Source organism: Bufo gargarizans, chromosome 1 (genome assembly GCF_014858855.1).
Source record: "Bufo gargarizans isolate SCDJY-AF-19 chromosome 1, ASM1485885v1, whole genome shotgun sequence".
Taxonomy (NCBI): domain Eukaryota; kingdom Metazoa; phylum Chordata; class Amphibia; order Anura; family Bufonidae; genus Bufo; species Bufo gargarizans.
The window spans coordinates 217,414,972-217,487,060 of NC_058080.1; positions in this window are offsets into that span (position 1 = coordinate 217,414,972).

Below are 72,089 nucleotides of genomic sequence, written 5' to 3' on the forward strand. Positions count from 1 at the left end.
CCTAACCGCTGCCTGTTAGATAATTTGCCTATTCGATATATTCGCTTATTCTCTCTATTCGTTTATTCGCTACATACACCACCTAAGTTAGTGTGTTGCGGTTGTGCGCGTGCACATTCGCGCGCATTATAGGCGTGGTTTATCGCGAGTACGTCAGCTGCATTTTAAGAGTGAATCTTCCTGAGTCCTGACAAGAGAAAATGGTGGGCACAAAATTCCACGACGAAGAGGATGAACTCCTGCTAACCGTAAGTATAACACTTCATGTCATAACATTTTGAATGCATGTTCGCACCATATCTGTATAGTATAGTAATTATTAAGCAATAGTATGTTTAAATATTCGCGCATGCGCAGTTATGCGCATATATCTGTGCACTAAATATAACTTTATTTTTAATCATGTCTGATTAGATAATCATCTTTGTTGTAATAAGTATTGTTTTAAAATCACAGCACTTTGTAAGAAGTATGTATGTATGTATGTATCGACAGCAAAGAAATATCATGCACATTGCATATACATTTTCCTGCCACACACTGCATACCACACACTGCATACCACACACAAACACATAGGGCCAGATTTATCATTACTCCGACAGCTCACTCCACTTTCACAAATGTCTAAAGTCAGTTTTAGCCAATTCTAATTTATGATCATCCCTTTTTACGGTAGCAGTTTATCCGTCAGTAAGCAGCTTTACAAAAGTCGCACTTCCTTACGAAAAAGTTGCATGTTCTATTAAAAACTCTCATAAGATAAGCATGGTCCTCACTGGAGTGAACTAGCGCATTTTTTTTGCAACTTTTTAAATAGTCCCAATAGTAAATGTGTCTAGAGATTCATATACATAAGAAAACACGCCCACTTTCATAAAACTGGCGAGCATAGTGCAGAGCAGGAGAAAGCCGCAAATTTGTGCGCAGTTTTAGCGTTTACGCATTTTCTTGCGCCTTTTAAACTCCATTATTCTGACTTGAGCTAATGATAAATCTGGCCCCATGTCTTATTGGTCTGGAGAAAAATTAAAAATTTCTTCCTGCCATTATTTGCTGGTTCATTTAGCGTTACCCAGGGTGCACCACGGGGAGGCGAACCAGCTGTACACCCTATGTCGTACCGTCACTTCACTAGACAGGTACATATCAGCTCAGCTGGCCAATGTCCGATTGATCAGACCCCACCCATATACAATCGCAATACAATCCGATCTTAAAATGTGAACATTAAATATAATATTTCCACCTTCTAACAAATACTTTTTGCTGTGTTTTGGATGATGTTTATTAATATATATTTATCCACACAGCGCGGTAGTGATGTATGATGTAACCGGCTGATTTTTTACTTTGCACACACACACACACATAATAATAAATATATGTGTGTGTGTGTATATCTAGATAAACAGCAATCATCAATCTGTATTAGGGCTGTTTCACACGAGCGGATGCTGTGTGTGACATCCGCTGCGTGAATGAGAGCCAAGACCCGATGCGGACTGCAGAGGCACGGAGCAGTAACATGATTGATAATGCTCCGTGCCTCTCTGTGATCTCTTTACTACGAAATCACAATAACAACTTTATCTCACTGTGATTTTGTAGTAAAGAGATCACAGAGAGGCACGGAGCATTATCAGTCATGTTACTGCTCCGTGCTTCTTCTGTCCGCATCGGGTCTTGGCTGTCATTCACGGAGCGGATGTCACGCACTGCATCCGCTCGTGTGAAACAGCCCTTAGGCCCCTTTCACACGGACGGATTAGGTCCAGATACGTCCAGGGTGTGTTCAGTGAAACTCGCACTATTTTGCAAGAAAGTTGACTCAGTTTAATTTGCGATTGCATTCCGTTTTTTTACACGCGGGTGCAATGCGTTTTGATTCATTTTTCACGCGCGTGATAAAAAACTTAAGGTTTAGACACAACATCTCTTAGAAACCATCAGTGAAAAACGCATCGCACCCCCACTTTCTTGCGGATGCAATGCGTTTTTCACGCAGCCCCATTCACTTCTATGGGGCCAGGGCTGCTTGAAAAACGCAGAATATAGAACATGCTGCGATTTTCATGCAACGCAGAACTGATACGTGAAAAACAACGCTCATGTACACAGACCCATTGAAATGAATGGGTCAGGATTCAGTGTTGGTGCTATTTGTTCACGTCACGCATTGCACCCGCGCGGAAAACTTGCTCGTGTGAAAGGAGCCTTTCAATAAAAGTCCCCGTCGATCATTACATTAGATACATCCCCCACTTAGGTTAGTTTCACAATAGCAGCATGGACGTCGCCAGGCTGTTCCGTCATGTGAACAGCTTGTCGGATCCATCCTGCCGCTAGTTTACGTGTGGCCCCATACTACAGCTCCATCACCATTGACTTTCAAGGGATCATGGCGTTATTCCTGGGCATGAACATCTGCAAACCATGCCGACATGTTGTAGTTTTATTCTGTGCACCTCTCGGCATGGTTTATCGTTGTAACCTTGGTATGACGCCCCGTTCCCACTACAGTCAATGGGTTTGGAGCGGTATTCCTGAGCCACACGTAAACTAGCGGCAGGACGGAGCTCTCTGCTGCTATTGTGAAAATAGCCTTACTTAGCATTTCTTATTAGTTCTGAGTTTTTTCTCTAAGGGCCCATTCACAAGTGCTCAATTTCATAATTTATTTTTCTGAACTAACTTGAGGACCCATTCATCTCTAAGGGGATCGTGCGGCCCGTCTCCAGAAAAGCGGACCTGCACTTCTGGGTCCACATTTCAGTTCTTAAAAAAAAAAGAACGAATATATTTTTGCACTAAATATAACTTCATCTTTTATGATGTCTGATTAGATATTCATCATTGTTGTAATAAGTATTGTTTTGCCATCACAGCACTTTTTATTTAGCAAGTATGTATGTATGGACAGCAAAAAAATACCAAGCACATTGCATATACATTTTCCTGCCACACACTGTATACGACACACTGTATACCACATACAAACACATAGTCTATTTATTAGAGTTTATGTCTTATTGGTCTGGAGAAAAACTAAAAATTTCTTCCAGCCATTATTTGCTGGTTCATTTAGCGTTACCCAGGGTGCACCATGGGGAGGCGAACCAGCTGTACACCCCATATCGTACCGTCACTTCACTAGACAGGTACATATCAGCTCAGCTGGCCAATGTCCGATTGATCAGACCCCACCCACAATCGCAATACAATCCGATCTTATAACGTGAACATTAAATATAATATTTACACCTTCTAACAAATACTTTTTGCTGTATTTTGGATGATATTTATTAATAATCCTTGTATTATTGTCCTCAATTGAGGCCAAGAATAGTCATATTATATTATTGCCATTGACGTGCGTTCTTCAAAATGCGTCACGCACATTGCCGGTGTCCTTTTTTTTTTTTTTGGTGTGGGTGGATATGAAAAACACATTACGGACGTTTAAATTGAGCCTAAATCCAAACGTTGTGTGATTACAGGGCTTCCAGTGCCAACGGTCCGCTGCCGTATAACCACGGCGGATTTAGATGTGGTGGTCTCCACAGAGGAGGATGAGCAGGCGGGCCCCTCCCACAGTCTTAGAGGTGCCACCAACCCACCTGATGTGGGGAATGTTTTAAAGGTGGCATCTGACGAGCCCGGACCCTCTGAAGGGCCAAAAACATCTGGCCCAGCTCCTGCTGAGGAGGATATCGCCACCCCAGCTCCTGAGGAAGAGGATCAGGCGTTGGTTACCACCCCGCACCAGGAGGGTAAATATGTGCACACATCATTGTAATTATGTATACATCACATATTTAGAAATATTAACCCTCAGTACCCCATGCCCATTTCTACTTTAACGCTAATTAAAAAAAAATCTTAAATATTAAAAGGTATCTATTTTTGTGCTAATAACTTTAAAACGAGTTTACTTTTCACGGGCATAGTTCTATCTTATCGTTACACATTGTACTTCATGACAGTGGTAAAATTTAGTCCAAATTTTAATGGCATCTTTGTTCAAAAAGTAACTAATCTAAAAAAATATTAGAAATAAAATTATATAATCAAAATAAAAATTTCACTTGATGCTGCAATATAGATTAATAGAGATTAAATAAATGTATAAGTTTACAATCGCCATATGCATATATCATGTTTAGATAATTTATTAACTGAAATATAATTCAATAACAGTTTGTTTATGCAGTCACTTTTTGTGGCCTACATAGTGTCAGCGACAAATAAATAACCCCATTTCAGAAACCACACACCCTCTATTTAATCCAAATTTATTCTATAAAGTCTGTTAACAATTTAATTGTCCAACGGTAATCTATTAAAATGTTTAAAAAAATCAAAATAATTTGAACAAATTATAAATTACAAACTATTTTATTTGAAAACATTGTAGTGTTTAAATCATAAAAAAATCTTAAACGTATTACACAGAATATGTATATTTACAAACAGTTGTGCACAAAACCCTTAACTTTGGTGGCACAGCAGGCTTCAGACTGCAAGGAGCACAATATGGCTTTAGGCTAAAGGATTTAAATTAATGGTAATTGGGAGCTATGTCGCATGTTAAGAGAAGACACCCTTATGTGACCCTAGAGTTGAAAACAAAACAAAGTGATTCAATTAGGCAAACTACACCCCTCAATGAATATGCTAAGCAATTAGATCAATCCGCAATTTTACATAATGAGCCATCGATTGTCTTCTAGAAAAAACTGTTCAAATTGACAACAAAAAAAAAAAAAGGAATTTACACACAGTTTTTTATTAAATAAGTGGTTACAGGACTAAATGCACCCCACATTTAGTTCCACTTTTAGCATATAATTCACCAGAACACCACCACATATGTCAATTTATTTAATTGGCTGTAGAGTTGTAACAGCCAATATCAGCGATTGCATGGGAACAAAACACTGTTGTCCCCTGCTTCACCTCTAAGGCGACAGGTGCTGTCGTACAGTCTTTTTTAGCATTTGTCACCTCCACATGACACCTACTTACCCCCCCCCCCTTCAGCTATGTAGCAGCAATGCTTATGTCTTTGAAATACGTCCAATAGGAGAGATCTAGACAGCAGGTGTTTGACAAAAACTTGAAAAGGCCTTATTTTATATAATTGGCTAGCTGCTCTGGACTAGTAGATCAGCTATTAGACCACGGTTAATGAACCATTTTGTCCCCAGGGCAAATATTTTATATTTGGCACAAAAATAGTACGGAGCAATTTTGAAAGTCATGAAACACTGCACCCTACAATTATATAGCAGGTGATGAAGATCATAAAAGTAACAATAATAATGGGACAACAAAAACCACAGTAATATCAAACAACAGACATGCACAAGAACTCTTTAATCTACATAAACTAATATTATATAACACAACAAATTTAATTTAAAAATGTCACTAAATAATCTAATATATAACTACATTTATTATGGTATACTTTAAAAATCACACTCAAATTCTCTGCACTTAACTACATTCTACACAAAATTCAACAAATGACTCTTATTGTTAATTGATATTTTTTTTTGTGTTTGCATAACAGTAATCAAGAAAATAGCAACCAAAATTGCTACAATGAAACAGCGGCATAGGAAAACAGTCATGGAATTCCAAGCCCACATCAGAAAATCGCAGAAGATGCTTCAGGAATTCCATGACCAATACGGAGAGGACCTGAAGGAACTCACAGGCTTGCAGGAACAACTGCAAAACTTGCCTTAAACCTATTTTATTTATTTTGTTATTAAAAAAGTTTTCTTCAGTTATATTGATTCCATACTTATTTTTCTATAAGGTTATGTTTTTTGTCTAATTTTAACTGCAAACTTATCAGTAAAGGAGCCTTTAGTCCACGTTTAAAGTCAGCAGGGTTTGGACAGACAACAGCAGTAGGTACTTCTTAACAGTGTAGTATAAGGCCAACACATAAATACGTTTTTTCATGACAGCAGCAGCAGGTAGTGTTGTATTATGAGGCATATACATAACAAATCAACTTGATCAAGACAGCAGCAGGTAGAGCTATAGTATTCTGAGGGCTACAAGTCACCTTTAAATGTATAGCAGCAGGAGCAGCAGGTATTTATAGTGTTTTATTATGAGGTATATACATAACAAATCAACTTGATCAGGACAGCAGCAGCAGTTAGAGCTAACGTTATATTCAGAGGCATACAAGTCAGCTTCATCTGGACAGCAGCAGTTGGTAAAGTTAACATTGTAGGTTGATTAGTAAATTGAAAAATCAACTTTATCAGGACAGCTGACGGTGTTGTATAAGGACTTCACATAGCTACAAAGGACAAACAACTAGCTTGACATAACTCTGTATGATCATGACAGACAGCATCTGCAGCTGGTAGATATTAACGGTCGAGTATAATCTCATCCTAACTCAGCAGGACAGGCAGCAGGGGGTAATGTGTATTCTCAAAAGGCTGAATGCTAACTCGCCATGATCAGAACAGACAGCAGCAGAATCCGCAGTAGCTAGATATTAACAGTGGATTATACGGCCTACACATAACTCTCAATGATCAGGACAATAGAAGCAGTCATTGCTAACGGTGGAGTATAATGACTACACAGAATTCTGAAGTATCATGCCAAGATCAGCATGCAGTAGGTAAGTTAAAGTAGTATTCTAATTACTACACAAAGTTTGGCATAACTAAGCAGTAATAGAGAGTGTCAAGTTATTATATTGCAGCAGACAAAATTTATTAACAGATGGGGATGTGGAAGACCGATTATAAAAGTATTAAAAAAAAGATTGAACCCCCAACTACAGCATGTGTATTCATCACTTACATATACAATGTTGTCCTAATAAAATAAACTATTTAGATCAAAAAATTATAACAATTCATTATTATTATATTTTATTGAAAAGGCCAATATAACATTGTACAATAAATCATTCATCTAAAAAAAAAAGACTGTAATTTATAATAGAAAATTATTGTTTAATGCACATTAATTAACCTTTGTGTGAACACACTATTACCTTTCAAATGTATTATTGAACAAAGCTTTAGATTACAAAATACAAATCAACATTCAAAATGTATAATAAATATATATAGAGTATCAAACAAATTTTAACAAAAAATAAATTGATACTTTAAAAAAAGTATCTTATATTAAAAAAAGTATCAAACTATCAATACTGTGATCCAAATTTCAACCTCAATAAGACAATATTGCATTGTAAAATTGTCTTAAGTTATATTAGTTCCATTATTTTTAAAAATTTGAAACATCAAATGTGTCTGAAAAAAAAAAAAGGAAACAATTGATGAGTCAGCAAAGAAATAACTAGCAAGAATCTGATATAGTGTCCGTTTGTTAAACTGGACATGGAACATAGCTTCCTCAATAAAGACATCAACATGTGATGCAATGAGTAGAATCACTCACAAAATGGTGACATGGCTTCAAGATTATTATTCTGTCAGCAGTTAATTTTGAAAGATTAAAGTCTATTATTATATTACACTAGCATGTGAAAATAATCATTATATAAATGTCAAGAAGTAAGATTACATATAAATGTATATATCTATATATACATGTGGCAATAACGCTCCATTACCAAAACCGGATTACCACACGGATGAGTATAACGCCAGTAACACCCAACCATGTAGAGAGGTCAACACGGAAGCCAGGCATCCTTTCCAGGACAACCGACAACACCATGTTAGAACCTAAGTCCGTATTAAAATAATAAATAAAACAAAAAACGTTTATTAGGTTTATCAATCAGTCTTGTACAATGTTAAGTGCACAAAACCTTTTGAAAATGGAAGCCCACATGCGGTCCCCACCTTGCTAAAGTAAGAACCACAACATGGACGCCAACAACCCAATTAAAGCAAAATTAAAAAATGTTAAATAAAATAAAACAAAATAAATTATTTTGGTGAATGAAGCGTAAAACCGCATGAATGTATTAAATGAAAACATTTTTATTCTATCTATGTTCCAATCAAATTCTTGCCAATATACGATGAATAGTGCACATTCGCAAATATTAAACATGAACACCATTTTATGAAAATAATAATACACAATACTTGTCATATTACAAGGGCTAATAAGTGGTCCATGCTGGTTCTCCTTTGCATGATCTTGAAAAAAAAAATCCACAGTTAGATTTTAATAATTTACTATATTTCAGACACATTACTTGGCAGCATTAGGCCAGACAGTAGCAGTAAAATAGTAACGCAACAGTAGAAGGCATACAAATCAAAGGGCCAAACAATTAAGGATAACTACTGAAACTACCATTAAAATAGGAAAATCTGTTGTCTAAAGGCCACACATAGCTAAACTAAACTCTGCAGGAACAGGGCAGACAAAAGCAGGTAAATGTAAACACCATAGTAAAAGGTCTACACCAAGTTCGCCTAACCCTGCAGGATAGGCAGCATCATAATTTAATGTTAAAATTGGAGAATAAACAGTAATTAGAACTACATGTTCAGGACAGACAGATGCAGCATCAACTAGATGGAAGTTTGAAATGGTCGAGCATAAAGTCTAAACATATCTTGGCACAACTCAGTAGGAAATGCATAATCAACATTTAAATATAATGATATAGTGTAAGGACTAAACAAAAATTTGCCTGATCAGCAAATTCAATAGCAGCATCAACAGGATGGAAGATGGAAAATGTCTAGTATAAGGCCTAAACATAGCTCTGAATAACTTATCAGGACAGACAGCATCACGTTCAAAGTTGGCAGCAGCAATGTGTACTGCTGAATGGGAAACCAACAGGCCATGGTAAGCCCATAAATGAAATATGACATGTCAGTCAGCAGCACGTTAAAAGTTGGCAGCAGCAATGTGTACTGCTGAATGGGACACCAACAGGCCATGGTAAGCCCATAAATGAAATATGACATGTCAGTCAGCAGCACGTTAAAAGTTGGCAGCAGCAATGTGTACTGCTGAATGGGAAACCAACAGGCCATGGTAAGCCCATAAATGAAATATGACATTTTAGACAGCATCACGTTTAAAGTTGGCAGCAGCAATGTGTACTGCTGAATGGGAAACCAACAGGCCATGGTAAGCCCATAAATGAAATATGACATGTCAGTCAGCAGCACGTTAAAAGTTGGCAGCAGCAATGTGTACTTCTGAATGGGAAACCAACAGGCCATGGTAAGCCCATAAATGAAATATGACATGTCAGTCAGCAGCACGTTAAAAGTTGGCAGCAGCAATGTGTACTGCTGAATGGGAAACCAACAGGCCATGGTAAGCAGCCCATAAATGAAATATGACATTTTAGACAGCATCACGTTCAAAGTTGGCAGCAGCAATGTGTACTTCTGAATGGGAAACCAACAGGCCATGGTAAGCCCATAAATGAAATATGACATGTCAGTCAGCAGCACGTTAAAAGTTGGCAGCAGCAATGTGTACTGCTGAATGGGAAACCAACAGGCCATGGTAAGCCCATAAATGAAATATGACATTTTAGACAGCATCACGTTCAAAGTTGGCAGCAGCAATGTGTACTGTTGAATGGGAAACCAACAGGCCATGGTAAGCCCATAAATGAAATATGACATGTCAGTCAGCAGCACGTTAAAAGTTGGCAGCAGCAATGTGTACTGCTGAATGGGAAACCAACAGGCCATGGTAAGCCCAAATGAAATATGACATTTTAGACAGCATCACGTTCAAAGTTGGCAGCAGCAATGTGTACTTCTGAATGGGAAACCAACAGGCCATGGTAAGCCCATAAATGAAATATGACATGTCAGTCAGCAGCACGTTCAAAGTTGGCAGCAGCAATGTGTACTGCTGAATGGGAAACCAACAGGCCATGGTAAGCCCATAAATGAAATATGACATGTCAGTCAGCAGCACGTTCAAAGTTGGCAGCAGCAATGTGTACTGCTGAATGGGAAACCAACAGGCCATGGTAAGCCCATAACTTAAAAAAAAATGCAACTCTGACAGCAGCAGGTATTCAGTGTGCTGAGGAAATGTGATGACATGCATAATAATTAAAAGATTTGGCATTCTAGAATGATTATTTTGATTATATTAAGATTTTGCTTCCACACCATAAAGTATTGATAAATTAAGTAGACACGCTGCATGCATCGGTAGTCAAGAATTTATTCTTTAAAGCATATTGAGTCAGTATCAGAACACTGCGGCTACACAGACAGCCTAACCGTGTGATGATTCCTATACGCCAGAGGGCACTAGTAGTGGTGGTGTTTATCAGCGGCTATCTCGTCCTCCTTTTGTCTGTGAGGAGTAATGGGTACGGCCGCTCTCCACACCCATACATGATCTTCAGCGCGCACACGCTGTGCTCCAGGCCCATGACTGGACCTATCCATCCTGTGCCTGTATGAGCACAGAAGGCACTGATGAGGCAGCTCTCCTGGGCCAGGGTCTTGAAGTGTCCCTTGCTCATGCGCCTGGATTAGTTCACCTTCTCATCATCGAAGACTCAGCTGCGTTCCCCTGGCTGCTGTGGGTGTCACAGGTGTTTGGGTTCAATGCGCATCCTTGATGAACTATTGCAAGTCATAGTGCTGAACAAGACTTTAAATGCGAGGCTTGTCTACAACCCGGGGGGGGGTGTTCTAAGAGCCGGTTGCAAACTTCACAGTTAAGGGGATGACAGGCAAAGTGGAGCACTTTCTCTGTCATTCAGCAGAGTGCATTTTGGCGTTTCTTGCAAAGGCACTATGTTTAATAGAGTAAAATAGAACTACAATGAAACTTTCACCACATTACAAATACAGCTGTGCTTAATTTCTTTGGTACTTTTATTGTAACTTATTATTCCTTTCAGTTCAAGAAAAACATACATTACAAACATACGAAATATATTATAGCAGTACAGACCACCGTCATATCTCTATCTACCCCATCTCTACAGGGAAGATCGGCATCATTCTACTCCTCCATACTTGAAAATGTTATAGGACATGATTCATGTAGGTTTATCTTGAGCGGAAAGGAACAATAATTGATCTTAAAAAAAATAAAAATAAGATAAACTAATTCAATCGTAATGCGCGGTAAGTTTAACGGCAGTTTTATGTTACTCTATTAAACTGTGTTCCTTCTAATGACAATCAAAAATGCACTCTGCAGAATGACAGAGAAGGTGACCCACTTTCCCCGTCATCACCTTAAATGCCTCTTTCCCACGGGCGTGTGCGCCCCCTTGTCGTGCTGCGGCCCACAAAATGCAGTCCGCAGTACACGAGCCCAGTACGTGGGGCAGCCCCAGCGGATCGCAGACCAATTCACTTAAATCGGTACGCGATCCGGCCGTTACGCAAAAAGATAGCACATGATCTATATTTTAGCAGAATGGAATTACACAGGGAAAAATACCATAGTGCTTCCGTAGGGTTCTGTTCCGCATCTGCAAATTTGAAGACACATTGAAGTTAATATGTCCGCATCCGTGATGCGGAATGACCACGGAACGGCAGCCGTGTATTGCTGTTCCGCAAATGCGTTCAGCAATACAGAAAATGGAGCACACACACGACAGTGGTAAACAGGCCTAATTTATTTGTATTTGTCTGCCACTGGCTGTTTGAACCCGGGTTGTAGACAAGCCTCGCATTTAAAGTCTTGTTCAGCACTATGACTTGCAATAGTTCATCAAGGATGCGCATTGAACCCAAACACCTGTGACACCCACAGCAGCCAGGGGAACGCAGCTGAGTCTTCGATGATGAGAAGGTGAACTAATCCAGGCGCATGAGCAAGGGACACTTCAAGACCCTGGCCCAGGAGAGCTGCCTCATCAGTGCCTTCTGTGCTCATGCGGGCACAGGATGGATAGGTCCAGTCGTGGGCCTGGAGCACAGCGTGTGTGCGCTGAAGATCATGTATGGGTGTGGAGAGCGGCCGTACCCATTACTCCTCACAGACAAAAGGAGGATGAGATAGCCGCTGATAAACACCACCACTACTAGTGCCCTCTGGCGTGTAGGAATCATCACACGGTTAGGCTGTCGGTGTAGCCGCAGTGTTCTGATACTGACTCAATATGCCTTAAAGAATAAATTGTTGACTACCGATGCATGCGGCGTGTCTACTTAATTTATCTTTAGTTTTTGGATTGGTAACAATCAATTTAAGTCAAATTACATTAAGTAAATAAATTAATCTAATAATATATCAAATCATTAAAATTAATAATATTAAATAAAAGCTATAATTAAAAAGTAATATATACATAAATAATAAGATTTAATAATTCATCAATAATTTAATAATTCATACACAACAATAAATACAAATTAGACAAATTTCATAATTACACATTTATAATATATAAATAAGTAAATATATAAATAAATATTTAAAAAAAAATTAAGGGACCCTTCAACAGCCTGAACCGACAGCGGGGGCCAAGAAGTCACTGCCGATCCAGGACTCATTCATTTTAATGAATGTAAGTCTGTCCACTGAGTCTGTGGACAGACGGGTCCGCTTGTCCGTGACCACCCCACCTGCCGCGCTAAATGTCCGCTCAGACAGTACGCTGGAGGGGGGGCAAGATAGTAACTCCAGCGCATACTGAGCGAGCTCGCGGCAGGTGTCCAGCCTGGCAACCCAGTACTCCATGGGGTCGTCGGTGCTCATGCTGTCGGAAGCACCAACGGACCCCATGTAGTCTGCCACCATGAGGGCCAGCCGCTGGTGGTGACTGCTGCTGCTTCTGCTACTGGGTCGCGCAGACTGGTAGAACGACCGCATCTCACCCATAAGGTCACCTGCTCGGCTGGTGCTGCTGGGGCCAGCCACCTGCTGGGTGAGATGGGCGGGGAGAACTGGAGCGTGAGGCCGAGGGTTGGCCTGCTCCAGCCGCTTGATCAGACAGGCCCGCAGTTGATCCAGGCCTGTCTACGGCTGGCTGGGATGAACTGCTCCAGTTTCCCCTTGCAGCGAGGGTCTAAAAGGGTGGCCAACCAATAATCTTCCCTCTCCTTGATTCTCTTGATCCGGGGGTCCCTCCGGAGGCATCGCAGCATGTGGGCAGCCATAGGGAAGAGGACAGCCCGCTGTGACTGTTCATGGCTGCCCAGGACCATGACTTCTTGGTCCTCCTGCTGCTGTTGCTGCTGCTCCCGGTCGGAGCTGCCCCACCCCCGGACTAACGGTGCCCCCAACACCGTCTCTCCCTCCTGACCAGGCTCAGACTGCTGGACGTCTACAAATTCTTCCTCCTCCTCCTCGTCTTGGGCCTGGTCTTGTTGGAGCATTGCTGCCTCCTCTTGCTCCAACAAGGCACTCTCCCCAGCCTCGAGCAGGCGATCTAGTGTCCTGTCCAGCAGGAACACTAAGGGGAGCACCTCATTGAGGCCGACCTGCTCCCCGCTGACCACCCTGGTCGTCTGCTCGAATGGGGCCAACACGTGGCAGACCTGCTGTATCTGCCCCCATTCCGCATTTGTGATGTATGGGAGTGGTAGTGCTGGCCCTGGAGTGCCTTGGTCCAGCAGGTATTCCCTCACCGCCCTTCGCTGCTCCCACAACCTCTCCAGCATGTGGAGGGTGGAGTTCCACCGCGTCACACTGTCCACAATCAGCCTGTGAGGTGGCAGGCTGTTGTCCTGCTGTAGTTTGGACAGGGACGCGGCAGCAGTTGGGGAGCGTCTAAAGTGGCTGGCATTCCTCTGTACCCTTGGCACAATGTCACTCAACCCTTCGTATGTTCGGAGGAATTTCTGCACAACTAGGTTGAGGACATGTGCCATGCAGGGCACGTGTGTCAGACTGCCAGCATGGAGGGCGGCGAGGAGGTTGCTGCCGTTGTCACAGACAACCATACCTGCCTGGAGCCTTCGGGGTGTCAGCCACTTCTAGACCTGATCCTGTAGTGCGGCCAGAACGTCAGGTCCAGTGTGTCTCCGTTTCCCTAAGCTCACAAGCTGGAGCACGGCCTGGCAGCGGACGTGCTCCACACTCGCGTAGCTACGGGACGCTTGCTAGGGGGCTCAGCAGCGGTGGAGACAGTGGCTTGTGGGGGGAGAGCAGCAGTTTTCCCCTGGACACCCCGGGGCGGCACCACAAACTCAGATGCCGCCTTTCCCTCCCTGGCGCCTCGGAGGGAAACCTAATGGGCAGTAAAACTGATATAGCGTCCCTGCCCATGCCTGCTGGTCCAAGCATCCATTGTCAGATGCACCCTGTCACTGACAGCATGATCCAGCGACAGGGATACCTTCTGCACAATGTGCTGGTGTAGGGCAGGGACGCCAGTCCTGGCAAAGAAATGGCGGCTGGGGACACGCCATCTGGGTTGTGCCTGCTCCAACATCTGCCGGAATGGATTGCTGTCCACAAGATTGAAGGGCAGCAGATGTTGGGCGATAACCCTTGCCAGGAGCCTATTGAGTGAACGCATGCATTGGTCCCTGGGGGCATAGGGCGCGGTGCGTTCAAAAAGGTCAGCAACCGCGGGCTGGCGCCGGACGGCAGTGGAGGACATAGAGAAGGGTACGGTGGAGGCAGAGGTCTGGCTGCCGGTACTAGTACCTCTAGGAGAGGGAGCGGGGGAGTGGGAACGCCTTGTTGGAAGTGGTTGGGGTGGCTGCAGAACAGTGGCAGGAGCTGCTGTCCCCTGCGCACTGCTGGTGGCGCCACTGCTATGACCACCCCGCATCTGTTCCCACTCCCGCCAGTGGTTGACTCGTAAGTGCTGGGTGAGGGCAGTGGTACCCAGCCAAGCCGCAGACCTCCCTCTCCTCACCCTGGCATGGCACAGGCGCATGGCGGTGCTGACTTGCGCCTGCTCGGGCTCGGTGCGGACAGGTGGAGCTGGCTGCTGCTGCCTCCTCCTACTGCCATTACCAGTGGAGCCCCTGACGCTGGGCTCACTGGCAACCTGTCGCACCATTTGCCTCTGGTGCCTACCTGCCTCCTCATCAGTGCTGCTGATGCCTGACAAGGGAGGTGGCACCCATTCTCTGTCACCCTCCTCTTCGTCCCCCGATATGTCAGACACAGGGCCAACCAGTGGTGGACTGAGGGGAAAAGCAGAAGTGGGGCCCCTGACCTGGCTCCTCTGTCCCTTCGCTGACGCCTGGGTCTGACTAGGTGTGGGGTTTCGCTGGCTGAAACCGCCCGCACCTGTTGGAAGGGATGTCACTGGGGTACATACAGGTGGTACCCCCTCCATCTCCTCCTCCATCCCTTCCATAAGGTCCTGACCCTCAGGACTGAAGTGCAAATCAGCCTCCTGCATTACCTCCCCCAAGGTGTCCCTCTCACTGTCGCTGTCAAACAGGAGCAGGGACGATTCTTGGGGGCTGGGGGTTGGTCCTACAGGAGACGAAGTGCAGCTGCTGCTCGGAGCCGGGGCAGAGGACTCTGTGGCACTGGCTTGTGCCACAAGAGACATAACTTCCTCGGCATCCTGTGAGGTAATTCTCCTGCTGCCAGTGGCAAAAAAAATCACGAATAAGGCGGACGCCCCTGACACCTGTGTCTGCACCTCGGTGGGTAGAGGAGCGGCCCCGTGCTGGCAGCTGTCCAGCACTGGGACCAACTACTCTCCTACCCCTGCTGCTTGATCGTGAAGACCTCATTATTATTATTTTTTTATTTATACAAAAATTAAATTATATAATGTGATTTAGGGAAAAAGTTTATTGGGATGGGGACTGTCGTACAATAAAGAAAACCAAATTTATATATAATAAATCAACAAAAATATATATATTTTTTTAAACTAACAAAGGACGTAGACACTGACAATACACCAAATAACCAGTAAAAGAAAAACACTAAAACTAATAAACTTTTTTTTGTCTTTCTTTTTTTTTTTTAACTAACAAAGGACGTAGACACTGGCACGACACAAACTAAACAGTAATAAACGAAAACTAATAAACTGTTTTTTGTCTTTTTTTTTTTTAACTAACAAAGGACGTAGACACTGACGTGGACAAAAAACACGGAATAACCAGTAAAAGAAAAACACTAAAACTAATAAACTTTTTTTTGTCTTTTTTTTTTTAACTAACAAAGGACGTAGACACTGACACGACACAAACTAAACAGTAATAAACGAAAACTAATAAACTTTTTTTGTCTTTTTTTTTTTTAACTAACACAGGACGTAGACACTGACACGACACAAACTAAACAGTAATAAACGAAAACTAATAAACTTTTTTTTTTATTACAGACACTATACTAAACTAGAAAACAAAAAAAAACAACTAAAGCCTACACTATAACTAACCTACACCCTTCACTAGAAACTATCAGCTAACTAATCTATTCACTAACCTAAATAAATTATTATATTTCTCCTAACTATGCCCTACACTGCACCCTGCACTAGAAACTATCAGCTAATCTATTCACTAACCTAAAAATAATGATTATTTTTCTCCTAACTCTGTACCCTAATCTTTAACCTATCGGCTACACTATTACCTAACCTAAATAAATGATTATTTTTCTCCTAACTAGGCCCTACACTGCACCCTGCACTAGAAACTATCAGCTACACTAATCTATTCACTAACCTAAATAAATGATTATTTTTCTCCTAACTCTGTACCCTAATCTTTATCCTATCAGCTACACTAAACTACCCTATCTAAAACTATCAGATTCAACAATTAATTCGATTTAGAATTTGCTTTTAAAAAAGCAAAGCACTGCACAGTTCTAAGCTCCTCTCTCAATCACCACCACATGAAACTGCACAAAATGGCTGCCGTGACAAAATCTTATATAGTAATGGGGTGGGCAACTTTCTGATTGGTTGCTAGGGATGTTGCTAACCTGTTGGGCTCCTTCTCATTGGCCCACAATCTAAAATGAGGGAGGGATTAGTGTCCTCACGAAGAGCCGATATTCGCATGTGCGCTAATAAAATCGCTCTACTAAAATTCGCGCCTCAATCACTTTCTAGGCAACGTGAGTAAGATCTGAGCTTTTGGACTTTTGGGAATCAATCGAGATACAGTGGGGGGTGATGACAGTAGTTGACAGAGTACAGATCAATGTAATCTGTAAGGTGGAAACTAAAATAAAAAATATGAATATTCGTAAATCGAATTTTTCGAAGTTCTAAATATTCGCGAATATGGTGCTATACTATATGAATGCACAGGCCTTTGCCTCTCTGTTCTGGGGACAAGTGTAGATATTCGCATGTGTGCTAATATAATCGCCTTACGAAGATTCACAACTCAATTCACTAATGTATGAATGCAAAGCCCTTTAACTCTGTTCTGGGACAAGTGCCGATATTCGCCTATGCGCTAAAATAATCGCCTTACGAAGATTCGCGCCTCAATCACATTCTAGGCAATGTGAGTAAGATCTGAGCTTTTGGACTTTTGGGAATCAATCGAGATACAGTGGGGGGTGATGACAGTAGTTGACAGAGTACAGATCAATGTAATCTGTACAGTGGAAACTAAAATAAAAAATACGAATATTCGTCAATCGAATTTTTCGAAGTTCTAAATATTCGCGAATATGGTGCTATACTATATGAATGCAGAGGCCTTTGCCTCTCTGTAGTGGGGACAAGTGTAGATATTCGCATGTGCGCTAATATAATCGCCTTACGAAGATTCGCAACTCAATTCACTAATGTATGAATGCAAAGCCCTTTGCCTCTGTTCTGGGACAAGTGCCGATATTCACCTGTGCGCTAATATAATCGCCTTACGAAGATTCGCACCTCAATCACTTTCTAGGCAATGTGAGTAAGATCTGAGCTTTTGGACCTTTGGGAAACAATCAATTATATGTGTACTGTAATTTTGTTAAAGAAAAAAAATATATATATTTTTTACGAATATATAGCACTCTATTCGAAATATTCGCGAAATCGCAAAGTTGCGATATTCGCTAAAAAAATTTGCTTTTCGAATATTCGCGCTCAACACTACCGATCATATGACCTTAGCTGGCAACGTTATACCAGGTGCTGATGTTGTGGCATCACATGACTGGCAGTGTGTGGCTTCGTCATGTGAGAGATTGGGTATTTACAGTACAGACCAAAAGTTTGGACACACCTTCTCATTCAAAGAGTTTTCTTTATTTTGACATGACTATGAAAATTGTAGATTCACACTGAAGGCATAAAAACTATGAATTAACGTATGTGGAATTATATACATAACAAAAATTGTGAAATAACTGAAAATATGTAATATTCTAGGTTCTTCAAAGTAGCCACCTTTTGCTTTGATTACTGCTTTGCACACTCTTGGCATTCTCTTGATGAGCTTCAAGAGGTAGTCACCTGAAATGGTCTTCCAACAGTCTTGAAGGAGTTCCCAGAGATGCTTAGCACTTGTTGGCCCTTTTGCCTTCACTTTGTGGTCCAACTCACCCCAAACCATCTCGATTGGGTTCAGGTCCGGTGACTGTGGAGGCCAGGTCATCTGGCGCAGCACCTCATCACTCTCCTTCATGGTCAAATAGCCCTTACACAGCCTGGAGGTGTGTTTGGGGTCATTGTCCTGTTGAAAAATAAATGATGGTCCAACTAAACGCAAATCGGATGGAATAGCATGCCGCTGCAAAATGCTGTGGTAGCCATGCTGGTTCAGTATGCCTTCAATTTTGAATAAATCCCCAACAGTGTCACCTGCAAAGCACCCCCACACCATGACACCTCCTCCGCCATGCTTCACGGTGGGAACCAGGCATGTAGAGTCCATCCGTTCACCTTTTCTGCGTCGCACAAAGACACGGTGGTTGGAACAAAAGATCTCAAATTTGGACTCATCAGACCAAAGCACAGATTTCCACTGGTCTAATGTCCATTCCTTGTGTTCTTTAGCCCAAACAAGTCTCTTCTGCTTGTTGCCTGTCCTTAGCAGTGGTTTCCTAGCAGATATTCTACCATGAAGGCCTGATTCACACAGTCTCCTCTTAACAGGTGTTTTAGAGATGTGTCTGCTGCTAGAACTCTGTGTGGCATTGACCTGGTCTCTAATCTGACTGCTGTTAACCTGCAATTTCTGAGGCTGGTGACTCGGATGAACTTATCCTCCGCAGCAGAGGTAACACTTGGTCTTCCTTTCCTGGGGCGATTGGCATGTGAGCCAGTTTCTTTGTAGCGCTTGATAGTTTTTGTGACTGCAATTGGGGACACTTTCAAAGTTTTCCCAATTTTTTGGACTGACTAACCTTCATTTCTTAAAGTAACGGATGCCACTCGTTTTTCTTTACTTAGCTGCTTTTTTCTTGCCATAATACAAATTCTAACAGTCTATTCAGTAAGACTATCAGCTGTGTATCAACCTGACTTCTCCACAACGCAACTGATGGTCCCAACCCCATTTATAAGGCAAGAAATCCCACTTATTAAACCTGGCAGGCCACACCTGTGAAGTGAAAACCATTTCAGGTGACTACCTCTTGAAGATCATCAAGAGAATGCAAAGAGTGTGCAAAACAGTAATCAAAGCAAAAGGTGGCTACTTTGAAGAACCTAGAATATGACATATTTTTAGTTGTTTCACACTTTTTTGTTATGTATATAATTCCACGTGTGTTAATTCATAGTTTTGATGCCTTCAGTGTGAATGTACAATTTTCATAGTCATGAAAATAAAGAAAACTTTTTGAATGAAAAGGTGTGTCCAAACTTTTGGTCTGTACTGTATGTGACGCGCATTATGTCACTATGCGACGCTATGCCTGGTGCAGCTATGGAGTATGGCGCAGGGCGTTACACAGGGAGGTAATTGGGTCCTCCCCCTCTGTAGTTTGGTGGTGTATTTAAACAGCATAATGGAACCAGCTTCTGCAACCTCATTTTTATCTACTGAGGTACCGATGCAGGTGTGTTCCAGCACGGAGTGCCATTTTGACCATCGGGCTTGAAGGTTGGTACTGAACTATTGAATTCTAACTGTGACTTCTCTCTTTATAGAATATTGGGTATGCGGCCTGATGACACAAAAAGTGCAGTAACTACACTCACTAGTTACCCTATGGGATTATTCTGGGTGCTTGTCTCTGGGCACGCAAGTATCACTGATATGTTATGGGCACAAAATATTTTATGCACCATGCATCTTTGAGCTTCTGTGAACCTCATGCATTAACATAGATGTGGAGGAGTATCTCTGGGTCAGACTAGATATATAGCTTATTGTTATAATTGTTTGCTGTGAACGATATTCTATCATATATGTATTGTCATCAGTGAGATAATAGATCTTTATTTATACATGATGACTATTGGGACACTGTACTAAGGTGTCCCCTGAGGAGCCCAAATAATTACTGTGGGCAAAACGCGTTGGGATTTTGGGGGCCTAAAGCGAGGTGTTGTCAACTGTAATGGCTTAGGTACCCGTGGTGTAGAATCTAAACTGGTGAACAGTGTACTTGGCATCCACTGGATGATTGTGATATTTTCTATTGTACATCTGTACATTGTAGAATTTATTGGAACAACATTGTGTACACAGCATTTATTATTTTATGTATCTAGAATAGGGATGAGCGAAGCCGAACTGTATAGTTTGGGTTCGTACCGAATTTTGGGGTGTCCGTGACACGGACCCGAACCCGAACAACAGTCGTAAAAGTCAGGGTTCGGGTTCGGTGTTCGTCGCTTTCTTGGCGCTTTTTAAAAGGCTGCAAAGCAGCCAATCAACAAGCGTCATACTATTTGCCCCAAGAGGCCGTCACAGCCATGCCTACTATTGGCATGGTTGTGATAGGCCAGTGCAGCATGTGACCCAGCCTCTATTTAAGCTGGAGTCACGTAGCGCCGCAAGTCACTCTGCTCTGATCAGTGTAGGGAGAGGTTGCAGCTGCAATGTTAGGGTGAGATTAGGTAGTGATTAACTCCTCCAAAAGACTTAATTCAGTGATCGATCTACAGCTGTGGATCATTGAACTGCTGCTATTCAATTGCTTACTGTTTTTAGGCTGCCCAGAGCGTTTTTCAGTCACTTTTTTCTGGGGTGATCGGCGGCCATTTTGTGTCTTGTGGTGCGCCAGCACAAGCTGCCACCAAGTACATTTAACCATCAATAGTGTGGTTATTTTTTGGCTATATCCTACATCAGGGTCAAGCTGTCACCAAGTGCATTTAACCATCAATAGTGTGGTTATTTTTTGGCTATATCCTACATCAGGGTCAAGCTGTCACCAAGTGCATTTAACCATCAATAGTGTGGTTAATTTTTGGCTATATCCTACATATGGGTCAAGCTGTCACCAAGTGCATTTAACCATCAATAGTGTGGTTATTTTTTGGCTATATCCTACATCAGGGTCAAGCTGTCACCAAGTGCATTTAACCATCAATAGTGTGGTTATTTTTTGGTTATATCCTACTTAAGGGTCAAGCTGTCACCAAGTGCATTTAACCATCAATAGTGTGGTTATTTTTTGGCTATATCCTACATCAGGGTCAAGCTGTCACCAAGTGCATTTAACCATTAATAGTGTGGTTATTTTTTGGCTATATCCTACATCAGGGGCAAGCTGTCACCAAGTGCATTTAACCATCAATAGTGTGGTCATTTTTTGGCTATATCCCACATCAGGGGCAAGCTGTCACCAAGTGCATTTAACCATCAATAGTGTGGTTATTTTTTGGCTATATCCTACATCAGGGGCTTGGCTGTGCTTGCTATTTTATTGAGGGGTAATATACAATTGCCAAAATAGCAGTACCCTAAATCTGGTGTTTCAGTTGTGGCCAGCCAATTGTAATACTGTCTGCTGTCTGGCAAAGGATATATTTTTGTTCAGGGTTGAAATACAATTCCCAACTTAGCAATTTTCTAAATTAGTGGTTTCTGCTGTGTTAAGGCTACTTTAAATCTATTCATTAAAAGGGTATATAAGATTCAAGGTGCAGATAGGGTCATTCTCAAATTTATATTCATCTAAATCTGTCGTTATTGCTGTGGCTGGTCAAGTTATTTAGTGTCCGTCAAAGCACAGTTTTTGTTCTGGGTTGAAATACAATTCCCAATTTAGCAATTCTCTAAATTAGTGGTTTCTGCTGTATCAGGCCTACTTTAAATCTATCCCTAAAAGGGTATATTAGATTCAAGGTGCAGATAGGGTCATTCTCAATAACTTCACACACACGCTACTGTGCAATTCCAAGTCTAATTCTGTGTAAAAAAGTATACCTGTCACCCAGCGGCTAAATAATAGGCCTCAAATTTATATTCATTAAAATCTGTCATTATTGCTGTGGCTGGTCAAGTTATTTAGTGTCCGTCAAAGCACAGTTTTTGTTCTGGGTTGAAATACAATTCCCAATTTAGCAATTCTCTAAATTAGTTGTTTCTGCTGTATCAGGCCTACTATAAATCTATTCCTAAAAGGGTATATTAGATTCAAGGTGCAGATAGGGTCATTCTCAATAACTTCACACACACGCTACTGTGCAATTCCAAGTCTAATTCTGTGTGTAAACGTATACCTGTCACCCAGCGCCTAAATAATAGGCCTCAAATTTATAGTCATCTAAATCTGTCATTATTGCTGTGGCTGGTCAAGTTATTTAGTGTCCTTCAAAGCACAGTTTTTGTTCTGGGTTGAAATACAATTCCCAATTTAGCAATTCTCTAAATTAGTGGTTTCTGCTGTATCAGGCCTACTTTAAATCTATCCCTAAAAGGGTATATTAGATTCAAGGTGCAGATAGGGTCATTCTCAATAACTTCACACACACGCTACTGTGCAATTCCAAGTCTAATTCTGTGTGTAAACGTATACCTGTCACTCAGCGTCTAAATAATAGGCCTCAAATTTATATTCATCTAAATCTGTGGTTATTGCTGTGGCTGGGCAAGTTATTTAGTGTCCGTCAAAGCACAGTTTTTGTTCTGGGTTGAAATACAATTCCCAATTTAGCAATTCTCTAAATTATTGGTTTCTGCTGTATCAGGCCTACTTTAAATCTATCCCTAAAAGGGTATATTAGTTTCAAGGTGCATATAGGGTCATTCTCAATAACTTCACACACACACTACTGTACAATTCCAAGTCTAATTCTGTCCGTAAATGTATACCTGTCATCCAGCGCCTAAATACAAGGCCTCAAATTTATATTCAGCTAAATCTGTCGTTACTGCTGTGCCTTTATTAGTGTAATACGGTACCTAAATAAATAGCCAGATAGTGTTAGGTGTCTGTAAAAAAAGGCCTGAATTTGTATTCAATACATTGGGCCAAATAATATTTTTGTTATTGTGGTGAACGGTAATAATGAGGAAAACATCTAGTAAGGGACGCAGACGCGGACATGGTCGTGGTGGTGTTAGTGGACCCTCTGGTGCTGGGAGAGGACGTGGCCGTTCTGCCACAGCCACACGTCCTAGTTTACCAACTACCTCAGGTACCAGTAGCCGCCATAATTTACAGCGATATTTGGTGGGGCCCAATGCCATTCTAAGGATGGTAAGGCCTGAGCAGGTACAGGCATTAGTCAATTGGGTGGCCGACAGTGGATCCAGAGCGTTCACATTATCTCCCACCCAGTCTTCTGCAGAAAGCGCACAGATGGCGCCTGAAAACCAAGCCCATCAGTCTGTCACATCACCCCCATGCATACCAGGGAAACTGTCTGAGCCTCAAGTTATGCAGCAGTCTCTTATGCTGTTTGAAGACTCCGCTGGCAGGGTTTCCCAAGGGCATCCACCTAGCCCTTCCCCAGCGGTGGAAGACATAGAATGCACTGACGCACAACCACTTATGTTTCCTGATGATGAGGATATAGGAATACCACCTCAGCACGTCTCTGATGATGACGAAACACAGGTGTCAACTGCTGCGTCTTTCTGCAGTGTACAGACTGAACAGGAGGTCATGGATCAAGACTGGGTGGAAGACGATGCAGGAGACGATGAGGTCCTAGACCCCACATGGAATGAAGGTCGTGACACTGATTTTCACAGTTCTGAGGAAGAGGCAGTGGTGAGACCGAGCCAACAGCGTAGCAAAAGAGGGAGCAGTGGGCAAAAGCAGAACACCCGCCGCCAAGAGACTCCGCCTGCTACTGACCGCCGCCATCTGGGACCGAGCACCCCAAAGGCAGCTTCAAGGAGTTCCCTGCCATGGCACTTCTTCAAACAATGTGCTGACGACAAGACCCGAGTTGTTTGCACGCTGTGCCATCAGAGCCTGAAGCGAGGCATTAACGTTCTGAACCTTAGCACAATCTGCATGACCAGGCACCTGCATGCAAAGCATGAACTGCAGTGGAGTAAACACCTTAAAAACCTTATTTTATCCTCAGGCTCCCCCTGCTACATCTTCTGCTGCTGCCGCCTCGGCCTCTTCCTCCGCCTCTGGAGGAACGTTGGCACCTGCCGCCCAGCAAACAGGGGATGTACCACCAACACCACCACCTCCGTCACCAAGCATCTCAACCATGTCACATGGCAGCGTTCAGCTCTCCATCTCACAAACATTTGAGAGAAAACGTAAATTCCCACCTAGCCACCCTCGATCCCTGGCCCTGAATGCCAGCATTTCTAAACTACTGGCCTATGAAATGCTGTCATTTAGGCTGGTGGACACAGACAGCTTCAAACAGCTCATGTCGCTTGCTGTCCCACAGTATGTTGTTCCCAGCCGCCACTACTTCTCCAAGAGAGCCGTGCCTTACCTGCACAACCAAGTATACGATAAAATCAAGTGTGCACTGCGTAACGCCATCTGTGGCAAGGTCCACCTAACCACAGATACGTGGACCAGTAAGCACGGTCAGGGACGCTATATCTCCCTAACTGCACACTGGGTAAATGTAGTGGCGGCTGGGCCCCAGGCGGAGAGCTGTTTGGCGCACGTCCTTCCGCCGCCATCAATCGCAGGGCCACATTCTTTGCCTCCTGTTGCCTCCTCCTCCTACTCGGCTTCCTCCTCCTCTTCTTCCACCTGCTCATCCAGTCAGCCACACACCTTCACCACCAACTTCAGCACAGCCCGGGGTAAACGTCAGCAGGCCATTCTGAAACTCATATGTTTGGGGGACAGGCCCCACACCGCACAGAAGTTGTGGCGGGGTATAGAACAACAGACTGACGAGTGGTTGCTGCCGGTGAGATTCAAGCCCGGCCTGCTGGTGTACGATAATGGGCGAAATCTCGTTGCAGCTCTGGGACTAGCCGGTTTGGCGCACATCCCTTGTCTGGCGCATGTGCTGAATTTGGTGGTGCAGAAGTTCATTTACAACTACCCCGACATGTCAGAGCTGCTGCATAAAGTGCGGGCCGTCTGTTCGCGCTTCCGGCGTTCACATCCTGCCGCTGCTCGCCTGTCTGTGCTACAGCGTAACTTCGGCCTTCCCGCTCACCGCCTCATATGCGACGTGCCCACCAGGTGGAACTCCACCTTGCACATGCTGGACAGACTGTGCGAGCAGCAGCAGGCCATAGTGGAGTTTCAGCTGCAGCACGCATGGGTCAGTCGCACTGCGGAACAGCACCACTTCACCACCAATGACTGGGCCTTCATGCGAGACCTGTGTGCCCTGTTGCGCTGTTTCGAGTACTCCACCAACATGGCCAGTGGCGATGACGCCGTTATCAGCGTTACAATACCACTTCTATGTCTCCTTGAGAAAACACTTAGGGCGATGATGGAAGAGGAGGTGGCCCAGGAGGAGGAGGAGGAGGAGGAGGAAGAGGGGTCATTTTTAGCACTTTCAGGCCAGTCTCTTCGAAGTGACTCAGAGGGAGGCTTTTTGCAACAGCAGAGGCCAGGTACAAATGTGGCCAGCCAGGGCCCACTACTGGAGGACGAGGAGGAGGTGGAGGAGGATGAGGATGAAGCATGTTCACAGCGGGGTGGCACCCAACACAGCTCGGGCCCATCACTGGTGCGTGGCTGGGGGGAAACGCAGGATGATGACAATAGGTCTCCCACAGAGGACAGCTTGTCCTTACCTCTGGGCAGCCTGCCACACATGAGCGACTACATGCTGCAGTGCCTGCGCAACGACAGCAGAGTTGCCCACATTTTAACGTGTGCGGACTACTGGATTGCCACCCTGCTGGATCCACGGTACAAAGACAATGTGCCCACCTTACTTCCTGCACTGGAGCGTGATAGGAAGATGCGCGAGTACAAGCGCACGTTGGTAGACGCGCTACTGAGAGCATTCCCAAATGTCACAGGGGAACAAGTGGAAGCCCAAGGCGAAGGCAGAGGAGGATCAAGAGGAAGCCAACGCAGCTGTGTCACGGCCAGCTCCTCTGAGGGCAGGGTTAGCATGGCAGAGATGTGGAAAATTTTTGTCAACACGCCACAGCTAACTGCACCACCACCTAATACGGAACGTGTTAGCAGGAGGCAACATTTCACTAACATGGTGGAACAGTACGACGTGTGCACACGTTCAACTTCTGGGTCTCCAAATTGTCCACGTGGCCAGAGCTAGCCTTTTATACCTTGGAGGTGCTGGCCTGCCCGGCGGCCAGCGTTTTGTCTGAACGTGTATTCAGCACGGCAGGGGGCGTCATTACAGACAAACGCAGCCGCCTGTCTACAGCCAATGTGGACAAGCTGACGTTCATAAAAATGAACCAAGCATGGATCCCACAGGACCTGTCCATCCCTTGTGCAGATTAGACATTTATAACTACCTCCCCTTAACCATATATTATTGTACTCCAGGGCACTTCCTCATTCAATCCTCTTTTTATTTTCATTTTACCATTATATTGCGGGGCAACCCAAAGTTGAATGGGACCTCTCTCCTCTGTCTGGGTGCTGGGGCCTAAAAATATCTGACAGTTGCCTGTTCCAGTGTTGGGTGACATGAAGCATGATTCTCTGCTATGACATGAAGCCTGAATCTCTGCTATGGGACCTCTCTCCTCTGTCTGGGTCCCGGGGCCTAAAAATATCTGACAGTGGCCTGTTCCAGTGTTGGGTGACATGAAGCATGATTCTCTGCTATGACATGAAGCCTGAATCTCTGCTATGGGACCTCTCTCCTCTGTCTGGGTGCCGGGGCCTAAATGTCTGACAATGGCCTGTTCCAGTGGTGGGTGACGTGAAGCCTGATTCTCTGCTATGACATGAAGCCTGATTCTCTGCTATGACATGGAGCCTGATTCTCTGCTATGACATGAAGCCTGATTCTCTGTTATGGGACCTCTCTTCTTTTGTCTGGGTGCCGGGGCCTAAATATCTGACAGTGGCCTGTTCTAGTGGTGGGTGACATGAAGCCTGATTCTCTGCCATGAGACCTCTCTCCAATTGATATTGGTTAGTTTTAATTTATTTTATTTTTATTTTAATTAATTTACCTATCCACATTTGTTTGCAGGGGAATTACCTACATTTTGCTGCCTTTTGCAGCCCTCTAGCTCTTTCCTGGGCTATTTTACAGCCTTTTTAGTGCCAAAAAGTTCGAACTTCTCGAACCCGAACATCCAGGTGTTCGCTCAACTCTAGTTTTAACCCTTCGATTTTCTCTTTCGATAGTGGGTATTGTTTTTGGTACACCATGGTTGCATCTGCTCTGAGTGTGGCCCTCTATGGAGTACAGTCAATGAATCCTTTGTCTTAGTCTCCGGATGACCACAGGTTAGGGTCAATGTTCTCCAATTCTTGTGACTCAAATGTGGTGAGTGTAGGAAAAAATGATGATGATGATGATGATGTTTTGGCAATAGGTATGAGATCTGATCGCACATCCAGTCCTCCCTGAGATGCAAAAACCTTGAGTTTCAACTTGCAGAACAAATCTCTACCTAAGAGGTTTACTGGACACTCAGGGATGATGCTGAAAGTGTGGTCAGTGATGTAATCTCCGTCTATGGTTTTAAGTGTCAGTGGGTCAGTTTTGTATGTTTTTGTAAGAACCCCATTAATTCTCATGGAAGGATCGGACTTTCTTAAAGGACCTTTGTAAAGATCCCTACACAGGACACTGGATATGGCTCCGTTATCTACCATAAAACCTACCTTCTTCCCTGCTACTGTTAAGAGAATGACAATGTTTTGTGAAAAGTCGAGGTACCGTCCTCTGGGCAGCATCAGTGTTGACCCTGCTGGTTCCAGTCAATGGAAAACCTTGGGTTCCGGCTATCCCTTACCTGGGGCTGAGTGCCAGGATTTGAGTATCGCTGTTGTCTGGGCAACGGGCATTGCCTCGCCCAGTGTCCCTGTTTACCACATTTAAAACATACAGTTGAAGATGGTGGCTGCTGCTGCTCAGGAATTTGATTTGGGCTGTAAGTTTTCTGCTGAGACTGGGGTGGAGCTCTGTTATCTTGACTATGATAGCCTTTTTCCTGTTCCCCCATCCCCTCTTGTTTCTGTTGCCGGCATACCCATGAGTAGTTATAGATCTCTTTACCTCAAAACAGCCTGCTGCCTCTTTCTTATATACATGCTTTTCAAAATCCGCAACGTCATCAGAAGTCCAGGAGGATACGTTCTATTTCACGGTAAGCATCAAACTAGGCAATAGGTTGTTTACAAAGGTTAAGATAACCAAACTATACTGGTTAGTCACTGTGAGATCTGCTTCGTGTTTCCAGCAGTCTATGAACTGTTTCCACAAGTCAGTAACTGACTCATTGTTCTTTTGTTTGCATGCTACAGCTATGGGGAGGGAGGACCTCTGTTTGAAAACCTCTTTCATGTGTTCCGTGAGTTCTTCCCACATCTTATTCCTGTCCTGTTCTGTGTTCAGGCTGTATGTACAGTACAGACCAAAAGTTTGGACACACCTTCTCATTCAAAGAGTTTTCTTTATTTTCATGACTATGAAAATTGTAGATTCACACTGAAGGCATCAAAACTATGAATTAACACATGTGGAATTATATACATAACAAAAAAGTGTGAAACAACTGAAAATATGTCATATTCTAGGTTCTTCAAAGTAGCCACCTTTTGCTTTGATTACTGCTTTGCACACTCTTGGCATTCTCTTGATGAGATTCAAGAGGTAGTCACCTGAAATGGTTTTCAATTCACAGGTGTGCCCTGTCAGGTTTAATAAGTGGGATTTCTTGCCTTATAAATGGGGTTGGGACCATCAGTTGCGTTGTGGAGAAGTCAGGTGGATACGCAGCTGATAGTCCTACTGAATAGACTGTTAGAATTTGTATTATGGCAAGAAAAAAGCAGCTAAGTAAAGAAAAACGAGTGGCCATAATTACTTTAAGAAATGAAGGTCAGTCAGTCCGAAAAATTGGGAAAACTTTGAAAGTGTCCCCAAGTGCAGTCACAAAAACCATCAAGCGCTACAAAGAAACTGGCTCACATGCGGACCGCCCCAGGAAAGGAAGACCAAGAGTCACCTCTGCTGCGGAGGATAAGTTCATCCGAGTCACCAGCCTCAGAAATCGCAGGTTAACAGCAGCTCAGATTAGAGATCAGGTCAATGCCACACAGAGTTCTAGCAGCAGACACATCTCTAGAACAACTGTTAAGAGGAGACTGTGTGAATCAGGCCTTCATGGTAGAATATCTGCTAGGAAACCACTGCTTAGGACAGGCAACAAGCAGAAGAGACTTGTTTGGGCTAAAGAACACAACGAATGGACATTAGACCAGTGGAAATCTGTGCTTTGGTCTGATGAGTCCAAATTTGAGATCTTTGGTTCCAACCACCGTGTCTTTGTGCGACGCAGAAAAGGTGAACGGATGGACTCTACATGCCTGGTTCCCACCGTTTAGCATGGAGGCGGAGGTGTGATGGTGCTTTGCTGGTGACACTGTTGGGGATTTATTCAAAATTGAAGGCATACTGAACCAGCATGGCTACCACAGCATCTTGCAGCGGCATGCTATTCCATCCATTTTGCGTTTAGTTGGACCATCATTTATTTTTCAACAGGACAATAACCCCAAACACACCTCCAGGCTGTGTAAGGGCTATTTGACCATGAAGGAGAGTGATGGGGTGCTGCGCCAGATGACCTGGCCTCCACAGTCACTGGATCTGAACCCAATCGAGATGGTTTGGGGTGAGCTGGACCGCAGAGTTAAGGCAAAGCATCTCTGGGAACTGCTTCAAGACTGTTGGAAGACCATTTCAGGTGACTACTTCTTGAAGCTCATCAAGAGAATGCCAAGAGTGTGCAAAGCAGTAATCAAAGCAAAAGGTGGCTACTTTGAAGAACCTAGAATATGACATATTTTCAGTTGTTTCACACTTTTTTGTTATGAATATAATTCCACATGTGTTAATTCATAGTTTTGATGCCTTCAGTGTGAATCTACAATTTTCATAGTCATGAAAATAAAGAAAACTCTTTGAATGAGAAGGTGTGTCCAAACTTTTGGTCTGTACTGTAGTAGCATCGGGAGTTGTCTGATCGAGACTAATGCTGGTTATTTTATCCCAAGCCCACCCTTAGTGCATCCCTATTATACCATCCACTATCAGCTTCATATCCTCCTGTGTGTAATTTCTCCCCTTACATGCCATTTTCAGATAGGTGATAGTACCTAATGGTGCTGTAGTGGGTTTGGGACAATGTTTGATAATTCTATTGATGTCCTCTATTTCTATGGGTTTCACTAAAATAAAAAGAGTAGGGGACAAAGGGCATCCCTGTCTAGTGTCATTATGTATGTCAAGTGGATCTGACAAAATTAAGGAATTATGGTTTCCCTCCCTTCCTGGCACAAATCCTGATTGCTCTGAATGGATCAGTTTGGGAAGGAGAGGTGTCAGTCTCCCAGCTAGTAGCTTGGCCCATAACTTCAAATCTACATTCAGTAATGAAATGGGATGGTAACTCCCACACTGCTACAGATCTTTACCCTCCTTAGGCAGAATAGTGATAATAGCCTCTAGTGCTTGTTTTGGTAGAGGTGTACCCTGGAACAATGCTGTGCCCCACCTTGCAATATGTTGTATCAGTATTGGCATACACTTTTTATAGTAGCATGCTGGGAGGCCATCTGGCCCAGGGATTTTGCCTATTGGTAGAGATTTAATGAGGCCTTTAATTCCCTCTGAAATAATCAGGCTTAACAGGGTATTGCGGTCTGCATCAGATAGCCTAGGAAGGTTGAGTGATTACATAAATGACTCTGTGTCACGGCCTATGGTGTATGCCGTGACACTGTTGCCACACTTGCTGTTGCCGGTGGCAACGTGTTGCAACGTGTTGCTGTTTTGTTGCTGTTTTGGCATGTGGTGGCAGTGTCACAGGTTTTCCTGTGTGCCTGCGGCAACCTGTTGCCTTTTGCTTGTGTGTGCAATTCCCCTTTAGTTGCTACTTCCTTGTGTTTGGTTCACTTGGGGTTAATGTGTGTTCTTGGTGTGGGTGTGGTCGCTTTGGGCTATTTAGCTTCTGCTTGATGTCTGCAGCTCAGTGTTCCTCCAGGCTTGGTAGTTCACTGCTCCTGGCTTTACCATCTGTCCAGTGAGGGCCACTATTGTGGTCATCAAGGTCTTACCAGTGTCTACTTCCCATCCTACCCTTTGTTGATTGGTGTGGGTTTTGTCCAGGGTGTATTTCTGTCTAGTGTGTTGTGACTGTCTGGTCTGTTTATGTTGTTTCCAGCATGTCTGCTAGATATCCCCCTGTTGTATGCTCTACCTCCGTGAGGGGTTTGGTTTCCCAGAAGGGTGAGCCATAAGCCAGTATGCAGTGCTGCCTGGAGTTGCCATGCACCTTGCTGCATGGGGGTCCAGGCAGTAACTGGTATGCTGGTTTCCTGTATGCGTTGCTTGTGTTGTGCCCTGTTTGGTGTGTGGGCTCTGGTTCATATGTACGGATTCCAGTCGTGGTGGCAGTGGCAGGTAAGTGAGTTTTCTGGTGTTCTTACCTGCCGATCCAGTTGCTGCATATGGTCTTTTCCTTTCCACCTGTTACTAGCCAGCTGGAGACTCCGGTTCGTCAGTGTCCCTTAGGAATTGGTTGTCTCCTATTCCTGACCCCTATGCCAGGGACCGTCAGAGTCAGCAGGCTCCAAGTTCCAGTGCATGGAGCCCTCCCACCTTCAGGTTTCGCTCATGCGATCAGGAGATTAGGGTCAGGATTAGGGCAGCTATAGGTTGTGGCCTGCTCCCTTCACTGTAGTCTGGCCTAGTAACAGTTCCCACTATACGGTGGGGAGTTTCCCCACACCCCCCACCGTGACACTCTGCATCTCTATGTGCCTCCTGTACTCTTTCTTTATTATTTTCCTCTAAATTACAGAGTGCTGAATAAAATTCCTTAAAGGCTCTGGCAATATCATTAGCTGCAGAGACCTTACCCCTCACCCTCCACTGAAATGGAATTCCAATATGTCGATTCTCTCATTTTTTAAATTAAACATGACATCATACGGTTACCTTTGTCCTCATGCACATAATATCTAAACTTGGCTTACTGGTATGTTTTGGCATGTTGAATATTAACCCCATAAGGACCAAAGAAGTACATGTACGTCATGGTGATTGGGCAAGTGCAGGAGCTGCGCTCGCCCGATCAGCGGCAGGGGTCCGGCAGTCACCGATAGCCGGACCCTTGCTGTATGCATCGGCATCGGTGAAATCACCTATGCCAGCACATTAACCCCTGTACAGCTGCGGTCAGTGCTTCAGACATGTGCGGGATGTCCATCGGGTCCCCGCGCTGCTGTGATGGGGAGCAGATGGCAGGGAAGGCTTAGGCATCGTGGCTGCCTTCCAGGAAATCCTGTGAGAGCCAGCCCCCTGAATCTCACAGGCAAGCAGGCTATAAGTGTATTACAGTGTGTAATACACTTACAGCCAATGCATTACAATACAGAAGTATTGTAATGCATTGTAAATGTGATCAGACCCCCAAAAGTTGAAGTCCCAAAGTGAGACAAAAAATAAAGTGAATAAAAGTAAAAAAGTCAATGCCAATTATTGTCTCAAGAGGTTGATGATGAGGATGAGACACAGTTGTCAAATTATCAATAACTGAGGTTGTGGTTAGCTCAACAAGTCAGGAGGATAAGCAGAGGGAGGAAGTGGAGGAGGAGGTGGTCGACGATAAAGTCTCTGACCCAACCAGGGAAGGTGGTAAGCCGAGCGAGGACAGCAGTACAGAGGGGGAGGGATCCGCAGCACCGCAACAGGCTGGAAGAGGCAGTGTGGTGGCAAAAGGTAAAAGGCGGGCCACACCAAACAGGCTCGTAACTGTTCCAAGGAGCACCCCCCTTGCAGCAATTTCCCTTGCCAAGCGGTAGGTGTTCCGCAGTCTGGCGCTGTTTTGAGGAAAGTGCAGATGACTAAATAATTGTTTTTTGCAACCTGTGCCATACAAAAATGAGCAGGGGCGTGAACACTAGCAACCTCACCACCACCAGCATGATCCGCCACATGGCATCAAAGCGCCGTAATAGGTGGGCCGAATGCCGGGGTCCACAATCTGTGTCTGCCGGTCACACTACTGCCTCCTCTTCCCCTGTGTTACATGCTGGCAAATCCCCTGTCGAAGGTGCAGGCCCGGATGCCTCCCGCCCTGTACCTTCGCAAGCACCATCAGCTAGCACATCCACTTCCGTGTCCCAGTGCAGCGTACAAATGTCCTTACTCCAGGCATTTGAACCAAAGCACAAATACCCAGCCACCCACCCACAGGCCATATCATATCATTAAATGTTCAACTTTCCAAAAAACTGGCCTTGTAAATGTTGCCATTTAGGCTTGTGGACACTGAGGCCTTTCGCAGCCTGATGTCGGCAGCTGTCCCTCGTTACGCAATCCCCAGCCGCCACTATTTTTCAGGTGTGCCGTGCCCGCCTTACATCAGCATGTGTCCCATAAAATCACCCATGCCCTGACCAATGCAGTTAACCACTGATACATGGACAAGTCCTTTGAGCCAGGTAAGCTACATTTCCCTGACGGCACACTGGGTGAACGTTGTGGAGGCCGGGAGCGAGTCGTACACTGGGGTGGCACATATGCTACCGACGCCAAGGATTTGGGCCCTAATTCCATCAGGGTGTCCGCCAGAACCTACGTTAGTGGCTCCAACCCCCATTCCTCCTCCTCCACCTCCTCCTCCACTTCCATATCAGAATTATCCTCTTGCAGCACCAGTCAGCCATCAGTCAGTAGCTGGAAGCAGTGTAGCACTGCAGTGGGTAAGTGTCAACAGGCCGTGCTTAAGCTGATCTGCTTAGGTGACAACAGAACACCACCGCAGAGCTGTGGCAGGGGATAAGAGACCAGACTGATCTGTGGCTTTCACCACTCAATCTACAACCAGGCATGGTTATGTCTGATAATGGCCGTAACTTGGTGGCAGCTTTGGAGCTGAGGAAGCTCAAACACATCCCATGCCTAGCCCACATCTTCAACTTAGTGGTTCAGTGGTTTCTCAAAACCTACCCCAATTTGCCTGAGCTACTGGCGAAGATTCGCCGCGTGTGTGCCCATTTCGGAAACTCATCTACAGCTGCAACCGGTCTGGCAACGCTGCAGCAGCGCTTGCAATTGCAAGCATACCGACTGTTGTGAGACATGAGCACGTGCTGGAACTGCACATTTCACATTTTGGCCAGGCTTTGTGGGCAGCAGAGGGCAGTAGTGGAATACCAGCTGCAACATGGCCGACACCTTTCCAGTCAGCTTCAGATCTTCACAAAAGAGGTCTGAAAGGATGTCTGACCTCTGTAAAGTTTTAAGAAACTTTAAGGAATCAACACAGATGGTGAGCGGGCCGGCAATAACGCTATTATCAGCGTAACCATCCCACTTCTGTGTCAAACGCTCGCTGCTCACAATTAAGGCCGACGCTTTGCATGTGGTAGAGGTGGAAATGGGGGAGGACATTACTCAGGGTGATAGCCGGACCACCCTCAGTTTGTCTTCTCAGTGCAAATTGGATGATGATTGGGAGGAGGAGCAGGAGGTTGTCTCCGCTACAGAGGGGAGTACCCATGGAAGTTTAATTCCATCTGTTCAGCGTGGATGGGCAGAAGAGGAGGAAGAGGATGAGGAGATTGAGAGTCATCCTCCTGATGACGACAGTGAAGTCTTGCCTGTTGGGACTCTGGCACACATGGCTGATTTTATGTTAGGCTGCCTTATTTTGGACAACACCTATTACTGGTTGTTCACCCTTCTCGACCCTCTCTACAAACAAAACTTCTCATCTCTCATTCCTGTGGTGGAGAGGACGAGCAAAATTGTGCAATACCAGAAGATCCTTGTGGAAAAATTGCTCCAAAAATTTCAAGCTAACAACGCTATGTTGTTCCTTCGGCAACCAAGGAGAGGAGATGAGTTCCAACAGAGGCAGGGCAACACTCTTCAAAACCTGGGACAGTTTCATGACACCCCATCAGCACCCTCACCCTGATGCGTGGTCTAGTGTCACAAGGAGGGAAAAATTTTGGAAGATGGTAAAGGAGTACGTAGCAGACCGTGTCAGCATCTTCAATGATCCCTCTGTGCCTTACAACTACTGTGTGACCAAGCTGGACACCTTGTATGAACTGGCGCTCTACGCCTTGGAGCTGCTGGCCTGCCCTGCTGCAGCGTTTTGTCAGAGTGGGTATTTAGTGCTGCTGGGGGCATAATAACTGATAACTAGGGTTGAATGAACTCGAACTGTAAAGTTCAGGTTCGTACCGAATTGTAAAGTTCGGGTTTGTACCGAACTTTAGGATTTTTGGACCCCAAACCCGAACATTTGAGTAAAAGTTTGGGTTCGGTGTTCGTCGCTTTCTTGGAGCTTTTTGAAAGGCTGCAGAGCAGCCAATCAACAAGCGTTTAACTCTGTGCCCTTAAAAGCCATCACAGCCATGCGTACTAATGGCATGGGTGTGATTGGCCAGTGTAGCATGTGACCCAACCTCTATAAAAGCTGGAGTCACGTAACGCTGCACGTCACACTACAGTACTTAGAGTAGGGAGAGGATGCTTCTGGTGATTTCAGGGAGAAAATAGGAGAGAATCTTTGTTCAAAACGTGAATCTAACTCAGCGATTTATATACATTGTTGTGTGGCTGCAGGTCACAATTTTTTTATCCTGCCCTGAGCCCAGTGACCGAAAAAATAAATAAAACTTTTATAAGTCAGTTAGGTGTGCGGTGGCAGCGGCCATTTTATGCATGCTCAGTGCACCAGCACTGCATCTGAGCTTTTGGGAAATTGAAATCCAAGCTTTAAAAACAGCACAAATAATCTGTTTGTAAAAAAGAATCACAATTTTTTTGCAATTTACAACATCTGGTGCATTTGCAGGCTTAGTCTGTGTGCAGCATAGAGCTTTCATATTCTGTTACCAAAAAAAAAAAAACTTTTTTGTCAATATACAACATCTGTAGTTAGTCAGTGTGCAATTTAAGCTAGAAATACAGCCATAATTTTCTGGGTTTTTAAAAACACACTTTTTTGCCAAAAAACACTATTTCACAGATCTGCAAGTGTTAAATTCAAGTTTAATATATACAGCTTTCATATTCTGTTACCAAAAAAACACTTTTTTTGGCAATATACAACATCTCGATTAGTGAGTGTGCAATTTAAGCTAGAAATCCAACTATCATTTTCTGGGTTTTGAAAATTACACTTTTTTGCCAAAAAACACTATTTTACAGATCTGAAAATGGTAAATTCAAGTTTAATATATACAGCTTTCATATTCTGTTACCAAAAAACACTTTTTTGGCAATATACAACATCTGTATTAGTCAGTGTGCCATTTAAGCTAGAAATACAGCTATCATTTTCTGGGTTTTTAAAAACACACTTTTTTGCCAAAAAACATTTATTTACAGATCTGCAAGTGTTAAATAATATTTTAATATATACAGCTTTCCTATTCCGTTACAAAAAAAACAAGTTTTTGGCAATATACAACATCTCGATTAGTCAGTGTGCAATTTAAGCTAGAAATACAGACATAATTTTCTTGGTTTTTAAGAACACACTTTTTTTGCCAAAATCCACAATTTTTCTGGCCTTGCAGCATTAGCACGTGTAAAATTCAAGGGTTATATACTGCTATCATATTTAGTTATTAAACAAACACGAGTTTGGGGTAAAAAAAAGTTTTTTTTGCAGCCATTGCTGCATATGTCATTGTGAGATAAAGCCTTTACATACCGTAGTTTGGTTCTATTCACTTATTTATAAATAAAGCCATTTTGGGCATAATTCTTTAATAGCGGCCTAGTGTGGGTCAGGGCGTGTGAGATACACCCTTTATATACAGGTTTTCTATTCAGTTATTTTAAGTACAGCCATTTTGTGCACAAATCTTTAATTGCAGCCTAGTGTGGGTCAGGACGTGTGAGATACACCCTGTATATACAGGGGTTTGATTTTTTTTATTAATAAAACACCTTTTTTTGTGCAAAATACCAAATTTTTCAGGCCTTGCAACATCAAGACGCTTGAAATTCCAGGGTTATATACTGCTGTTATATTCAGTTATTAAACTAACACCCGTTTGGGCAAAAAATGTTTATTTGGCAGCCTTTGCTGCAGATGTCATTGTGAGATACACCCTTTAAATACAGGGGTTATATTCAGGTATTTGAAATGCAGCCATTTTGTGCACAAATCTTTCATTGCGGCCCAGTGTTGGTCAGGCCGTGTGAGATACACCCTGTATATACAGGGCTTATATTCTTCTATTAATAAAACACTCTTTTTTGGGCAAAATACACAATTTTCAGGCCTTGCAGCATCAAGACGTTTGAAATTAGAGGGTTATATACTGCTGTCATATTCAGCTATTAAACTAACACCCGTGAGATACACCCCTTTATATATTTGGGTTCTATTCAGATATTTTAAATGCAGCCATTTTGGGCACAAATCTTTAATTGCGGCCTAGTGTTAGTCAGGACGTTTGAGATACACTCTTTATATACAGGTGTACTATTCAGTTATTTGAAATACAGCCATTTTGGGCACAAATCTTTAATTGCGGCATAGTGTGTGTCACGGTGTGTGAGATACACCCTTTAAATACAGGGCTTCTATTCAGGTATTTAAAATACAGACATTTTGGGCAAACAAATTTAATTGAGGCCTAGTCTGGTTCAGGGCGTGTGAGATACACCCTGTACATTTGTACAAAAAAAGACGGAGCAGCTCAAACACTTTCCATAGGAGCATGGATGACTAAGGTAGGTGGATGCTATCTTTAGATGCACACGATCACTGGATTTAAGGTACCCTTCGCATTCAGATTTCTCACCTCCTGGATGTTAAATTAGAGGACTGAACATAGTGAGGTACCGCAACAATTCATTAAACAATTGGTTTTATTATACTCACATAGATAAAAAGTCTCATGCATATAAAAATATAAAATGATGCTCAGAATCATAGTCTCGTTCTATTCTACTATTAATTAAACACCCATTTAGGGCAAGATCCTAAATTCGAGAAATATGAGGAGAGCGTCAAATAAGGGACGTGGCCCAGGTCGTGGTGCTGCTGGTGGAGCTCCTGTTGCAGAGAGAGGACGTGGTCGATCTGTGCCAGCTACACGCACAAGTTAAACCCCTTCCTCAGGTGCGAGTAGGCGACAGAACCTGCAGCAGTATTTGGTCAGGCCTAATGCAGCTCTACGAATAGTGAGGCCAGAACAAGTACAGGCGATAGTAGATTGGGTTGCTGACAGTGGCTCCAGTTCCTTCACATTGTCTCCCACCCAGTCTCATGCTGAAAGACCACAGTTGGCACCTGTAGCCGATATCCATCAGTCTTTCACCTCACCCCCTTGCAAATCAGCCAAGCAGTCTGAGCCCCAAGTCATGCAGCAGTCTCTTCTGCTTTTTGATGACTCTGTTAGCAGGATTTCCCAGGGCCATCCACCTAGCCCTGCCCCAGAAGTGGAAGAGATTGAGTGCACCGATGCCCAACCACTTATCTTTCAAGATGAGTACATTGGAGGACCATCGCAGCACGTCTCGGATGATGATGAAACACAGGTGCCAACTACTGGGGCTTTCGAAAGTGTGCAAACCGACAAGGAGGGCAGGGGTGAAGTCTGGGTGGAAGATGATGTGGAGGACAATGAGGTCCTCGACCCGACATGGAATCAAGGTCATGCGAGTGTTCCTATGGAGGAAGAGGCGGTGGTCGCACAGAGCCACCATCACAGCAAAAGACGGAGCAGGGTGCAAAAGCGGAGTGGCCGTCCTCTAGATAGTACACCTGCTACTGCCCACCGCAGCAAGGGACCGAGCACACCAAAGCCAGCTCCAAGGAGTTCCCTGGCGTGGCAGTTCTTCAGACAATGTGCTGACGACAAGACATGAGTGGTTTGCAAGCTGTGCAATCAGAGTTTGAAGCGAGACATAAACGTTCAGGCCTGAGCAACCTGAGCACAACCTGCATGACCAGGCATTTAAGTGCAAAGCACGAGCTGCAGTGGAGTAGACACCTCAAAAACCAAGAAAGCTCTCTGGCTCCTCCTGCTTCCTCTTCTGCTGCAGTCGCGGCCTCTTCATCCACCTCTGGAGTGACAGTGCAACCTGGGACCCCACAAACAGACGATCTGCCAGCAACACCAACACCTGGGTCACCAAGCATCTCCACAATGAAGGAAGCGCTCAGCTCTCCATCTCCCAAACGCTGGAGAGGAAGAGGAAGTACCCCCCTACCCACCCGCGATCCCTAGCCCTGAATGCCAGCATTTCTAAATTACTGGCCTTTGAAATGCTGTCATTCGTCTGGTGGGGACGGACAGTTTTAAAGGCCTTATGGCGGTGGCTGTCCCACAGTATGTCGTGCCCAGCAGCCACTACTTTTCCAGGCGAGCCATCCCTTCCCTGCGCAACCAAGTAGGTGACAAAATCAGGTGTGCACTGCGCAACGCCATCTGTGGCAAGGTGCACCTCACTACGGATACGTGGACCAGTAAGCACGGTCAGGGACGTTATATCTCCATAACAGCACACTAGTTAAATGCAGTGGTAGCTGGGCCTGAGGCAGATAGCAGTTTGGTGCATGTCCTTCCACCACCGAGGATTGTAGGGCACTTCAGTTTGCCTCCTGTTGCTTCCTCCTCCTACTCTGCTTCCTCTTCCTCTACCAGCTCCTCATCCGGTCAACATGACACCTTCACCACCAACTTCAGCACAGCCAGGGGTAAACGACAGCAGGCATTTTTAAAACGTATCTGTTTGGGTGACAAATCCCACACCGCGCAGGAGCTGTGGACGGGCCTTGAACAACAGACCGATGAGTGATTGGTGCCAGTGAGTCTCAAGCCCGGCCTGGTGGTGTGCGATAATGGGCGAAATCTTGTAGCAGCTCTGGGACTAGCCGGTTTGACGCACATACTTTGTCTGGCGCATGTGCTGAATCCATTAAAATGAACCGGGCATGGATCCCACAGGACTTGTCCGTACCTTGTGCAGAATACACATGTATACCGGCACTAACCTGCCATTGTTATTATGCAGCGCAATTGCTCATTCTTGCATTTTGGATATTCCACACTCTTTTGGAGTGTACCCTAATTTAAAAAAATTAAATTAAAACCAAAAACCTGTGTTGGCTACCTCGTCCTCCTCCACCACCGCTTCCACCTACACCGCTACGTCCACCTCCTGCTCAAACTCCTACTCCACATGGAACTCCGCCTCATTAATAAAAAATAAAAAAATTATTTGTACGTATTTTATTTTATTTCATTTCACTACTTTGTTAGTTACATTTTCGGGTGAAATTCACCAATTTTTGGGTGTGATGTACCACTGCTATACCTAGCAGACAGGTAGTTAAATTTTCTGGGGAAATTCAACAATTTTTGGTGTGATGTACCACTGATAAATCTAATAGACCGGTAAAAAATAAATAAAAATTGTCTGTTACATTCTTGGGTGAAATTCACAAATTTTTGGGTGTGAAATACCACTGCTATACCTAGTTGACAGCTTAAAAAATTTAAATAATTTTTCTTTAACATTTTCGGGGGACAATAAACTATTTTTTTCTGTCATAGACCACTGCTCTACCAAGTAGACAGGTTAATAAATTTCACTCATTTTTCTGTTACATTCTCGGATTGACATTATACAATTTTAGATGTGAATAAACCCCTGCTCTGCATAGGTGACAGGGAATAAAATTTCAGAAATTCTTCTTTAATTGATGCGCGCCACCTCCTTTGATTCAATGCTTAAACTTTAACAAGCTGTACCACATTTGCGCTTCAATACTTTGTCCCACATTTCCGCTTTACTCTTTTGGCCAACATTTGTGCTCCAATTCATTGTCCCACATCTCCACTTTACTCTTTTGGCCCACATTTGGTTTCTGTAATTTTTATTGCATTTGCGCTTTAACAGTTTTTCCCACATTTCCGCTTTACTCTTTTGGCCCACATTTGGGCTTCTGTAATTTGTATTGCATTTGCGCTTTAACAGCTTTTCCCATATTTCCGCTTTACTCTTTTGGCCCACATTTGGGCTTCTGTAATTTGTACCACATTTCCGCTTTAACAGCTTTTCCCACATTTCCGCTTTACTCTTCTGGCCCACAATTGGACTTCTGTAATGTGTCCAAAATTTTTGCCTCAATAATTTTTCCCATAATTCTGCTTTACTCTTCTGGCCTACATTTGGGCTTCTGTAATTTTTCCCAAATTTTCACCTCAATATTTTTTCTCATAATTCCGCTTTACTCTTCTGGCCCACATTTGGGCTTCTGCGATTTGACAGCTTTTCTCACATTTCCGCTTGATCCCAAATTTTTTAAATAAATTTATCTCTCTTAAATTTGGTCTCTTTTTCTCACGCTCCCTCTCCGGCGTGGAACCCTGATTCGCCGATAACCGTGATCGACTTAGCTCAGAAGAAAACATCGAAAGTTGATAGAGAAGATATCCAAATGGATGGTGGATGTCACTGGGGCACCTCTACATAGGTGACAGGAACATAAATTTAAAAAAATCGTCAACTACATTGTCAGGTGACATTTTGCCGGATAGAAACCCCTGCTCTACATAGTTGACAGGGAATAACATTTAATACATTCTTCAGTAATTAATGCGCGCCACATCCTTTCATTCAATGCTTAAACTTTAAAAAGTTGTCACACTTTTATACTTTAATAATTTGTCCCATAATTCCACTCTATAATTTTAAATTTGAAAAAAATAATCCTCCCATGGATGTGGTCTCTCTTTCTCCCTCTCCCTCTCCGGCGTAGAACCCTGATTCCCCGCCACCCGTGATCACCATGGTAGGCGCAGAAAAGAAAATCGAAAGTTGATAGAGCAGATATTAAATTGGATTGTGAACATCATGAGGATGTGCGACATGGTGGGGCAGTAAGTGTGCACAAGCCTACACAAACTGACTGACAGGGGTCAGCCCATGCAACTTCTGGGTCTCCAAATTGGGCACATGGCCTGAGCTTGCTCTTTACCCCTTGGAGGTGCTGGCCTGCCCTGCAGCCAGTGTATTGTCTGAACATGTGTTTAGCATGACTGCAGGGCGTTATCACAGGTTATATTTCCCAATGTTTTGGGGGGTACCCTAATAAAAAAATAAAAAAAAAATGCAGTGTTGGCTACCTCCTCCTCCTCGACCTTCACTTCCACCTACACTGCCACATCCACCGCCTCCTCAACCTCCTACTCCATATGGACCTCGTCCTCCTAGATCAAGATTTTTATTTTTATTTTTTTACATATTTTATGTTATTTTAAGTCATTTCCCTATCCACATTTGTTTGTAGAGCACTTGCCATGCTCTTAACCACATTTTGATGCAGCCCTCTAACCCTTCCCATGACATTTTTACAGCCATTTTAGTGCTCAAAAGTTTGGGTCCCCATTGAATTCAATGGGGTTCGGGGTCAAGTTCGGGTCCCAAACTCAAACTTTTTTACGAAGTTCGGCCGAACCCTTCGAACCCGAACATCCAGGTGTCTGCTTAACTCTAGTCAAAATCTTTCATAATGCCCCTGTCTAACAAAGGAAATTCGACCTCATTAGGTATACCAGACCTCAAAGTCGCAACATCTTTTAAATACTGCTGATACACGAGAATTTGGAGACCTATACCTGGTACCTTTACTTGAAAGGTTCAGGAGTAAAATGCAAGCATGGACTAAGTTATCTCTTACAATTATTGGCAGAGCCAACCTTATTAAAATGATTATCATGCCTCAGTTGTTGTATCTTATCCAAAATGCACCAACATGGATCCTACTTCGGTTCTTTTATAAGGTTTATGCGATCTTTAGAGACCTCATATGGAAACGAGGTATCCCGCGCATAAAACTAGCTACATTACAAAGACCTAAAACACATGGGGAATTAGCTATACCAGACCCTTGGGTGTATTATATTGCAGCCCAATTACAACATATCAGGGGCTGGGGAGATAGCGAAAACCTAAACAAGGCAGTGAGGATTGTGAAGCATCTTATAGGAATACAATGTTTACTATCAGCCTTAGAAGATGGTACTTTCTATAGTAGAAGTACACAATATCAGATACTACAGTAGGTGTGATACATAAAATAGGCCATTAGGATTGTATGAAAAATGGAAGTTCAATATAGGAGATCTGACTGAGGACTTATGGGATGGAGTAATGCAGAGTTTTCAAATAATAGTGGTGAGTGAAGCGCAGAGGGTGTCGCATATAGAACCCCGGTATTGTTAATGCAGACTTAATTCATCTAATGTGGAATTGTCCTAAACTTAGGAGATACTGGATAGAAATTGTGGAATTGATAAATACCGTGTTTCAAGCAAATATAAATGCTACACCACTACCGTGTGTTCTAGGATGTGTTACAGTACTGCCAGGAATAGCAAAGAAAAAAACTGCCATTATGCGCATTTTATACCAAGCAAGGAAACATATTGCACAACACTAGATTGACCCACAGCCGCCAACACTACAAAAACGAATAAATAGGGTACATACCTTGATAAGGTTAGAAATATATATCTATCAGAAGAGAGGCTTGATTAAAAAGTTTGAGATAATATGGTTCTTGTGGTTAAAATACTATAACATTATTTAAGAGCATAATAGTAGGATGAACCAATACTACTGTTAGCTAGATTAGTCATTAAAGTAGTCACGGGAAGTCACGGGAGGTATGGATGATAACTGTACGACTGAGGTGAGAAATTAGATTTTGAGGTCAGATAATGACAAATTAGAGACCTGTTATTGTATGGGTCATGCGGGAGGAGATGTGTAACTGATGTATGGTATCACAAGATTCACCGTGGAGATAAATTCTGGACCTATAATGGTTGAAGGACTGAAGAAGGGATGGAAGGGAGAGAGAGGGTGGGTGAAGGGGTATGTTATTGTAACACTAAAATGTTTTTTACAAAACTTTAATAAAAACTCTGATTTAATAAAAAATCTGATTTAAAAACAATACAGATGTATTGTAATGCATTGCAGAGGGGATCAGACCTCCAAAAGTGAACATCAGAAATAAAGTAAATAAAAAAAATGTGTTTTTAATAAAATTAATAAAGTAATAACATTAATAAAGTAAAAAAAGAAAAAAAAGCCCCTTTCCCCTTATTTTATAATAAAAAAACTGAAAGAAAAAAAAACACTCATATTAGGTATTCCACGTCCCTAATGACTGGCTTTATAAATATATCACGTGATCAACCCTGTCCGATAAAGACCATAAAAAAATAATATGGTGTAAAAAAAGCCATTTTTGTCACCTTACATCACAAAAAGTGCAAAACCAAGCAATCAAAAGGCATTTGTCCCACAAAATGGTATCAATAAAACCATCACCTCATCCCGCAAAAAATAAGCCCCTACTTAAGACAATCACTCAAAAAATAAACTATAGCTCTCAGAACCCCTCAGGTCAACACTATAAAAAAAAATGTGTAAAAAAGCCATTTTTGTCACATTATATCACAAAAATTGCAACAGCAAGTGATTAAAAAGGCTTATGCCCCCCAAAATAGTACCAATCAAACCGTCACTAAAAAAGCTATCACTATCAGACAATGGAGACATTAAAATATGATGATTTTTTGCTTCAAAACTGCTATTATTGTGCTAAAGCGAAATATATTTAAAAAAAGTATACATATTAGGTATCGCCACGTCCGTAACAACAAGCTCTATAAAAATATCACATGACCTAACCCCTCAAATAAACACCGTAAAAGAATATTAAAAAAACTGTGTCACTTTACATCACAAAAATTGCAACAACAAGCGATCAAAAAGGCATATACCCTCCAAAATAGTACCAATCAAACCGTCACTTCATACCGCAAAAAAATAGTCTTTACCTAAGACAATTGGTCAAAAATTTAAAAAGCTATGGCTCTCAGACTATGGATACACTAAAATATCATTATTTTGGTTTAAAAAATGCTATTATTGTGTAAAACTTAAATAAATAACAAAAAGTAGACATATTAGGTATTGCCACATCCAAAACGATCTTCTCTATAAAAATATCACATGACCTAACCCCTTAGGTAAATGCTGTAAAAAAAAAAAATTGTGCCAAAACAACCAATTTTTGTCACCTTGCCGCATAAAGTGTAATAATGAATGGTCAAAAAATCATATGTACCCAAAAATGGTACCAATAAAAACATCAACTCTTCCTTCAAAAAACGAGCCAACGCACAAGACGATCGGCAGAAAAAGAAAAAAAATAGGGTGTTCAGAAAATGGAGATACAAAAATCTAATTTTTGTTTTCAAAAATGCTTTATGTAAAACTGAAACAAACATCATAACAAGTAGACATATTTGATATAATTGCATCTAAAACAACCTGCTCTATAAAAATACCACATGATCTAATCTGTCAGATGAATGTTGTTAAAAAATAAAAATAAAAACGGTTCCAAAACATTATTTTTTGTTAACCTTGACAATTAAAAATCGTATGTACCCCAAAATAGAACCAATTAAACTGGCACCTTATCCCACAGTTTCCAAAATGTGGTCACTTTTTTGAGTTTCTACTGTTTTAGAGGAGCTTCAAATTGGACATGTCATCTAAAAACCAGTTTAGCTAAATCTGCCTTCCAAAAATCATATGGCAATCCATATGCCCTGCCGTATGGCCATACAGCAGTTTACGACCACATGTGGGGTGTTTCTGTAAACCGCAGAATCAGGGCAATAAATATTGAGTTTTGTTTGGCTGTTAATCCTTTTTTGCTACTGGAAAAAATGGACTAAAATGTAAAATCTGCCCAAAAAGTGAAATTCAGAAATTTAATCTCGATTTTCCATTAATTCTTCTGAAACACCCAAAGGGTTAACAAAGTTAGTAAAATCAGATTTGAATACCTTGTGGGTGTAGTTTCTAAAATTGGGTCATTTTTGGGTGGTTTCTATTATGTAAGCCTCACAATGTGACTTCAGACTAGAGTTGAGCGGACACCTGGATGTTTGGGTTCGACGGGTTCGGCCGAAATTCGCAAAAAAGTTTGAGATCGAGACCCGAACTTGACCCCGAACCCGAACCCCATTGAAGTCAATAGGGACCTGAACTTTGGAGCACTAAAATGGCTCTAAAAAAAGTCATGGAAAGGGCTAGAGCGCTGCAAATGGCAGCAAAATGTGGTTAAGAGCATGGCAAGTGCTCTGCAAACAAATGTGGATAGGGAAATTACTTAAAATAATTATAATCTTGATCTAGGAGGAGGAGGCCCATATGGAGTAGGAGGTTGAGGAGTCGGTGGATGTGGCAGTGTAGGTGGAAGTGGCGGTGCAGGAGGAGGAGGTAGCCAACATTGTTTTTTGTTTTTGTTTTTTATTTTACTTTTTTGTTAAAATTTTGGTAGACCCCAAAACACCCCAAAACAACAATGGCTGGGTGAGGCCGGTATACATGTCTATTCTACACAAGGTATGGACAAGTCCTGTGGGATCCCTGCCTGGTTCATTTTAATGAACGTGAGCTTGTCCACATTGGCTGTGGATAGGCGGCTGCACTTGTCTGCGATAACCCCCTCCTGCCGTGCTAAACAAACGTTCAGACAATATACTGGCTGCAGGGCTGCCCAGCACCTCCAAGGCATAAAGGGCAAGCTCAGGCCATGTGCCCAATTTGGAGACCCAGAAGTTGAATGGGGCAGACCAATCAGTCAGTACGTGTAGGCATGTGCACACATACTGCTCAACCATGTCGCACGTCCCTGTGACGGCCTTGACCCAATTGGATATCTTTCCTATCAACTTTTGATGTTCTTTTATGTGCCTACCATGGTGATCAAGGGTAACAGGGAATCAGGGTTCCATACTAGAGAGGGAGCCTGAGAAAGGGATACCACATCCAAGGGAGGTCAATGGATAAAATGTGATTGAGCGGAAATGTGGGACAAGTTGTTAAAGTGGAAGCATCTAAGTAAAGGAGGGGGCGTGAAGATAATGACCCACTCCTGACTTGGGGAGGTAGTGACGATAAATAACAATACAGGACTCTTAAGATGCCCTGTTATTGGAATGATTAATAAAAAATTACAGGGAATGTCACTGGGGTATTTTGGATTTGGAAACATTAGACAGGTGGACTGCTGCCACTTTGGTGACTCTAGATAACTTCTGCCTGATCGCACGTCCCCATGAAGTCCACAATCCAATTAGATATCTTCTCTATCAACTTTTCTTCTTCTTTTCTGCGTCTACCATGGTGATTACGGGTAGCGGGGAATCAGGGTTCCACGCCGGATAGGTAGCGTGAGAAATGGATAGCACATCCAAGGGAGGTCAGTGGCTGAAATGTGATTGAGCGGAAATGTGGACAAGTTATTAAAGCGGAACGATCCAATGAAAGAAGGGGGTGCGCGTCAATTAAAGACAAATTTAAAACATTTTAAAAATTTAAGTCCCTGTCACCTATGCAGAGCAGGGATTTTTCATCAGCAAAAATGGGTAAATGTCACCCACCAATGGAACAGACGATTTTTAACAACTTCAGTCCCTGTCAATTATGCAGAGCAGGGGTTTATTTACAGCAAAAATGGTAAAATTTCACCAAAGTATGTAACAGACGCTTTTGCACCCTGCTCCCTCTTCTGATGTGCTGGTGCCTCTGTGTGACCACCGCCTCTTCCTCCGAACTACACAGGTCACTCGCATGACCTTGATTCCAAGTGGGGTCGAGGACTTCATCATCCTCATCATCTTCCACCCAGTTTTCACCCCTGCCCCCCTTGTCGGTCTGCACACTGTGGAAAGCTGCAGCAGTTGGCACCTGTGTTTGGTCATCATCCGAGACATGCTGCTGTGGTCCTCCCATGTACTCATCCTAAAACATAAGTGGTTGGGCATCAGTGTACTTCTGGGGCAGGGCTATGTGGATGGCCCTGGGAAACCCTGCTAACAGAGTCATCAAAAAGCAGAAGAGACTGCTGCATGATTTGGCTGATTTGCAAGGGGGTGAGGTGAAAGACTGATGGACATCGGCTGCAGGTGCCAACTGTGGTCTTTCAGCATGAGACTGGGTGGTAGACAATGTGAAGGAACTGGAGCCACTGTCAGCAACCCAATCTACTATCGCCTGTACTTGTTCAGGCCTCACCATTCGAAGAGCTGCATTAGGCCCGACAAAATACCGCTTCAGGTTCTGTCGCCTACTCGCACCTGAGGAAGGAGTTTCACTTGTGCGTGTAGCTGGCACAGATCGACCACATCCTCTCCCTGCAACAGGACCCCCACCAGCAGCACAACAATCGGGGCCACGTTTTTTATTTGACGCTCTCCTAATTCTTTGCGTTGACCCACCAAACTAACAGATGGTTTATGTCAGGCGACAATGTAACCGCCAATAGTCAACAATTAAGTTCACTGAGAGTAAGGCAGTACCGGTGTCTTAAAGTGGAAACATTTATCAACCAACAATGTAACTGCAGTATTGACTGGTTGTATTGGACTGTCAGAAATGCAGCAAAGGCCGCAAATGTAGTGTCTTGCACAAAATAGGTGTTTTTTTAAAAACCTGAATATAACAGCAGTATCTAACGCTTGTATTGGACTGTCAAAAATGCAGCAAAGGCCCCAAATGTTGTGTCTTGCACAAAATAGGTGTTTTTCTTTAAACCCAGAATTTAACTGCAGTATTTAAGGCTTGTATTTGACTGTCACAAATGCAGCAAAGGCCCCAAATATAGGGTCTTGCACAAAATGTAGGGTCTTGAACAAAATGGGTGCTTTTTTTAAAACCAGAATATAATTGCAGTATTTAAAACTTGTATTTGACAAATGCAGCAAAGGCCCCAAATGTAGGGTATTGCACAAAATGGGTGTTTTTTTAAAACCAGAATATAACAGCGGTATTTAACATTTAAATTGGACTGTCACAAATGCAGTGCAGGGCGCAAATGTACTTTCTAGCAAAAACATAAAATAATTGTCCCCACAGAATCTAACAGATGGATTTACTTGGATTGTACTTTAAAGAAAAAAATGTGAATATGTCACACCCTGGGTCTCTGAACTCGCAGAACGATTCCCTATATTATTTTGCCTTCCCCTGGCACATATGCAGTGCAGGTTTACTTAAAAAATGGGTATATGTTGCCCACTGAACTAAAAGAACAGGGTTCAATTATTGTCCCTGGCACATATGCTGTTCTGGTGCCGAAAAATGGCTGCCAAAGCCCACCTAACTAACAGACAGATAAAAGTTATTTTTCTGTGTCACTGGGTTCAGGGCAGGGTAAAAAAATGTTACACTGCACCTACAAAACAAAATCGCTGTAGATCGCTGAGTTAACAAGTTCTGATAACAGATTCTGTCCTATTCTCTCCCTCACAGCAGCATTCTATCCCTACACTAATCAGAGCAGAAAGACGTGCAGCGCTACGTGACTCCAGCTTATATAGAGGCTGGGTCACATGCTGCACTGGCCAATCACAGCCATGCCATTAGTAGGCATGGCTGTGATATCTTCTAAAGGCACAAGAGTTAAACGCTTATTGATTGGCTACTCTGCAGCCTTTCAAAAAGTGCCATTAAATCGCCGAACACCAAACTCGGACCCGAACTTGGGTTTGGGGTCCAAAAAATCCTAACGTTCGGAACGAACCCGAACTTTACAATTCAGGTTAGCTCCACCCTACTTGAGACCTAAACTGGTCTTTAAAAAGTCTTTAAAAATTTTCCGAAAAATTTCAAGATTTGCTTTCAAACTTCTAAGCCTTCTACCGCCCCCAAAAATAAAATAACATTTTCAAAATGATCCAAACACGAAGTAGACATATGGGAAATGTAAAGTAATAACTATTATGTGATGTATCACTATCTTTATAAAAGTAGAGAAATTGAAATTTGAAAATTTGTGAATTTTTCTATTTTTTTTGTAAATTTGGGATTTTTTCACAAATAAAGGTGAAATATATTGACTCAAATTTATGACTATCATGATGTACAATGTGTCTAGAGAAAACAATCTCAGAATGGCTTGGATAAGTAAAAGTGTTCCAAAGCTATTACCACATAAAGTGACACAGATTAACAAAAAATGGCCTGGGCAGAAGAGCAAAAACTGGCCTGGGGTGTAAGGGGCTAAAACCATCTTCAGCTCATCATGTACCGCTCCTCCCAACCTGCTCCTCTTTTCTTTAATTTATATTTTTTTATTCTGATCACCGCATACAAACGTGACATCAGCTTGCTCAGTTTTGCTCATGACATTCATGTCTTAACTCCAGTCAGCCAGTACTCCCCTGTGCTTCAACCATCAAATTAGCATTAAAAAACACATCTTACAATCTAAAATTCTTGGGGCCCCATAGCAGAGTCAGGACTAGGACTTTTATACCTTCCTCGGAGCTGTAGTAATGCAATCAGTGGCATAACTACTGTACTTTGTTTAAACACCAACAAAATAATGGTTTTTAGTGTTATATATCATACCTTAGAGGGAAGGGATGCAAATGAGCTCTTAACAAGCTCTGCCTCTAATACCACCAGATGTAAGGCAGCTATGCTATAAGTCAATGTTCAGCTCTTAAAATAAGCCTTGAGACATGACTTGGATATTAAATAAGCCAGCACCCCACCTGCAGACAGCTGTTTTGGGGTGATTGCCCCTCATAAGTACAGAGCAGAGAGTACTGGCTTAACTGGGTGAGAGGCCTGTGTCCGGGTCAGGGGGGAACTAACTCTATATCAGACCTTATACATTAAGAAAAAAGAACAAATTTTGTAGAGCTTCAAAGGAGAAAGCTATGACCATGTATTTTTCACCACAAAAACAAACAAGAAAAATGCATAATATTTAAATTAGTGGATGCCCATGGCAGAAACATCATGGTGATTCTCTAATATATGCATGAAAGTGATTTAGGATACTCAGGGGGTTAATGATATAATCTGGTCTAGCATAGGAAGCAGCCACCACCAGGGGAGGCTCATAGTATATGAAATCATACAGCTCCCATCTTGTATATGCTGTTTATCTCGAGCAACCCCATTCACCCTTCGACATTAATGTATGCTCAATGTGCATGAGAGAAGTATGAAACAGGCTCAAGAATTGATTCTGGATAATATGTGATGACTGTGTAATACTGCTGACACCCACAATCAATAATATCAAGTGAAGAATAATGCAGCACTTAGTGTCTTCTTCAGATTATGCAGGTTTATTCACCCAAAAATGCAATGTTTTGACTACCAACAGTCAGGATCAGTAATCAGTAACTCTAATCCCAGTCATTTAACCCCACAGATGCCATGATCAATAGTAACCAGAGTGTTGACAAAGGAGTTCCCTCTTTGCTCCAATCAAATCCTGGTAAAATCTTGGGGCTCTTATGATCAGTTGCTTTAGCAGCCTGGGGCCTTGTGAAGGCTTCTAAGCCTGCCATAGCAAACTGACTCTTAATTCTTGCCTTTGGCGGGGTTTAATAGGTAGTACAGAGAATCCCTATAGGCTGCTATAGTATACCATTAGAATAGGCATATCATTCTACCTATAAAAATATATAAGCAACAAAAAATGAACATAATTATTATCACAATTAGAGTTGAGCGCACACCTGGATGTTCGGGTTCGAGAAGTTCGGCCGAACTTCCCGAAAATGTTCGGGTTCGGGATCCGAACCCGATCCGAAATTCGTCCCGAACCCGAACCCCATTGAAGTCAATGGGGACCCGAACTTTTCGGCACTAAAAAGGCTGTAAAACAGCCCAGGAAAGGGCTAGAGGGCTGCAAAAGGCAGCAACATGTAGGTAAATCCCCTGCAAACAAATGTGGATAGGGAAATGAATTAAAATAAAAATTAAATAAATAAAAATTAACCAAAATCAATTGGAGAGAGGTCCCATAGCAGAGAATCTGGCTTCACGTCACCCACCACTGGAACAGTCCATTCTCAGATATTTAGGCCCCGGCACCCAGGCAGAGGAGAGAGGTCCCGTGACAGAGAATCTGGCTTCATGTCAGCAGAGAATCAGTCTTCATGTCATAGCAGAGAATCAGGCTTCACGTCAGCCACCAATGCAACAGTCCATTGTCAGATATTTAGGCCCAGCGCCCAGGCAGAGGAGAGAGGTCCCGTAACAGACAATCTGGCTTCATGTCAGCAGAGAATCAGTCTTCATATCATAGCAGAGAATCAGGCTTCATGTCACCCACCACTGCAACAGTCCATTTTCATAAATTTAGGCCCAGCACCCAGGCACAGGAGAGAGGTCCCGTAACAGACAATCTGGCTTCATGTCAGCAGAGAATCAGTCTTCATGTCATAGCAGAGAATCAGGCTTCACGTCACCCACCACTGCAAGTCCATTTTCATAAATTTAGGCCCAGCACCCAGGCAGAGAAGAGAGGTCCCGTAACAGACAATCTGGCTTCATGTCAGCAGAGAATCAGTCTTCATGTCATAGCAGAGAATCAGGCTTCACGTCAGACACCAATGCAACAGTCCATTGTCAGATATTTAGGCCCAGCACCCAGGCAGAGGAGAGAGGTCCCGTAACAGACAATCTGGCTTCATGTCAGCAGAGAATCAGTCTTCATGTCATAGCAGAGAATCAGGATTCACGTCAGCCACCAATGCAACAGTCCATTGTCAGATATTTAGGCCCAGCACCCAGGCAGAGGAGAGAGGTCCCGTAACAGACAATCTGGCTTCATGTCAGCAGAGAATCAGTCTTCATGTCATAGCAGAGAATCAGGCTTCACGTCACCCACCACTGCAACAGTCCATTTTCATAAATTTAGGCACAGCACCCAGGCAGAGGAGAGAGGTCCCGTAACAGACAATCTGGCTTCATGTCAGCAGAGAATCAGTCTTCATATCATAGCAGAGAATCAGGCTTCACGTCAGCCACCAATGCAACAGTCCATTGTCAGATATTTAGGCCCAGCACCCAGGCAGAGGAGAGAGGTCCCGTAACAGACAATCTGGCTTCATGTCAGCAGAGAATCAGTCTTCATGTCATAGCAGAGAATCAGGCTTCACGTCACCCACCACTGCAACAGTCCATTTTCAAAAATTTAGGCCCAGCACCCAGGCAGAGGAGAGAGGTCACGTAACAGACAATCTGGCTTCATGTCAGCAGAGAATCAGTCTTCATATCATAGCAGAGAATCAGGCTTCATGTCACCCACCACTGCAACAGTCCATTTTCATAAATTTAGGCCGAGCACCCAGGCAGAGGAGAGAGGTCCCGTAACAGAGGATCTGGCTTCATGTCAGCAGAGAATTAGTCTGCATGTCATAGCAGAAAATCAGGCTTCACGTCAGCCACCACTGCAACAGTCCATTGTCAGATATTTAGGCCCAGCACCCAGGCAGAGGAAAGAGGTCCCGTAACAGAGGATCTGGCTTCATGTCAGCAGAGAATTAGTCTGCATGTCATAGCAGAGAATCAGGCTTCACGTCACCCAACATTGGAACAGTCCATTGGCATATATTTAGGCCCCGGCACCCAGACAGAGGAGAGGTTCATTCAACTTTGGGTAGCCTCGCAATATAATGGTAAAATGAAAATAAAAATAGGATTGAATGAGGAAGTGCCCTGGAGTACAATAATATATGGTTAAGGGGAGGTAGTTAATGTCTAATCTGGACAAGGGATGGACAGGTCCTGTGGGATCCATGCCTGGTTCATTTTTATAAACGTCAGCTTGTACACATTGGCTGTAGACAGGCGGCTGCGTTTGTCTGTAATGACGCCCCCTGCCGTGCTGAATACACGTTCAGACAAAACGCTGGCCGGCGGGCAGGCCAGCAACTCCAAGGCATAAAAGGCTAGCTCTGGCCACGTGGACAATTTAGAGACCCAGAAGTTGAATGGGGCCGAACCATCAGTCAGTACGTGGAGGGGTGTGCACACGTACTGTTCCACCATGTTAGTGAAATGTTGCCTCCTGCTAACACGTTGCGTATCAGGTGGTGGTGCAGTTAGCTGTGGCGTGTTGACAAAACTTTTCCACATCTCTGCCATGCTAACCCTGCCCTCAGAGGAGCTGGCCGTGACACAGCTGCCTTGGCGACCTCTTGCTCCTCCTCTGCCTTGGCCTTGGGCTTCCATTTGTTCCCCTGTGACATTTGGGAATGCTCTAAGTAGCGCGTCTACCAACGTGCGCTTGTACTCGCGCATCTTCCTATCACGCTCCAGTGCAGGAAGTAAGGTGGGCACATTGTCTTTGTAGCGTGGATCCAGCAGGGTGGCAACCCAGTAGTCCGCACACGTTAAAATGTGGGCAACTCTGCTGTCGTTGCGCAGGCACTGCAGCATGTAGTCGCTCATGTGTGCCAGGCTGCCCAGGGGTAAGGACAAGCTGTCCTCTGTGGGAGGCGTATCGTCATCGTCCTGCCTTTCCCCCCAGCCACGCACCAGTGATGGGCCCGAGCTGCGTTGGGTGCCACCCCGCTGTGACCATGCTTCATCCTCATCCTCCTCCACCTCCTCCTCATCCTCGTCCTCCTCGTCCTCCAGTAGTGGGCCCTGGCTGGCCACATTTGTACCTGGCCTCTGCTGTTGCAAAAAACCTCCCTCTGAGTCACTTCGAAGAGACTGGCCTGAAAGTGCTAAAAATGACCCCTCTTCCTCCTCCTCCTCCTGGGCCACCTCCTCTTCCATCATCGCCCTAAGTGTTTTCTCAAGGAGACATAGAAGTGGTATTGTAACGCTGATAACGGCGTCATCGCCACTGGCCATGTTGGTGGAGTACTCGAAACAGCGCAACAGGGCACACAGGTCTCGCATGGAGGCCCAGTCATTGGTGGTGAAGTGGTGCTGTTCCGCAGTGCGACTGACCCGTGCGTGCTGCAGCTGAAACTCCACTATGGCCTGCTGCTGCTCGCACAGTCTGTCCAGCATGTGCAAGGTGGAGTTCCACCTGGTGGGCACGTCGCATATGAGGCGGTGAGCGGGAAGGCCGAAGTTACGCTGTAGCGCAGACAGGCGAGCAGCGGCAGGATGTGAACGCCGGAAGCGCGAACAGACGGCCCGCACTTTATGCAGCAGCTCTGACATGTCGGGGTAGTTGTGAATGAACTTCTGCACCACCAAATTCAGCACATGCGCCAGGCAAGGGATGTGCGTCAAACCGGCTAGTCCCAGAGCTGCAACGAGATTTCGCCCATTATCGCACACCACCAGGCCGGGCTTGAGGCTCACCGGCAGCAACCACTCGTCGGTCTGTTGTTCTATACCCCGCCACAACTCCTGTGCGGTGTGGGGCCTGTCCCCCAAACATATGAGTTTCAGAATGGCCTGCTGACGTTTTCCCCGGGCTGTGCTGAAGTTGGTGGTGAAGGTGTGTGGCTGACTGGATGAGCAGGTGGAAGAAGAGGAGGAGGAAGCCGAGAAGGAGGAGATGGCAACAGGAGGCAAAGAATGTTGCCCTGCGATCCTTGGCGGCGGAAGGACGTGCGCCAAACAGCTCTGCGCCTGGGGCCCAGCTGCCACTACATTTACCCAGTGTGCAGTTAGGGAGATATAGCGTCCCTGGCCGTGCTTACTGGTCCACGTATCTGTGGTTAGGTGGACCTTGCTACAGATGGCGTTGCGCAGTGCACACTTGATTTTATCGGATACTTGGTTGTGCAGGTAAGGCACGGCTCTCTTGGAGAAGTAGTGGCGGCTGGGAACAACATACTGTGGGACAGCAAGCGACATGAGCTGTTTGAAGCTGTCTGTGTCCACCAGCCTAAATGACAGCATTTCATAGGCCAGTAGTTTAGAAATGCTGGCATTCAGGGCCAGGGATCGAGGGTGGCTAGGTGGGAATTTACGCTTTTTTCTCAAATGTTTGTGAGATGGAGAGCTGAACGCTGCCGTGTGACATGGTTGAGACGCTTGGTGACGGAGGTGGTGGTGGTGTTGGTGGTACATCCCCTGTTTGCTGGGCGGCAGGTGCCAACGTTCCTCCAGAGGCGGAGGAAGAGGCCGAGGCGGCAGCAGCAGAAGAGGTAGCAGGGGGAGCCTGAGTGACTTCCTTGGTTTTAAGGTGTTTACTCCACTGCAGTTCATGCTTTGCATGCAGGTGCCTGGTCATGCAGGTTGTGCTCAGGTTCAGAACGTTAATGCCTCGCTTCAGGCTCTGATGGCACAGCGTGCAAACCACTCGGGTCTTGTCGTCAGCACATTGCTTGAAGAAGTGCCATGGCAGGGAACTCCTTGAAGCTGCCTTTGGGGTGCTCGGTCCCAGATGGCGGCGGTCAGTAGCAGGCGGAGTCTCTTGGCGGCGGGTGTTCTGCTTTTGCCCACTGCTCCCTCTTTTGCTACGCTGTTGGCTCGGTCTCACCACTCCCTCTTCCTCCGAACTGTGAAAGTCAGTGGCACGACCTTCATTCCATGTGGGGTCTAGGACCTCATCGTCCCCTGCATCGTCTTCCACCCAGTCTTGATCCCTGACCTCCTGTTCAGTCTGCACACTGCAGAAAGACGCAGCAGTTGGCACCTGTGTTTCGTCATCATCAGAGACATGCTGAGGTGGTATTCCCATGTCCTCATCATCAGGAAACATAAGTGGTTGTGCGTCAGTGCAGGCTATGTCTTCCACCGCAGGGGAAGGGCTAGGTGGATGCCCTTGGGAAACCCTGCCAGCAGAGTCTTCAAACAGCATAAGAGACTGCTGCATAACTTGAGGCTCAGACAGTTTCCCTGATATGCATGGGGGTGATGTGACAGACTGATGGGGTTGGTTTTCAGGCGCCATCTGTGTGCTTTCTGCAGAAGACTGGGTGGGATATAATGTGAACGTGCTGGATCCACTGTCGGCCACCCAATTGACTAATGCCTGTACCTGCTCAGGCCTTACCATCCTTAGAACGGCATTGGGCCCCACCATATATCGCTGTAAATTCTGGCGGCTACTGGGACCTGAGGTAGTTGGTACACTAGGACGTGTGGATGTGGCAGAACGGCCACGTCCTCTCCCAGCACCAGAGGGTCCACTAACACCTCCACGACCATGTCCACATCCGCGTCCCTTACTAGATGTTTTCCTCATTGTTATCGTTCACCACAACAACAAAAATATTATTTGGCCCAATGTATTGTATTCAAATTCAGCTGAATATAAATTTGAGGCCTAGTATTTAGGCGCTGGGTGACCGGTATAGATTTACTGACAGAATTAGACTTGGAAATGCACAGTAGCGTGTGTGTGAAGTTATTCTGAATGACCCTATGTGCACCTTGAATATTATATACCCTTTTAGGGATAGATTTCAAATAGCTCTGATACAGCAGAAACCACTAAATTATGAAATTGCTAAATTGGGAATTGTATTTCAACCCAGAACAAAAAATGTGCCTTGACGGACACTAAATAACTTGCCCAGCCACAACAGTACAGCGGTAACGACAGATTTAGCGGGATATAAATTTGAGGCCTAGTATTTAGGCGCTGGGTGACCGGTATGGATTTACTGACAGAATTAGACTTGGAAATGCACAGTAGTGTGTGTGTGAAGTTATTCTGAATGACCCTATGTGCACCTTGAATATTATATACCCTTTTAGGGATAGATTTCAAATAGCTCTGATATAGCAGAAACCACTAAATTATGAAATTGCTAAAATGGGAATTGTATTTCAACCCAGAACAAAAAATGTGCTTTGACGGACACTAAATAACTTGCCCAGCCAGAACAGTACAGCGGTAACGACAGATTTAGCGGGATATAAATTTGAGGCCTAGTATTTAGGCGCTGGGTGACCGGTATGGATTTACTGACAGAATTAGACTGGGATATGGCCAAAAAAATAACCACACTATTGCTGGTTAAATGCACTTGGTGTGACAGCTAGACCAACCACACTACTGAGGGTTAAATGCACTTGGTGACAGGCGCAGCTTGCCCCTGATGTAGTATATGGCCAAAAAATGAACAGACTATTGCTGGTTAAATGCACTTGGTGTGACAGCTTGACCAACCACACTACTGAGGGTTAAATGCACTTGGTGACGGGCGCAGCTTGCCCCTGATGTAGTATATGGCCAAAAAATGAACAGACTATTGCTGGTTAAATGCACTTGGTGTGACAGCTTGACCAACCACACTACTGAGGGTTAAATGCACTTGGTGACGGGCGCAGCTTGCCCCTGATGTAGTATATGGCCAAAAAATAAACAGACTATTGCTGGTTAAATGCACTTGGTGTGACAGCTTCACCCTGATGTAGGCTTTAGCCAAAAAACAACCACACCATTGAGGGTTAAATGCACTTGGTGACAGGCGCAGCTTGCCCCTGATGTAGTATATGGCCAAAAAATAAACAGACTATTGCTGGTTAAATGCACTTGGTGTGACAGCTTGACCAACCACACTACTGAGGGTTAAATGCACTTGGTGACGGGCGCAGCTTGCCCCTGATGTAGTATATGGCCAAAAAATAAACAGACTATTGCTGGTTAAATGCACTTGGTGTGACAGCTTCACCCTGATGTAGGATTTAGCCAAAAAACAACCACACCATTAAGGGTTAAATGCACTTGGTGACAGCTTGCCCCAGATGTAGTATATGGCCAAAAAATAAACAGACTATTGCTGGTTAAATGCACTTGGTGTGACAGCTTCACCCTGATGTAGGATTTAGCCAAAAAACAACCACACCATTGAGGGTTAAATGCACTTGGTGACAGGCGCAGCTTGCCCCTGATGTAGTATATGGCCAAAAAATAAACAGACTATTGCTGGTTAAATGCACTTGGTGTGACAGCTTCACCCTGATGTAGGCTTTAGCCAAAAAACAACCACACCATTGAGGGTTAAATGCACTTGCTCGCAGCTTGTGCTGGCGCACCACAAGACACAAAATGGCCGCCGATCACCCCAGAAAAAAGTGACTGACAAACGGTCTGGGCAGCCTAAAAACAGTGAGCAATTGAGTATCAGCAGCTCAATGACCCACAGCTGCAGATCGATCAATAATCAAGTCCTTTGGAGGAGTTAATCTGCCTAATCTCGCCCTACTGTCGCAGCCGCAACCTCTCCCTACGCTAATCAGAGCAGAGTGACGGGCGGCGCTATGTGACTCCAGCTTAAATAGAGGCTGGGTCACATGGTGCTCTGGCCAATCACAGCCATGCCAATAGTAGGCATGGCTGTGACGGCCTCTTGGGGCAAGTAGTATGACGCTTGTTGATTGGCTTTGCAGCCTTTCAAAAAGCGCCAAGAAAGCGTCAAAAAGCGCCAAGAAAGCGACGAACACCAAACCCGAACCCGGACTTTTACGAAAATGTCCGGGTTCGGGTCCGTGTCACGGACACCCCAAAATTCGGTACGAACCCGAACTATACAGTTCGAGTTCGCTCATCCCTAATCACAATATCAAACATAGCCAAACTATTAACCCCTTAGATACCAGCCTGTCTTGGGCCTTAAAGGGGTATTCCCATCTTGGAAATTGATAGGTGTCTGATAGGTGCATGTCCCACCTCTGGGACCCCCATCTATCCATAGGATGGAGCCTGCAAAGTAACGGAGGGTGCACCGCACATGCACAGCCACCACCCATTCTTTTCTATGGGAGTGCCGAAAATAGCCGCGCACTGGCTTGGCTATTACTGTAAGCCTTATAGAAGTAAATGCAGCGGTGGCCGTGCTTGTGTGGTGTTCTTCTCATTCATTTTAATAGGACTTCCAAAAATAGCTGAACGTGCCGCTGTGGGTCGTATCTGTGGCACTTATCAGACATTGGAAGTACATCCTATTGATATGCCTCAACGTCCAAGATCGGAATAATCCTTTAATTATGAGACTTTTTTTTTCATCGCCTTCCAAGAGATATAACTTTTTTATTTTTCCATCTATGTAAAAATATGAGGTTTTTGTTTTTTGCGGGACAAGTTGGAATTTTTAATAATGCCATTTTAGGGTACACATACTTACTGATTAACGTTTATTAACTCTTTCTAGGAGGGAAATGGGAAAAACAGCAATAGTGTAAGTTATTATTATATAAATTTAGTGGCGTTCATTTTCAGGCATAAATAACATGATAACTTTATTATCTGGGTCTATATGATTACAACAATACCAAATACGTATACATATAATTTAGCACCAAATATACACCACTTTCTGGCGTATATTTGCCGCAGATTTTGTCGCAAAGGTGATATGCAGCAAAATCTGCAACTTCTTCCCCACCACCTACGCCAGTTCTAAAATATGAGGCGTGGGTCTGTCTCGTTAATCTTTTTCTATGCAAATTTTTGCTGTAGAAAATTATCTAAATCTAGATGTAAGGCTGTTGGACGGAGGATGCACCTAAGCTATGTAGAGGCCAGTGCCTAACTTATGCGCATCAAGCTCCAGAGCAGGAAGATTAAGACCGGCATCTAAAACATCAGTCTTATGACCAGTTAAATTACCACAATAGTTTTATTTAGGTTTTACTACTTTTGCACAATAAAAACTTTTCTTTTTAAAAGAAGAAAATGTTTTTGCATCACCGGATCCCAGGAGCTATTATATTATTTTTTTCTTTCTACGGAGCTGTATGAGGGGTTGATTTTTGCAGGACAACTTGTATTTTATTATTTTATTTTATTGGTATTATTTTGGGGCACATAACACTTTTTGATCACTTTTATACAGTTATTTTGTGCTGACTAAGCAAAAAGCAACAATTTGGGCAGTTTTTTGTGTTGTTATGTTTACAGCATTCACCATATGGGATAAATTACATGATAACTGAGTAGTGTGGGTTATTATGAATGCGGAAATACCAAATATGTGGAGGAGATTTTATTTTTGCTATTTTTACATTGAAATATGTTGGTTTTTTTTCCAATGGAAAATATTTGTACTTTTTTACTTGTAATTTTTTAAATAAACATGTTTTTTTTCTTTTTATTAACCATTTAATAGTCCCACAAGGAGACTATAACTTTTGAGACAGCACTTAGACTAAGGTCTCTTGGTGACTGTCATTAAATGGGCTATTTGTGGTCACTATGGGGTTAAAATATAAAAGTAGGTATCTAATACTATGAACACCTTAATGGAAAATAAAATCAAAATGGCAGAATCTTTCTCCTCCGCAAATTTTTTTATAAAAAGTCATATCGTACCAATACAAACTATAGCTGTCCCCACAAAAAAGCAACATAGCACTGTAGACAGATAGATAAAAAAGTTATGGGTGTAAGAATAATTGTGCGTTTACACTTAAACTTGGGCTCAATACCGGAAAAAGGGCTCAATACCGGAAAAAGAACTGATCAGTTTTATCCTAATGCATTCTGAATGGAGAGCAATCCATTCAGTATGCATCAGGATGTCTTCAGTTCAGTTACTGTACGGTTTGTGGATAGAGAAAATACCACGGCACGCTGCGGTATTCTCTCCATCCAAAATTCCGGAACACTTGCCGGAATGCCGGATCCAACATTATTTTACATTGAAATGTTTTTATGCCATATCCGGTCCCAAGTGTTCCGGAAAAACTGATCCTTTTTTCCGAATGACAACTGGAGAGATGGATCCGGTATTGCAATGCATTTGTGAGACGGATCCGCATCAGGATCCGTCTACAAATGGTATCCGTTTGCAAACAGATTGCCGGAACAAAATTGCCTTCCGGAATCCAGCAATGCAAGTGTGAAAGTACCCTAAGGTTTCAAAAAATTATTTCAAAGTTTTTTTCTAATTTGGTAATGATCCACACAATACTGCAAGTCTGTCAAGTCATTTTAGCACACAGAGAACACTATAAAAACAAACCCCCCAAAAATGGTAGAATTGTGTTTTCAGTTTTCTCATTATGCGATACAAGATATGGTATTGTGTCTTGTAAATATACAATATAAGTGAGCAGAAAAAAATGTATGACTCTCAAATAGCAGGGGTCAGTAAAACAAAAAAACTTAAATTGTTCTGGTCTCAAAGTGGTTATTAGTACTAGCAATAATTATAAATCAAGTATGTAAATTCCGAAAATATACATATACCGACATATTCAGCAGGCTGAATTTCAGCCTGCTTTTGTGGGAGGGGCGTAGGGGCTTCTTAAGCCCCGCTGCCCAGCACACATGGTGCTCGTCCTCTCTCACCTCCCGTTGGTAGGAGGAGTTGCACCGGTCATTTTTCACTTCCGGCCAAGCTGCCCGCACTTGCGACGATTCTGTGCGCCAGAACCCGCCGCTTCTCAGGTAAGTTGCCCACCCTCCGGTGTCCTTTTCACCCCCCTCCAGCTCCCGTCCTGTCCACCCTGCAGCCGTACCTCCGCAACCCACCCAGTCCTCTGCCTCTCCTGCCGCGTTGCGCTGCGAGCCGGAAGTCGGCGTGAGCCGCCGTCGCGGTCCGGGCGTGCTCCCAGTACCTCGGAGCTTAGGAATAGTTCATTTTCTTCCAGGGTACCCAGCGTCGCCACCTATAGATCCCCCATCCAGACACGGGTCCCCCCACGCCATGCAGCTCCGCCCTCCAGGCGCGGGACCCTGACTCTGCCCGCGTCCACATGCAGCCTGCACGTCACCCACGGCGGCGCCAGAGCCGCCCTGCGCTGGACCCCACACATCGGGCTCTGCATGCTGGCGTGGTGACACTGGGGGGTGCACCCTCAGATGTAGCAGAGCTAGGTGTTCCACACACACAGCACTGAAATGTCCAGCACCTTAACCTATTTAGCTGCATCAGCGTGACAGTTGCCTTTCAGGAGGCCATTAACCTGTGCTGTCCGTCATTTGATTCTGCTCACCGGCTGCATCCATTCATGGTGCCCCATCTGCCGGGTTGTCTGGAGTCGTGGGTGCTGGCGGCTCCTCGGGGGGCTCACGCTCGTCCATAACTCGCACCTGTCCGGGGGCCGCTCTGCCGGTACCGCATGCGACCCGTGGTCGGGCAGGGCGCTACTTGAGGGGGGCGCCGGTTTTCATGGTCCGTGAGAACCCCTTTTGGTGTGACATTGGTTCCAGTGGTTGGTAGTTGCACCAGAGTTGTGGGTGCTATACTGTGTGTCTAACTGCCTTAATAAACAGTTGCATTCCATCCCATTTACCCCGCTGCCAGGCGCCAATTCAGAGTTGTCACATCCTCCTATCAACTCTGGATCTTGCCCGAGCATCTGCTGTAACGGCAAGCGTCCGCATGGCTGCCGTCACTCATTCCGCTTAAGTGATGGCCGCCATGCTTTTTGTGACAGGGGGAAGTCTCTAGCTGCTTGAAGGTTCCGCCACGGCCGCGACAAGATTTTCGCCCTGTCTCAAAACCGGCGCAGCAGTCCTGTCAAGTGCTCCGCATCATATCTGTCCTTCCGGAATGTTCATGCGCAGGGTGCCTGCCATGAACACTCTGGTCCCAGTCTGGCCAGCACTGCCGATTAGCAGCTTCCAACCGCATGTCAAATCCAGCACAGCAGACCTCTCCGAAAAAAAAAAAAAAAGATACCCACAGGTTTTCAACACGTCCATCTTCCATAATCTCCGCAGGAACGCCCTGCCTTCTTCACATTACTTTCCTCTCTCTTTCTCGTATGTCAATCCCACCCACCTGCGTCGCTCAGGTACCACCCCCCCGCCCCATTTGTCAGGGGTCTTTCCCTCGTCTCACCACAGGTACACCCTGTATTCCCTCCTTTCCATTTGTCGTTTCTATTTCCTGTGTCCTATCCCTCTCTCTTTGTCTTCTCCTGGGGTCACGCAACCCATGTCTTTTCACGCTGGTGCGCCGCACCACGCATTCTCACACCAACCTGGTACGCCCAGGCTCCACGTTTCCCAACAGTCATCCTTACAAGGTACGCCCTGGACCATTCTTTGCCCTTGTTCACATGTCTCTGGCTCCGGCCCCCAGGATCGCCCTGGTACACGTCTCACTCAGAAGACCCCTTGTTTCTAGTCTTTCCATCAGTCAATGGTTCATGGTCCATGCTCCATTACCCCCTCCATGCTGCCGGTTCCGCTCATTCCGCGCATTCCCCACGCTGTTCCCGCCTCTGCAACAGTCACGCGTTTCGTATCTGGCTTCAGTACTGTCATACCCCATGAACATCTGGTTGGGTCCTAGTCACGGTTCATGAAGTCAACATGTACGGTCTTGTTCTTTCAGGTTCTAAGCTAACCCGTGGGTACCCGTTAGAATTTATTTGTCTTTTTTCAGGTAAGTAGAAGGCACGATTTGTTATTTCGGCCTCCCGGCATAGCCAATCGTGGCAACATATACCGTTCTTTGTAGGTAAAGTCCCTTTAAATCTCGACGCAAACGGCTCCGGTGAATTAAGATAAGTTGACAATCACGCCTTGCAAGGGGACTATGCGTCCTCTGGTCGCCGGCCAGATGTAAGACCCCCCACCTCGCTACGAACGTTCTCCGGCAGCACCACCCGTGCCTATCCCACAATCATCCCCCTCCAGCTTCCATCATGTCCCTCTTCGTTTTTCAGCTCAAAACATGTCTCATGTTTCCGACCTCGAGGACGCTCTGTCAACGGTAGAGTCTGCGGTGTCAGAGCATGCAAGCCGTTCATCCTACCGGACTTGGACAATCCTCAAGATGATCGCCGAGCTGAAGAAGCGAGGGATACGCCATTCGGCCACAGCCGGTAAGACCGAACTATATCGCCTTTTGTTTACAGAGCCATCCACGGGGTCCACAGAGCAAGTCTCCATGTTGACCATCCAGTTGTCCCTAATGCAACTGCACGCCACCATTAACAACCTGTCCAGTTCCATCTGTGACATATATACCAGACTCCAGGCAGTCAAAAACAGGGATGCGTCACCTTCCGCTCCCAGCAGTCCCTCCCCAGGTCTTTCCACTTCCCGGCCTTCTTCCCCAGGTAGGTTTTCAGGGGCCCCCGAGATTGCTCCTTCCTTTTTTGTTCCCGAAAAATTACACAGAGATATATTTGCAGGCAAGGATGTCAATTTGGCGGCGGTCCTCATTTCCACTCATGACACCGTGGAAAACAGGACCATCGCATGCGGCGATGTGTCTGTGGTACTGAAGGCCAAAGACACTCGCCTCAACAAAAAACTCTCAATCCCAGAGTTTGTGCTTGCGTTCAGCCTGTATCAGGACATCATCTGCTCGGCGCAGCCAGCCAGAAGGGAGGAGCTTGACGCATGCGTATACAGGGTCACGGAGCTCGGGTACAAATACAGAGGATTCACCTATTACGACTACCATCGGTCATTCTCGGCGAAGGCAGCCGCAGCCCTCGCCCAGTACCAGCATGTCACCAATTGGGCATCCTTAGATATGGAGATTTTCTGCAGACATTTTGCCGGTCTCAGGTCCCCGTATTGCTCCAACTGCCAGTCAGTACTGCACGTGTCCGACTGGTGCCCAAACTCACACGTAACCTCCCAGCCCAAACAGCAGCTCAGCACTTCAGCTCCCCAAAAGCCAGGTCCGCTCCTGGATAAAGTAGGTCGCCCCATAGTATTCCTAGGAAAAAATCAATTGTGCAACAATTACAACGCTACCTTCTACAATTACAACAAGTGTAAGACGCTCCACATCTGTTCCACCTGCTTTCGGGCCCATCCTCAATCCTCCTGCTGACTAGATGACATCAATGTCCCCCTTCTTGTCTCCCTCCTCAAAACCCACCACAACCCCGGCTTCGTCAAATTCCTGCAGTCCGGGTTTTCCGTAGGCTTCCACACCGGTCTCGGCACCTTGCCCCGGGGTTCATGGGAGGCACCCAACCTCGTGTCAGCCATGGAGGACCTGGCCTCTGTGGATTCTCTTCTGTAGGCCGAGTTGCAGAAGGGATTCATCATAGGGCCCTTTTCCCAACCTCCTTTCCAGGTCTATATTGTAAGCCCCAGCAAAAGAAACACCAATAAAAAGCATTTGATTTACGATTTGTCAGCACCTCATGCATCCAGTGTCCCGAGTCTCAACTCTTGGATCCCGTCTGAAGAGTATTCGATGCAATACTCTTCCCTGGATGAAGCCATACAACTGATTTTACAAGTAGGGGCGGGCGCTTGGCTTTCAAAGGCGGATATCTCAGACGCCTCCAAGCTGTTGCCAGTCCAACCTCACCTTTGGAGGTTTCACGGAATCAAATGGAGAGACCAGTATTATTTCACCACCCGCCTCACGTTCGGGTCAAAGAGCAGCCCCTGGCTCTTTGATCAGTTCGCCCAGGCCCTCCATTTGATTCTGGTAAACCACGGCAACTCTCCCAGAGTAATCCATTACCTGGACGACTTCTTACTGGTCGAGAACCCCAATCATGTGCCCAACAGGTTAGAAAGTCTCTTCAGCATTTTTGCCGCTTTACGGGTCCCAGAGGCGCAATTGAAGGTCAATGGCCCTTCCACGGTCATCACTTTCTTAGGCATCTCTTTAGACACCCACAGAATAAAGGTCAGACTTCCAGAGGACAAATTAGTCAGGCTCCAAACGTCCATTTCCACTCACGTGGGATCCAGGTCCATGTCAAAGGGCGACCTACAGTCGTTGCTGGGCTCTCTCAATTTCGCCACCCGTATCATGCCACAGGGTCGATCCTTCACGTCAAAACTCCTCCAATTGTTGCCTACAGCCACAACGCAAGACTCACTGATTCAGCTGGACCGAGAAGCCCTGGCCGACCTAGCCATGTGGAGGGTCTTCCTATCAGAATGGAATAGCATCTCCCTGTTAGTCCCACACTGGAGTCCCACCTGTCCGACCGTGTATTCGGATGCGGCCGCATCCATCGAGTTCGGTGCCTTATTCGGCCACCAATGGTTTGCAGACTCCTGGCCCTCCCAAATCCACTCGGACTCTCAGGCCATTCAGTCCTCCCCTCTTCTAGAGTTATATCCCATTGTGGCGGCCGCACAAGTCTGGGGCAAAGAATGGAGCAACATGCCGGTATCCTTCATCACTGACAACCGCACGGTAGTCGACATCCTCACCAAAGGCAGGTCCAGCTCGCCCAAGGTTATGCGCTTCCTACGCAAACTCACTTGGCTAGCTCTAAAATACAACTTCCACATCTCTTGTGCCCACATCCAGGGCATCAGGAACGTTGCAGAAGATGCCTTGTCTCGCCTAAATCTAAAGCTTTTTTTCCAGGTCATGCCACAAGCCGAAAGAGTCGGCATAATCCCCCCGGATTTCGGCTCCCTGATCTTGGACTAGACAGGCACATATCAGTGGCTCAGTCTCTCATCCACAAGTCCCTGTCCGAAAACTCCACCAGGAACTACCAGTCAGGTTGGAAGGCATTCAAGGTTTTTTCTCACCTTCATCCTAGGGGCAACACGAGCAAAGTCACATTCATCATGGCTTTCCTGGCATACTATATATACTGGAACACCTTCCCAATTAAAATATACCTTTTAATAATAAACTATTAAAATCTGGCCTACAGCCGGACTACAAAAACAAGGAAGGTCGACAAACAATGTCCTATATAATGGCAACGAGGTATATTGAAAATGGCTACAGTTACACCTATATAATAAGTAGATATGCAGGACTGGTGAGCAATCCTGGAGATTTTGATTACCCCCACATGAGGTACTCTATGTGTGGGACACAGCTGAGGACCAAAAAAATTTTTTTATAGAAACCAATATATTGTATTTCCCTGATGGCCTTATTTGCATGGGTTCACATAATACATATTCTGTGATTGTTCACGGTAAGCTGAAATACTGAATATGTATATCGTGATTATTCACACATTGCTGAACCACTATAGATAGGTTAATTGGTTACTCACGGTTTGCTGAAATACCAGAAAAAATGGAATCAGATGGTTAGCTCAGTCGTCAATGGTTGTAGTGCTCCATAACTAGATGGAGATCTAGTGCTGGTGGAAGAAGCGTTAAGATGATTATTTAGCACTAGTGATGAAGTATACAGAAGTATACCTCATGAGTGGGGAGTCAAAGCAGTCGAGTCCTTTTTGACAACTAGGGGTATCCAGTTTAGAGCGCACAATTCCTTCATGATCACTATCCTTAGATTTGTCCTATCGCACAATTTCTTCCTTTTTAAGAATGTATTTTACCACCAGCTCAGGGGCACCGCGATGGGTAGCCCTTGTGCCCCGACTTACGCAAATCTGCTCCTGGGCTGGTGGGAGGACCAACTTGTATTCAGTGATGTGGAGGAACCCTGGACCACCCACATTACCTTCTGGGGAAGGTATATTGATGATATCTTTCTCCTGTGGGATGGTCCAGAGGTTGCCTTCAAGTCTTTTGTCACATCACTGAATAACAATCCTATAGGTCTAAGATTTACCTACGAAATAAATGATAGGGAGATCTCATTCCTAGATATCAAAATTTCAAAAAGGAATGGAATATTGTGTACTGAAACATTTAGAAAACTGACAGCTACCAATAGCCTTTTACACTGGGCCAGTTTTTTTATCCAAACCCAGTAAAAAGAGGCATCCCTAAGGGCCAGTACATTCGGATCAGGAGGAATTGCACTGATACCCCTACATTTATGGCACAGTCTAGGGACCTTAGGGAAAGATTCCTAAATAGAGGCTATCCTGATGTGACACTAAAAAAGGCTTTTAGACATTCCCTCACACATAATAGAGAAGATTTTCTGAACCCTCATAAAAAGGATGAAACACAGGACCAGGTCATTAGGGTTATTGGTTAACGTATGATGACTCTCATGAGAGGATATTTGAAATCCTGAGAAGGCACTGGGATATCCTCCGAACAGATAGAGATCTTGTAGATGTGCTTCCACCCAAACCAGGGATTACTTTCAGGAGGGGAAAATCGATAAGGGACCATCTGGTTCATAGTTTCTATACTACACCTGTAATGCAAGGCACCAACAAACAGACAGTGATGAAAGCAAAAAGGTGTTTATTCACCAGAAACATAAACGTCCAGGACACTTGCTGGTAAGAAGGAATAATAACAAAAAACCAGGCAAGGAGATTCCAGGAATAGTCCCAACCAGTGCTGAATGATGCTGTGCACTTGGCAGTCGAGTCACTCCAGATCTTGGGTCCGCTGTAAAGGACAAAGTTCCTGGCAGTCTTCAGTCACTAGGAGTTGTGACCTATACCTGGTTGAGGGAAAATAACAGTGGGCACTGATCACCCTGAGAGACCTCCTTTTAAATGCCTGCTGACCAATCCCAGGGTGCCAAGTGTCCACTACCATAGGTGAACAAATTGCCCTGCACCTGAGTACAAGGCCTAAGGCAATCACAAGTTGATTAACCCATGGCTGGCTCCCTAATCCACTTTGCTCTTGTGAGTCAGTATAATATGCGCCACTGGTCGACGAAGTGCATAAGAAGCGCGTACTCGCGACCGTGTATCCCTTTGCGAACCTGCCCTCGTGCGTACGCACGGACGCATGAATGACTCAGCGCGAGTATGCGAGCGCGTGGACCCAGATGCGGAAACAGAAGTCGCAGGAGACACCGGAGACAACCCTGGCCGCGGCGTCTTGTCACTCGCCTGGCCACTCTGTCCCCGGGACTCCGACGATCCTCCCCTCCGATGTCCACGCGAACGCATCTCCGCACTGGCTCGCAAAGGGGTCAGCGCTGGTGCATCAGAGACACGCATAACCTGTCCCGCAACTCCACGAGGACCCCTCTTGGTTCCCCTGGAGTGCAAAGCAGGTGAGGATCTTACAACACCGAAATCTTCTGGAACCTGGTTGGATAGGAGACCGTTGGGAACATTTAAATGTAGTGGTTGCATAGCATGCCCATTTATTATTACATCAAAATTCTTTAAAAGTGTCACAACGGATAGAACCTTTGAGATAAGGGACTTTGGTAATTGTAGGAGTTGTGGAGTGGTCTATCTTATAACATGTACCTGTCCCTTAAATTATGTGGGAAAGACTAAAAGGGAGCTGAGGAGGAGAGTGGGGGAGTACCTAGGAGATATTAGACATAAACAAGACAAACCCGTGGCGAATCATGTACTTGAGTTCCATGGGGGTGAGCCCAAATCCCTGGGATTTCAAATCATTGATATCATTCCTCTCTCTCCACGTAAGGGAGATTGGGATAAAAAGATCTTACAGAAGGAATGCCAGTGGATATATAGATTAAAAACATATAGTCCACATGGTCTTAACGAACAATTATCGTTCGGCTGTTTCCTGTAAAATGGGTGCTCCCCCGCGCATATCCTCCGTTCCTGAACGGCCCACGTAAACATGACTATTAAGTGGGATATACATTCCACAGCGCCCACTTAACCACGACTACAAAAATTTTCCTATAATCATCGTCTGTTCAGGGCCTTCACATAATGAATTCTTCTTTTTCCTTGCTCATCTGCCCACTTTGGCACGACTATTAAATTCATAATGTCCAGCTATATGGGGTCTTACCTCCTGGGGTGGCCCCCTTCTCTTTCTCCAATTAAACCAACTACCAATGGTGACTTAATTGCTATCATATATTCTGTCATAAATTAAAATATTGGATCAGAATTGATCCCACAGTAATTATCATGGTGCCGGAAGGGGGTGTATTTTGTAAGTTTTCCCCCTGATGGTTTGTTAATATCTGGTCCGGTGGAACCTTGTCAATATATAAAGTGTTTTTATCCCTATTTGTGTCAGGTTTGATCCAATTCCCTCCAAACCTCCACTTTGCGTCCCTTTCCCCCTTTGCTAATGTCTGTCAAATGTTATATCATAGTATCCACCTAATGATCGACTCCGGTGGAAAAAATATACAGATTGCAATAATACATTAATAAACATGTTACTACTTATTATTTAAACATTATGATGACTGCAAACTAACTGCACAGTAGAGTTGAGCGAACACCTGGATGTTCGGGTTCGAGAAGTTCGGCCGAACATCCCGGAAATGTTCGGGTTCGGGATCCGAACCCGATCCGAACTTCGTCCCGAACCCGAACCCCATTGAAGTCAATGGGGACCCGAACTTTTCGGCACTAAAAAGGCTGTAAAACAGCCCAGGAAAGAGCTAGAGGGCTGCAAAAGGCAGCAACATGTAGGTAAATCCCCTGCAAACAAATGTGGATAGGGAAATGAATTAAAATAAAAATTAAATAAATAAAAATTAACCAAAATCAATTGGAGAGAGGTTCCATAGCAGAGAATCTGGCTTCCCGTCACCCACCACTGGAACAGTCCATTCTCAGATATTTAGGCCCCGGCACCCAGGCAGAGGAGAGAGGTCCCGTAACAGAGAATCTGTCTTCATGTCAGCAGAGAATTAGTCTGCATGTCATAGCAGAGAATGAGGCTTCACGTCAGCCACCACTGCAACAGTCCATTGGCATATATTTAGGCCCAGCACCCAGGCAGAGGAGGGAGGTCCCGTAACAGAGAATCTGTCTTCATGTCAGCAGAGAATTAGTCTGCATGTCATAGCAGAGAATGAGGCTTCACGTCACCCACCACTGCAACAGTCCATTGGCATATATTTAGGCCTAGCACACAGGCAGAGGAGAGGTTCATTCAACTTTGGGTAGCCTCGCAATATAATGGTAAAATGAAAATAAAAATAGGATTGAATGAGGAAGTGCCCTGGAGTCCAATAATATATGGTTATGGGGAGGTAGTTAATGTCTAATCTGGACAAGGGACGGACAGGTCCTGTGGGATCCATGCCTGGTTCATTTTTATGAACGTCAGCTTGTCCACATTGGCTGTAGACAGGCGGCTGCGTTTGTCTGTAATGACGCCCCCTGCCGTGCTGAATACACGTTCAGACAAAACGCTGGCTGCCGGGCAGGCCAGCACCTCCAAGGCATAAAAGGC